The 60,948-nt window shown below is 43.1% G+C and overlaps 6 protein-coding genes across 9 annotated transcripts; 4 read left to right on the plus strand and 2 right to left on the minus strand.

Annotated features, from left to right (window-relative positions):
• The first annotated feature begins 36,050 nt into the window (after positions 1-36,050).
• On the plus strand, positions 36,051-45,030 carry LOC128301369 (tubulin monoglutamylase TTLL4-like). Its single transcript, XM_053037812.1, has 7 exons — positions 36,051-36,119; positions 36,248-37,195; positions 37,266-38,286; positions 38,380-39,302; positions 39,366-39,527; positions 39,600-39,878; positions 43,614-45,030. The coding sequence occupies exons 1-7, from the start codon at positions 36,051-36,053 to the stop codon at positions 44,145-44,147; spliced, it is 3,936 nt and encodes a 1,311-aa protein (XP_052893772.1). The 3' UTR covers positions 44,148-45,030.
• Positions 45,031-45,461: 431 nt separating this feature from the next.
• Positions 45,462-48,008, minus strand: LOC128303769 (uncharacterized). Its single transcript, XM_053040830.1, has 3 exons — positions 47,384-48,008; positions 47,099-47,292; positions 45,462-47,037 (listed from the first exon to the last, which is right to left on the minus strand). Exons 1-3 carry the CDS (start codon positions 48,006-48,008, stop codon positions 45,631-45,633), a joined length of 2,226 nt encoding a protein of 741 aa, XP_052896790.1. The 3' UTR covers positions 45,462-45,630.
• A 377-nt stretch (positions 48,009-48,385) lies between these two features.
• On the minus strand, positions 48,386-50,253 carry LOC128305433 (uncharacterized). Its single transcript, XM_053042873.1, has 3 exons — positions 50,128-50,253; positions 49,966-50,051; positions 48,386-49,901 (listed from the first exon to the last, which is right to left on the minus strand). The coding sequence occupies exons 2-3, from the start codon at positions 50,040-50,042 to the stop codon at positions 49,082-49,084; spliced, it is 897 nt and encodes a 298-aa protein (XP_052898833.1). The 5' UTR covers positions 50,043-50,051; positions 50,128-50,253; the 3' UTR covers positions 48,386-49,081.
• Positions 50,163-50,886, plus strand: LOC128305436 (28S ribosomal protein S21, mitochondrial). 3 transcript variants are annotated; one of them, XM_053042877.1, is made up of 3 exons: positions 50,163-50,235; positions 50,386-50,563; positions 50,639-50,886. In XM_053042877.1, exons 2-3 carry the CDS (start codon positions 50,417-50,419, stop codon positions 50,753-50,755), a joined length of 264 nt encoding a protein of 87 aa, XP_052898837.1. In that variant the 5' UTR covers positions 50,163-50,235; positions 50,386-50,416; the 3' UTR covers positions 50,756-50,886. The 3 variants fall into 3 exon arrangements, with proteins under 3 accessions (XP_052898837.1, XP_052898836.1, XP_052898835.1); XM_053042876.1 differs by having other exon boundaries at positions 50,164-50,235; positions 50,383-50,563; XM_053042875.1 differs by lacking the exon at positions 50,163-50,235 and having other exon boundaries at positions 50,369-50,563.
• A 317-nt stretch (positions 50,887-51,203) lies between these two features.
• LOC128305432 (probable actin-related protein 2/3 complex subunit 2) lies at positions 51,204-58,294 on the plus strand. Of its 2 annotated transcripts, XM_053042872.1 has the most exons (8): positions 51,204-52,163; positions 53,613-53,706; positions 54,081-54,376; positions 54,604-54,824; positions 54,952-55,043; positions 55,144-55,253; positions 55,332-55,394; positions 57,647-58,294. In XM_053042872.1, the coding sequence occupies exons 1-7, from the start codon at positions 52,090-52,092 to the stop codon at positions 55,357-55,359; spliced, it is 915 nt and encodes a 304-aa protein (XP_052898832.1). In that variant the 5' UTR covers positions 51,204-52,089; the 3' UTR covers positions 55,360-55,394; positions 57,647-58,294. The 2 variants fall into 2 exon arrangements, with proteins under 2 accessions (XP_052898832.1, XP_052898831.1); XM_053042871.1 differs by having other exon boundaries at positions 51,206-52,163; positions 55,332-58,294.
• A 229-nt stretch (positions 58,295-58,523) lies between these two features.
• LOC128305434 (uncharacterized) lies at positions 58,524-59,640 on the plus strand. Its single transcript, XM_053042874.1, has one exon. It carries the CDS (start codon positions 59,066-59,068, stop codon positions 59,447-59,449), a length of 384 nt encoding a protein of 127 aa, XP_052898834.1. The 5' UTR covers positions 58,524-59,065; the 3' UTR covers positions 59,450-59,640.
• Positions 59,641-60,948: the final 1,308 nt, after the last annotated feature.

The raw sequence follows: 60,948 nt of genomic DNA on the forward strand, positions 1-60,948 counted from the left end.
ATATTCAAGCAATTTCTCATTCATTGAGACTCCCAACCGAGATATATCTTGCATCTACTTATGACCCTACGTGCAGCTTTAATTTCAAATATTCCCATACTTGCAGTTGCAGTTTCCTATTCCTTTGCAGTACCCATGCGCAACGTTTAATAGCTAAAACACGGATATGGATCACTTGAGACGTGTGTTAAAAAAAAAAAACAACAAATTCCCAGTCCGCGAGAACTTCGATCGATCGATCCTTCGATTGGTGGTGTTTGATTTCTGTTCCCAGGAAACTACTCATCCACGACCTCCCACCGGTTCCCGGCGATTAGTCGTAGCCCAATAAAAACCACTTAAGCGTTCCGACTCGTCAACGCGCCATACCGAGCACTCCGAGCTACATCAACTAATCACAACGCGCGAAAGGTCCTCGCTCACCTTAACGACGAAAATCTCGAGCGTGGCCCGGTTTTGAATAGGGCGCTCGGTTTTCCCAGCACTGGGTGGCCCCCCATCGTGTCGGCGACTTCTTTTTTCTGCCCGTAAGGCGATGGAAGACTTTCGCCGTGGTCCCCGCGGTGAAGGGTTTATGGTCCGATTGCACAGCAGGGACACCCTCTTCCGGTGATCCTTGATTTCTTCATCATTTTTTTTTTGTGCGCTGCCCGACATTGTGTGGAGTGTTCAAGTGTTGACAAAACCAATTGACTTCTCAACGACACGCTCCGTTCCACGGTGTGATACTGTATGGTGAGTGCCTTTAAGTTCTTCCTTCGCCGGGTTTTGCTCGCTATTGCAATACATTCTTTACCTGTTGTCTGAAGGGAGATCTTAAGCACTACCTTCTGCGACAAACCATTGGAAAATATTATTGATTTATTTATTTTATTTCGTTTTTAATCCAAAGTAAAGCACAAAATCATTACTTCCACTCTAGGTGCTACGCAAAATACCCAACGATTAGTTGCAATTTTGAATGAACTCACGTCACAATCCACGTCACCCTTTTCACGACTATAATTAACCGATCGTAAGTGAGCGCGCAAAATGGGAAGCAACATTCGACGTTGAATTGCGCCTTCACAATACGCGTCGATTTTAATTTTGTACTTCAAATTATTTAGTTAAAAAAAGGAGCTGGTAGTAAAGCATATAATTTACCGACGGTTATTCCAGATGGAGTGTGTGTGTGTGTGGATAAAATTATGATTTTAACCTTTCTTTGCTACACCTTTCTCCGACTTATGCCCGGTTATCCTTTCTCTCGGCTAAATCGAACGACTCTACCCAGACCAACACACTCCAACCCCTAAAACTCTTTCCGGCATGCTCCTGGTTGGGTTGGCTACCCGAGCCGTTCTTGAGTTTTGGATGACTCCCCTTTACCCAACAGCCCAACCGATCCCGAAGGAGACAAAAACTCAACCCTACAACTTACCAAACAATAGAAACATACTTCAGCAGGGGTCTGCTGGGCTCTTTCTAACCATTGGCTTCCCAGTTTTCAACTCTCCAACTTTTAGGTGGCTACCAAACAAAAGACGCCGCCAACCATGATTCTATCGAACGGATTTCGTAGCCACAAGAATAGCGTGTACTAGCTTCCGAATGGAACAAACGTCAAAAAAGGTGTTTATTTATGCACCCAACCGGATGGCGGCGACGCCACGAACAATAGCCACCAGTGATGGACGTTAGGTAGAAAAAAAAACCACAGGAATTGCAACCGCGTCCTATGCTGTACAGAGTAGGAAGGCGGTCTCGATCGCACAAGACACTCGTGCCCAAGCTGCTACTCAAACCAGCAGCGAAGAAGCCGAAACCTAAAGTGGACAGTCACAGAGTGCCAGAAGCAGCCAGGCGCTCCCGCGGAACTTGCCGACTTACCAGCAGCGGAGGGCAACCGGCTGAAGACCCTGTAAACCTTAGCGCCTTTTGACTCGTTTGACTTTGTACCGCGACCGGGACGGTGGAAAAGGCGCTCCGTCATCTTGTTTAATTCGCACCTGTACTTATCTATGATTTTTCCTAAAGTTTTGTTTACCTAAACGTGTTATTAGTCTGATACGTGGTTTTGTTTTCTGTTGTCAGCGGTGGTAGCGGCCAATGGGGGCTTTCTTTGAGGTGTTGTTTTCGCATTGTTTTTGTACGTGTGTGAACACGCAACGTACGCAGCTGCAATCAATGTGTTAAAAGTAGAAGCCGAATCGGTCGTTTCGGTAGCTTTGATGTTTCAGGTCTACATTGAACAGTAGTATTTTTTTAACAATAGTATATGTGGAGGACGTTGTATTTATATTTGCGTAAAACACATGATGTGAGCAAGAATTATGATGCGCTGACTAAACTGATCGCAAATCGTAATGTCGTCAGCATGATTAGAAGTTCGTGGAGAAGATTTTTTTTCACCAAGGGAATCACCGAGGAGCAATGCCTTTTTTGTTTGGAATATTTTTATATAAGATAATTTAATTTGTCTCTATTTTATATTAGAATATTTATGTCATTTCTGAGGTTACATAAATCTTTTGAGCATTAATCAAGGAATTGACGATCATATTTGATGTATGAGTAGGCTCTCGATTGTTGAGGTCTGTCCAAGATGTTTAAACCTACAAATTTTTTTTTGGTTCAGAGACCTGCTGAGGTCCTGTCAGCAGGACACGGACAACGGACTGCAATACATATCTTCAAATACAAGGTTATATCTTTTATTATAAATCAAGGACATGTGCCTCTTGATACTGCATATAGGATCATCTTGCTAAGATATGACCAACTCCAAAAAAAAAGGGAAAGAAACTCAACCAAGTTGGAAAAGTTTATACAATATACAATAGAAAAAATAAAAATAAATAAAAAAAATAAATAAGTAAAATAAATAAAATATTAATATAAACAATATACAATATAAACAGACGTAGTAATAGCATGAATTTTGTTGTAGTATGGACTTACATACAGGGCGGTTTGGTGACTTGATGGAAGAGGCACTAGTCTTCATACGAACGGAGCGGACCAAAATTCCATCCGGACCAATCCCTCGTAGCAAGGACTGATTATCAGGCTACGTGGTAAAATCTCGTAAACCAGAAATGGCATCGCCAAAGTTAAATGCTCTAGCGAGCCATCCGGTATAGGTTCCGCGGCTTGAGGAAGTTGTTAGTCCGTAGGCGCTCCGGCGAATCGGGCAGTTTCATGACTATGGTAGTTCCTGATTGAGCAAGCTTCCTTGGCTAAAGATGTGGTGTGTGGGTTCTCCGAAGATTCTCTCCTCTAGCAACCCAAAAAAAGCCAGAAATGGAAGCATATTGACCTAGAGTAGGTCGTTACGCCAAGAAGAGAGAGAGACTTTACATACTACTAGTGGTATTGGTGCAAACATTAATATCTCATCTACGACATTCACAAAAATGCACAATCGTCTCGAATACTTACCATCATCGATTAGGATTCAAACCGATTTCTCGAGCACTCTTCGGCTTATTGTCATCAAGAAACTCCACAAAAAGCTTCACAATCAGCTAATTTGAACGTTTCAAAACTGCTTCTCAAACTGATGCCTATTCACCTTCAGCAAATTCGGACATGGCCGTGATCTTCCCGATGTCAAAAGCGGGTATGTGCGTGTCTTCCGCCATCGCTCCCGAAAACAGGAAAACAGGGGGAAATGAGCGAGCGTTACAGAATTAAAACATTATTGTGCGACAGTCGCACATAAATCAAGTGCCATAATTCGATTAAAGTCGACCCACCCCGTAACACAAGGGGTTTCGCACCCGTGCGTCGAAGGATTCCACCAATTCCGTACGGTTCATTCGCTCTCGTGTGTGTACCGATCACTTTTCGATACCGATGCAGATGGATGGTTTTCCGAACGTGGAACCCCTTTTTGGCAACGAAGCTGGCTTCCCCCGGGGTCTGGGCTTTACGGGTGAGGTCGCTTTGGAAACGTTGCAGTAACGTGTAATTGACGGCTGCGGAAGCAACATTACGGAATTAGGATGGCAGGCACCCCTCACGGTGGAAATGTTTCAGGGATACCCGGGAATGGCGAACGGAAGAGACACTCCTCTATTTTACACCACTTAGGGAAGGGCTACACTGTCATCCCGTTTCTCGTGTTTTCCCCTCGGAAAAAGATGGAAAAGTCCCTCTGCTGTAACAACACGCCGTATGGTAGGGAAGTAGCATGTTTGCCGTTTTTGACAGCGACGACTTTCAATATTGATATTGAACAAATTTCAACCAGGCACCATTCCCGGTCGTTCACGCAAAATCTGCTTCGTTGCTTTCCGCGCGTCATTCGAAGACAATTAATTATTAAACCGTGCAATCCGTGCAATGTATTAGAGCGATAAATTTCGACTTTAAATCTATTTCAACGTGCTTTGGAAAGATAACAAATTGGTACCGATTGGTTCGTCTTGATATCACTTTTGCATGCAGCGGTACATCAATGGTTAAACACCCTGACCTGAAACTACAACAACAGACACAATCGAAGTGACACCCGTGTCATATGGTCTGGGTGACTTCTAAAAGCGCTACAAACTGTCCATCACATCCATCAACCCATGACCAACGCACTTTTTTTCGTCCTTTCCCATAAACAATCGTACGTGTGCTACATATGAGAGGAAGGTTTTTTTGTTATATATTTCGTGTTTCGTTCCCACTTATTACAAGACAACAAAAAATTGGTGCCGAGGGCCTGCCCATTCATCGGTACCATACCGGACACATAACGCTTCTAAAAATGCAGCCAATAAAGCGAACGAATAAACGACTACAAGGGACAAAACCCCTTTCCAAGCCGTTTCTACCCATAGAAATTGAAAAGAATTAAAGTTTCCGTTCCCGTCTGTCAACCAGAACGGATCGCGAGCACTTCAAACCAAACAAATATTCATAAATGGTTGGAAACGAGATTGAACCGCCCGGGACAAACTTTATCCTTTTTGCAAAGACACCGAAACGCGTTTGACGCGCTCAGCGCGGATGTTTGCTTGCTTCCCATGGAATGTACCGATCGGGCAAAGGTGGCAAACAGTTGCTTTTGAATTCATTATCAATGAAAACAACATGGATCAAATGTGTCATCCATCTTCTCACTCCTGCCACCATCCAGGTACAACGAAAGGATGCAGATTTATGGCAGCAACGGCAGCCATGAAAAAAGGATAAAGCAAAGCTAATAAGTGTGAAAATGCGTACACGCTCGGTTTCACCTGTAAAAGTGCAAGAAAATTGGATAGCGGGTACCTACATAGTGAAAAGGTAGGAGTTCGCTCGTACTATTGACAGAAACCACTCGAGTATAAGCTCCTTTTTCCTTCTCGTTTCATCCAGTTGAATAGTAAGTGCGATTAGAGTGTTTTGCAAGCCTCTCCCAGGTGATGGAGATTTTCCAGATGAGACAGAATTTATAATCGTGTGTGAATGTTGGTGATCGTTGAATATCATAGAGTCTACAAAAAAATGTCCAGCGTTTTACAAAAGTCTACACTACCAGGACATTACGGACAGAAACGTTAGATATCATATTACACATCTGCGACATAATCGATTTCTTTTTTACATTTTTATATTTTTTGGACGAAATCATGGTAAGTTATCAATCCTAAAAGATCATTTTGCGGCAAGTTTAACTTTGATTCTTTATTCTGGTGAAAATTCCATCTGGGATAACTGCAAACATATGACAAGAGCGTATATTTTATCGTGCACTCAATATGCTCTCTCTTGAATGGCCGCATTACACAATTTTAAATCATTGATAGATTCGATGGTTACAACCGCAGCGTACTTACACATTTAAATTAATTATTTTTGAACCACATTTCACCACTTTTCAAGCAGCACATTCGTACTCGTACGTGATGAAATAAAACCAATCTCTTCAAGCACGATGAAGACCTCAAACAGTTACTCCAAAGAACGAATTAACGATCACGTTCCTACATTCCGCCGCGCTATTCGATACACCTCAAAAAATGTCAACGTAAAGCATCATAATGTTCTACCGCTCCACATTTCTTCTATGTCTATATGTTGCCGCGTTTTATGTGCACCTGAAAAATGCGACCATCGGGGAAAGGCGGCATTTGGAAGCAGTTCGTACTGGTTTGTGGAAAACATGCTGAACACACACACACCAAATCAAACGGCCGGCCGGTTAACAATATTAATGAAAAGTCAATAAATTATCTTCCTTCCTTTGCGGCAATAATCGTTTGATCTTTGGTGCCTTTGGCACGAAATAGGCAAAACTTACCTTTGCATTCCTGCGTCACTTTCTATGCTCTCTTTCTCTCTCTCCGCTACCCAAGGAGTCGTTTCGGGTATATATTTCATGCTGGTTTCTTGTTAACAAATCACATACGAGAACTATTTCATTTTGTTTCTTCTATTTCTCACCGCACCTCACAAATGATCCGATCATGTTGGACGGAAATGAATGAAACAGTGAATGATAAATACATCGACACAGCAACAGCTACGCAAAGCGAAGATACAACTTAAACGGTAACAATAAAGAAAACAAGTTAACAAACAAAACTCTAAACCGATCACACTTTGGAACATGTCTCGCTTAACAATGAATATCGTACGAGTGCCGAATGTTGGCCGAGACCTTTTGGCGACGCAGACGAAAATGAGAAGTGAACTATTAAAATGACAAATCCTTCTGTGCACTGCAATGCATCCAAGTTTTTTTTTCGATATTGCCTCGTGAATCCTTATTCCGTCGGTTCTATTTTTCCATTCTCACCACACTCCATAGTGAGATCGCGATCTGTGCGAGATGAATTCCAGCGCTCATCAATGAGCCATGAAGGTGAGCAGTGAATCAGCTTCTCTCACGCTACCTGGCGCTGGCGGCGTATCCTTCTGTCGGCAAAGTAAAATGCTTTCCCTCAGAAGCCTTTCACTCATTCTCTATTTTTTCGATCCCGCTTTTGATCCTTGAGCGGTATTTCTGTGCCTTTCATCGCACACGCATCTCACTCGCAGCCGAATGCCTTTTCCCAAATGCCGACCAACAAAATCGAATTGTTCTCGTGAAAATAATAGAAATGGGACACTGCGTTCTCGGTAGATTTTTTTGTTGCTTCGTTCTGGTTTACAATCTAAAGCGGATAAAACAGAGCTCTGGAGAAATTGAGACCTGTAGAAACTCGTGCTTAACGGGCACGTCTTCTCGGATTGTTGTCCCAAAAAAGTCACATTTGGCGGCATCTTTGACGCGATCTTCACCGGCACAATAAACAACAATAAACTATTGCTGTCCACCCAGAACCTACAGGTTCTTTTTCGGAAGGTACGCTAAATGCAGTGGCAGGTTACGAGGACACACGTCAAGAAGCACAGTTTGTTGTTTGTTTAGCATTAGAAAATGTAGTCCACAAGCAAACGCTGCTGAGAGCAATGAAGATATGAGGGAAATCAAAATGAATGAATTAATATTCCACACCATTACTTGGACGATGTTGAAAATGGGAATAATGACTCATCGTAAAATGTTTGTCCTTTGATGCAGTTATTGGGTGTGTATCCATGAGTTTTATGTTTGACTGAATGTTTGAGCTACACAAATCTGACCTTTGGGTGAAACTAGATCCCGAACCTTTCCCACGATCCTGATTGTCAATGGATTCGGAAAAGCGATGAATGAAGCTGCAAACTACAATGAACGAGTCAAACTCATTCGTACGTTATCGTGAGACGAAACTCTGTCACAAGGTTCTGAAAAAGAAAGTGCTCTTTTAGAAATTAGACCTTAATTTACGATAAGCCTTTATTCATCACCTCCCTAGAGAGCCTCCCATTGGCATCGCTTTTTTAAATCTTTCCATTGAAGGGTGTCTTAACAAATCGTAAGCGCAAGATCGTTGATTAGGCTCGATTCAACACAAAGCAACTCCATCGCTTTAAATTGCACTCATTATTAAAACATGAGTTCCAACTGTTGCCAAACTTCCCATTCATACTCATCTTCATCACATTCATCACCGTTGCGCTACACCCCATATAAACACCCAACGCGGCCCGAAACGATAATGAAATGGATTTCGAATGAAATGCTACACAGTTTGTCATCATCAGCAGTGCGTGTGCAGGCAGCAGTGTGGTAGGCAAATATTTATCGTTCCTAATCCACCTCCCTACTCAATCGCACTTCGGCAACACCTCATATTTCATTCGCTTTCTGCAGCTACACAACAAAGAACAACAACAGATGCATCTCATCACCATCACCGTCCCATGGACAACGTAAAACTTGTCCTTCGACTGAACGAGTTAGCCGGGTTCGGCACTAAAGCCTACACGCACAACATACTCCGCACCAACGAGCACGTGGTTCGGTGTGAATGCGTAGTGATTGGATCGGGCCGCGGTTAGAAATAGGCCGTGTTCGCACCGAACACAAACAGCCACAGCCGTACAGCCATTTAAATATGCAAATTAAACCTCCGAACCGCCATTTATCGCAGTTGTCAAACAAAGCGAATGTTCGTCCAACGGAAGGGCCTGTGTGTGTACGGTCTGTTTGATGTTTTTTGGTATGGCCTCTGTTTCCTTTTTATGCGTACAGCTTTCTGCAGGATGCACTGCTAACCGAACGCGCATATATGCAAAGTAGTGTCATTTTGTTTTTTCGCCTAGGGCCAATTGCCCGATCGATCGTACAAACGGGTATGATAATGTATGCACCGCTGATCCTTTTAGCTGATTGATGACATTGCGCATGAATGTGTGCCAACAACTGTAACATTCAGTGCCCAAATCAGCACATTTGACGGTGAAGGCACATAACGAAACAATATTCAACGATCAATCACATCAATAGATATGCTGGCGGTATAACTTGAAGGTCATAATTAAGAGAGAAATATAAACAATGTTTCGTCAATCAATCATTTACGATTTAATTCGTACAAATCGATTTAAAATCAGGCTAAAAGCATTTATATTTACTTTTGCCTAATATATGTCCGCTACTGTTGCATCTATCCAACTATGCTTCTATAGTATATAACATTGTATACCTTCTATACAAATCACATCCTCAGACTAGCTATCCAAAACCAGTTCCAGCACTAACCCCCGTACGGCTGGTAATATTTACAAACGAATTTGTTCCACCCTGGTGTCTTTACATCTGCATTAACGCAACACCCTATGTTGTAGCGACCCAAAAAAAAAAAATAACCCAACCTAACTCTTCCCCCATTTTGAATGTGTTCGCCGTGTGCAATCTTTTGTATCGAATTTATCGCGGCCATTAAACAAACGCAAACATTCACCCAAAACAACCATACGACACGATGGCGATGATGACGATGACGGCAACAACTTGAGAAACTAGTTCCCGTGCATTTAGTGGCAGGATTTCCTTATGCATCCTGTTTTTTTTGTTTGTTAGAACCCATTTCATTTCCATCTAAATCTCTGTAAACTGTCAAACTCTTGGCGACTTTCGGGAGTACGGAGGAAAGCTACAGAATCCCTTTCGATGGTTGCGATAGAGATCGTGCCGATAGTGCCCAGGGGTACCACCCGGTTGTAATTCGCTAATGAAGAGGTTAGGATTTTTTGTTGGTTGACATTGAAGATTTCCCCTGTTTTATGCTTTGGGTTAGGCCGGCAAAGGAGTAAAAGATCTAGAGGACTCTTTGTGTCGGTCCTAGGGGGCTGGCAGCAACTGTTGTAACGGATAATGGAATGAGTTGCGAATGACAGTGAAGCTCAAAATTTGTGACGAAGTTATTTTGTATTTTTGGGATACCTAGCACTTTCCTGTTTTACTTATATTATGCCGAAATTAATATTAGACAATAATGCTGAATTGAGATTCATCATTTCAACAAATATTAAAATAACATCAGAAACGCATGACACTATCAGACTAATATCACTAAAAGTGTATTACTTTTCTGTGCATATTAAGGGTATTACATCTAAAAGTTACATATTTATGTGGCAGCGTAGCCTTTTTCGTGTACGTCACTGTACCGCGCTACACACTAAACCTACTAATCCGTATCCGTTAGTATGCGTATGTACTAACACGAGCGTGCGAACACGAGCACTAACGATAACGTCACAGCGAACGACTAACGATAAAATAAACCGAGAGATAGTTCTCATTCTAGTCATACATTTCGACCCAACCGCTTCTAATTACGTCCTACGGAAAGAAATATTACAACGCGCTAAAGTGGTGACCCCGACGTGATTGCTATAATCAGTCTTTAGCGTAACAGTTTTAAGTGCGTGATTTTCTTTCTTTTCGCGAATATAAGTGTACGCAGCAAGCATGGAGGAGGATAAAGTTGTAACTACCCAGCCCATTGTACCCGGCCCAATCGGGCCTAGCCCATTTGTACCCAGCGCAAATTTAACTAGCCCCGCGGCTCAACCGGCTGCCGTTGAAGCAATCCATGCGCCGCGTCTCAATCCACCAAGCATGGCGGATACCAATATAGAGACGTATTTCATGTCCCTTGAATTTTGGTTTGCTGCTTCGGGCATAGGCGCATTGCACGATACGCGAAAATACAACATTGTGATGGCACAGGTCCCGCCGAATAAACTCACCGAGCTAAGGGCAATCATCGACGGCACACCAGCGGTTGAAAAATATGCGTACATCAAAGCGAAGCTGATCGGTTATTTTGCCGATAGTCAGCAGAGGCGCTTGCAGCGCGTCTTGTCCGATATGCCGCTTGGTGACAGAAAACCGAGCCAGCTTCTTAACGAAATGAAGCGCGTCGCTGGCAACTCCCTTAGTGAACCTGTGCTGATCGATTTGTGGGCATCAAGGCTGCCACCACATGCGCAAGCTGCAGTGATCGCTTCTAGTGGTGACGCCGCGGATAAAACCACCATCGCTGACGCCATTGTTGAGTCAATGAGCCTTAGAAGCATTAACGCCGTTGAACGTAGCAACCCAGCGATGGCGTCTGGCCACGTGTCTGATGCCGCAATGTCAACGACCGCAAATCCAGCCAGTGATCCTATATCGGACCTTCGGAAAGAGATTGCCGAATTATCAAGGCGGCTCGAAAACGTGCTTCCTAACAAAAGTCGAGGACGATCGGTTTCCCGCAGCAGATTAACACGTAGACGCAGTTTAAGTCGCGGAAGCGATTTTTCGACCGGCCCCTGTTGGTACCACCGCAAATTCGGTAGCGAGGCTAGGAAATGCCGAAAACCATGCACCGGCCCAGGAACAACATCTGCACAATAGTGTCGCTCTGCAGATGCTGCGGTGGAGACTGGCGAACTCACCACTACAGCCGCAATCTTTCGTTTACGAATTGCTGATTCAACTACGTCAACGCAATTTTTAATCGACACCGGCGCCGATGTGTCTGTGGTCCCGAAAGATATGCTTACTGCGAGAGTAAAACCATCCCCGATAAAACTGTTCGCCGCGAACGGATCGCCTATTAATGTGTACGGTGAAGTATTGTTAAAGGTAAATCTCGGCCTTCGTCGTGAGTTCCTGTGGTCGTTCCTGATAGCCGACGTAAGTTCGGGTATAATTGGTGCGGATTTTTTAACCAATTTCGATTTGCTGGTAGATATGAAACGGAAGCGCCTCATCGATAATACCACCCATCTTGAGTCCGTTGGGTTACTAGCGAAGAGTGAGCAGTGTTCGGTTAAAACTTTTAGTACAGAGTCGCCTTACGCCGAGTTGTTAGCCGAGTTTCCGAATATCACTCGCCTGGCGCCACCGGGTACGATTAGCGATGCATCGATTCACCATAGAATCGAAACGACAGGGCAACCTGTTTACGCACGCCCACGACGTCTGTCCCCGGACAAGCTTCAAGCAGCGAAGACCGAATTTGAGCATCTAATGAAGCTTGGCATATGCCGACCATCCAGCAGCAGTTGGGCGAGCCCACTCCACATGGTTAAGAAAGCAGACGGTTCTTGGCGGCCGTGTGGAGACTACCGAGCACTCAACGCGCAAACCATCCCGGATCGCTACCCTATACCGTACCTGCAGGACTTCTCTACTATATTGCAAGGTAAAACTATATTTACTAAAATTGACTTGCAAAAAGCCTTCCATCAGGTACCGATCCATCCCGCTGATATTGCAAAAACTGCCATCACGACGCCGTTCGGACTGTTCGAGTTTTCGTTTATGACCTTTGGATTGCGGAACGCAGCGCAAACGTTTCAACGGCTTATCCACGAGGTCGTCCGAGGGTTGGATTTTGTATTTCCGTACATCGACGACCTATTCATCGCTTCATCATCACCCGAAGAACACCGAGAACATTTGCGGCAATTGTTTACAAGGCTGAAACAGCATAATTTGGCGATTAATATAGCCAAATGCGAATTCGGCCGCGACACACTCGATTTTCTAGGCCATTCTGTCTCTAGAGATGGTATCCGTCCCTTACCTGATCGCGTTCGAGCTATTGAGGAATACAAGCTTCCTGCTACAACGAAGGAGTTAAAAAGCTTTTTGGCAATGCTTAATTTCTATCGTAGGTTCTTGCCAAATGCGATCGAGCACCAGATTCCACTCCTTGCCATGATTCATGGCAACAAACGCAATGATCGTTCCCCGCTGACATGGAGTAGTGCGACCACCGCGAGCTTCGAACGCTGTAAGCAACAACTCGCAAAAGCTACTCTGTTATCGCATCCCGCCAAAACAGCCGAGCTGTCCCTTTGGGTCGACGCATCTGACATCGCCGCAGGAGCAGTCCTTCATCAAATCGTTGATGGAAACCCCCAACCGCTCGGATTTTTCTCAAAAAAATTCGACAAGGCGCAACTGCGATACAGCACTTACGATCGCGAACTAACCGCAATCTATCTTGCGGTACGGCATTTTAAATATATGCTTGAAGGACGAAACTGCCACATCTATACAGACCACAAGCCCATAACTTTTGCCTTTCGCCAAAAGCTTGACAAAGCCTCGGACCGTCAAGCTCGCCAATTGGACGTGATTGGGCAAATAACAACGGACATCCGTCACGTTGTGGGAAAGGACAACATCGTAGCTGACTTGCTCTCCCGCATTAATGCTATACAATCAGCGTCATCACTGGATTATGAAGCACTTGCGGAAGACCAAAAAGACGACCAACAGCTCCAGGACATCGCACAAGGTAAAATAAAAAGTTCGCTCAATCTAAAGTATTTTACCATTCCAGGCAGTATCAAACAACTTTTATGTGACTGCACTGGAGATCGCATCCGCCCTTACATAACGAAACGGTTTCGGCACGCTGCGTTACAGGCAACGCACCAGCTGTCTCATCCTGGCACCCGTGCAACGGCCAAGTTAATGACAGAACGATTTGTTTGGCCAAGCATCCGCAAGGACAGCATTGCTTTCGCTAGGAACTGCCTACCGTGCCAACGTTCGAAGGTGCTGCGACACACACAATCACCTATATCTCGATATTCGGCACCGGACAGCCGGTTTTCTCATATCAACATTGACATCGTGGGGCCCTTCCCTCCAAGTAGGGGAAACCGCTATTGTTTAACGGTCATTGACAGGTTCACGCGTTGGCCTGAAGCGTTTCCAATGCCTGATATGACCGCGTTAACAGTTGCCGAAGCTCTTGTTTGCGGATGGATAGCCCGGTTTGGTGTTCCATTTTTCATCACGTCTGACCAAGGACGTCAATTCGAATCATCGCTTTTCGATGAACTTACTCGCTTGATCGGATCCAGCCACCTGCGTACGACTGCATACCACCCTCAGTCAAATGGCATTATCGAACGATGGCATAGGACCCTAAAAGCATCTATTCTGTGCCATGATCCCGAGCACTGGAGCGAGTACCTACCGATGATCCTACTCGGGCTGCGGGCAGCCTACAAGGAAGACCTTAAATCATCGCCTGCCGAGATGGTATATGGAACAACTCTCCGATTACCGTCTGAGTTTTTCACAAACAACTTAGACAACCCGAACGAAGCTGAATTTGTCGCCAAACTCCGTACAACTATGCGACAAATTCGCCCCCGAGAGACTGCCAGGCATGGAAATCACAGTGTTTTCATACACCAGGACTTAAAGACGTGTAAGAACGTCTTCGTGCGCAACGACTCGGTCCGACCCTCGCTATCGCCACCGTATGAAGGACCATTCAAGGTGCTGAACCGAGCCGAAAAATTCTTCAAGTTGAACATACGAGGCCGCACAGTCAACGTTTCGGTCGATCGCCTGAAGCCAGCGTATTCACTAGAAGATCAGCAAACCACAAGTGACAAGGTACCTGCATGCACAACTGATCCTAATATTTTTCCGACTAGAGTCACTCGTTCCGGTCGACGAGTTGTAATCCCTTCGAGGTATCGGTAAAGGGAAATCTAGTCTAGGAGGGGAGTACTGTGGCAGCGTAGCCTTTTTCGTGTACGTCACTGTACCGCGCTACACACTAAACCTACTAATCCGTATCCGTTAGTATGCGTATGTACTAACACGAGCGTGCGAACACGAGCACTAACGATAACGTCACAGCGAACGACTAACGATAAAATAAACCGAGAGATAGTTCTCATTCTAGTCATACATTTCGACCCAACCGCTTCTAATTACGTCCTACGGAAAGAAATATTACAACGCGCTAAATTTATTTTAAAAGATTATTTCTATAGTAATATGTCTTAGTATAAAATGTATTAGTAACAATATATCTCAATTAAAAAATCATTAATTTCGTTTAAAATCGTTATTTTTTATTGTTATTTTTCGTATTTTGTTACCTTCTATTTATGCATTCCGTTTTATATAGCATTCCTACTTTTATCTTCTACTTCTTCGTTGTCAAGATGCATTACTTTTATGTAAGAAATGATTTATGTACAATTTTATTGTGAAAAAAAATCCTATGCCTTTTTCCGTCCTTCACTGTTTCTGAAATTTAGCAACAGGCTACAGCAGTAGCACTAATAAAACCAACACCAGCCGGTACACAATCTGTGCTTATCCTCTATGCGTAATCATAAACCCGATAACATAGCGAGCCCGATGTCCTTGTTCGTTAGTGACAAACGCTCATACCATCAACATGACGTGGCAACCACTGTAATTGGAAGAAGAAATGGGAAAAAAAAGAATCCACCAGAAACGCGTCGTACTCGGCGTGAAAAATCTCAACCCACCCAGTGGAAAGCGCAAACCCCTTTTTTCGCTCTACGCACAGAACATTAGGCAGCAACACACACACACACGCACAAGCAACAACTACATAAATAAATACGCGTCTCGACCGTAGTTTGGTCGGCCGGAATGCAAACGATTTACAGCCGTAACTGATTCCATCGTGAATAAACATAAATAAACAAGCGCGAGCGCAGCGTGCAGTGGATTTCCGCTTTTTTTTTGTTGGTGCATTTCATTTTTTATTCATTTTGTTACAATTCTTGTTTCCCTCTGTTGTTTGATAGATGTGTTTTAATGGGTTTTTGTTTTGTTTTATTGGGGTTGTTTGATTCGCGTAGAGTGCTATAAATATGGCTGACAGTAGCACCAAAGATGGCGGCCCAATGGCGATGCGATAGTTCGTTTAGGAAGAAAGATGTGATATTTTTAATTCGTTGACTTCACTATTTAATTGTTTAAAATCTTTCGTATTCAAAGCATCTGCACACTTAATAAAAATATTCACTTACAAATTAGATCTTCTGGAATACATACTCTCATATGAATGAATCTCAATAATCCCTGAAGCTTCATTCTGAATAGAAATTGTTTGCAATTGGCTTTTCGCCTACCAAACAAACAGTTTCCTGTAGGTTAGTTGACAAATGGAACCTTTTCTAGTAAAATGTGTATGATTCTCAACAGTTTCCCCCATAGAAAGATCACCCAATTTTACCTTCTTTCCTACAGGGAAGTCCACATGCCCGATTCGGCAAACAATACCGGTACCGTTCGTGGTATGAAAACAAGCGAAACAATGATCCAATTACTCGTTGTCCATGGTAGGTCCGAAAAACTGTTCCGTAGATCACATACGTTACCGGCTCTATTTACCAGAACGGAACCAAATTTCTCTGCGGCTATTGATCCTGGCACCTCTTGACTTCCCACCGGCCCGCTTCCAACAGACTACCTTCACAGGGATATTGATTTTCCTGTTTTACTTCTTCTTTTTTGTGTTTGAAACCTTACCAAACAATTCGTCCTGCAAGCATTCGCTGAAAAAGAAAATACGCAAATCGGATTATCGTGCCTTTCGAGTCGAGGGTTAGTTGACCAACAGATCTCGGCATATTCACATCTTTTCTGTTTTTGCGTTGATTGTTTTTCGCTGAGTTTTTCTTTGCAAACTGCAACAAAGGTATGTTGGCCGGATTACCTTCCTTGAAGCAGGCTGGTGACAGTAACCGTAATTGCCATCGGCCCGATCGCTGATGGATCAGTAACTCCGGAAGAGACTCCGAAACGCCGAAATGAGATCAATTTCTCACAACTCACCAAAACTGTGCAAGAGTAGCGCAAAGTTCCCCGATTGCCCATGGTAATCATCGCCACGTAAACGGCCCCGTTGTGTACCATTTCCATCCGCTAAATCAAACATCAAGCATCGATGGAAAGCGCAAAAAAGATCAAAGACCACCGAAACCGACGACGCTGGACAACGGTCTTTAGCGGCAATAAATGTAGGATATGGATGCGGAAACACGGTTCGCACATATACTGGAGCACATAAATGCGATAAATATACCATCACCCGTTCGGTGCGTCCTCAATTCACTTCCATCGATCCTGCTGCAAAGAAGGGTTGAAGGGGTTGATAGAGAGGAGAACAATTTTCGAACAATCTGCAATACCCCCGAATTGACTTCTTTCTTCTCCAATGTGGTGCCCAGGTTTTTTTCCATTAGTGTGTCACATACTACATTCGAGCGCCATTTTGTAGACCATTGCGGTGTACACTTAGCGTTTTAACCAACGGTTCGATGGCTTACGGCTGTATCGACGCAACAAATCGATCAACCGACGATCAACAGCCAAAGATGTAGTGTCCGCGAAGCGCAACTGCTACAGTGTGTTTGGGCAGAGAGTGAAAAGAGAACGGAGGAGGGATCGGAATTATCCAACCTCCCCACCAAAAAAAAATGAAAAAAACAACAACAAACCCCCCAATCGTAAGGAAGAGATTTTCCATCCCCTCCAGTGCTATTTACGGCGTTGCTGTATGTATTTGTTTTCCTGCGGTTTCTTTTTCCCAACTTTCGGCTTTCCTTTTAAAACATTAAAGACGCTTACACGCGCGCTTACACCGTCTTTCAACCGTCCGCTAAACCCCGTTAAACACTTCATTATCCGGCGAATTGATCGTCGCTGTTGTGTCGAAGAAAGGGCGATGCTGTGGGGACGCGCATTTCTTTGCCCATGTATTTGTGGATATTTTTGTTTCGGGAAACTCTTGTCTTTCTAGCTTATGATAGCATAAATAGTCGAAAGGAAAGGGAATGAAATTAATAAAAGGAAATATTGATAAAACTGGGGGACGCTTTCAAATTTTTATATAAAACACCCATTTAACCAATTTTTATTCTTTCTTTTTTTTGGTCAAAAAATTATATAAAGTTCAATGTAATTATTGTCCTTCACTTACAAAACTTTACTTTTGTGTTGAACTTTTTCTAAAACTTCTTCAATTTTGTTTATTGGTTCATAAAATGGTTTCATATTTTAATTTCATTGCTATTTACATTCATAAACTATGTTAAACAATTAATAGTTGGATTAATTTTATGAAAAACTGTTGAAATAATAATTATTTCCAAACAAGCAAATAAAACATTTTAAACTTCTTTTTTTAAATAATAGTTATTCCAGTTTTGACAATCATGTTTTATGACAAACATAAAAGTGTTTAAAATAACACGAAAAAAATATTAAAAATATATCAAAATATAAAACAAGGACTATCTGTGATACATTATACAGTAACTACAACCATTTTTATAAAGAAAATCTGAACTCATTCTTATAATTAGATTATATTTTATATTTTTTTGTTCATTTGAAAATTTTGATCTCTAATTCCCATACTGTACACACCAATGACACACACTACAGGTGTTGCGCTAGGTAAAACAAAGCGAAACAAAAACATAAATAAATGATCACCGATAACGATCATCGTTCCGGATCGGCGCGATGCGGTTGAATGGGTGCGCGATTTAGTTATAGCAATGTTCCATTCACTCCCCACCATGTTATCCACACTTTTATGCGGCCATTTCGGGTCGTCTAGATCGACCCTGCGATTTGCGATTGTTCCGCGCTCACGAAACCTGGCGGCTAGTTTTGATCCGATTCCATTTTATCAGTGCCGCTCGCGAGAACGCTTCGCTTCGGGGTGTTTCACAACCATTTGTTGCGACTTAGAGAACGATTGTTACGATAATGAACCGCACCATCGCCAACCGCATCGCCCGTTCTCCTTATCCTGTTTGTCTCATTTCGGGGTGTTTGGGCGATGTTTTACTTTTTCTTCCCTGCTGCCTCTCATTCCGGTTGATTTGTTTTCCGATCTGGTTGCGGCTAGCGGGATTAAGTCTACTTTAGTAGCAGCTGTTTCAAACTGTCCCACTGATAGGCATCTATTCAAAATATTTCACCTCTCCTCCTGTCCCCCTTTCCTTCCAAGCCTTCTTCTACTCCCGAAAATTTCCCCGCTCGCGATAATCACCTGTTGATCATCAGTCGAAAGGATGTGGATCTTCCGCTCGAGTAAAATAAAAGTTATCGTCACCCAAATTGGCTCCGCTCGTATTGTGGTGCAAAATAGGATTAAGCGCTAGAGATTTTGAACAGAGAAACATACGCTCACCCCCAATCAGTTCGTGCTGTGATATCAAAATTTAGTGTCCGCCTTAACGGTCGGTCACATATGCGCATTCCATTGTTGCGGCGGCAAAGAAGATGCAAACGGTCGTTTGAAGGAGAGAAAAACATGCGATTAGGCGGCTTGTCATCGCATCAAAGGTTGATGGAAAAAAAATCACATTATGTTATTAAACATAAGAACGATTGTTCACGTATAATTTAGATCGTGTTTAAACGATCTCGGCGTCAGCCTGTCGGTGTCTTTGACCGCATCAAAACAATGCGACTAGCGGTTATAATTTCTTAATTGGAATTTGTAGGACTGTAGGACGACGAAAATTTATTCTACTTATTTTATATTATTTTGCGGTTTTTGATATTTAAATTTATTCTTTTTTTTTGTTTATTTTTCTTCCTTTTTCGCCATGCACAAAAAGATGGAACTTTGATGGTCCATGTCCAAAATTTGCCCCATTGTGCAACGATCCGCTCAAAAAATTGCCCCTCCTTTTCTCATACCTTTAAGCCAATCAGAGAGCGTTGGCTTTTCGCCTTGCATCTCGCTCTCTCTTAATCACGCTGAATTTACAGGGCGAGCCCTGTATCTGAGAACAATCTGAGATGTACACAACAAAACGTATTTTTACTTCAGTAACCCATTTTAAGTGGTTTTAAATTGTTCGATTTAAATAGACATCTAAACCACAACGTGTAATTTAATCATGCGCAGCGTAGTAGCTTCAATCCACTTTTAAAAAGCATTAAAACAGCAGAGTATTTTTTTGTAATTTAACGAACTATTCGCAAATACAACATACTTAAACTTTCAATGAAATAAATTCACATTTTATGAGTATTTGTTTAATGGAATCAGTGATAAAAGTAACACTGGACGAGAATAAATTTCAACTAGCATGAAAGAATACAACGTGTGACTGAAGTTTGGGCAATAATACAATAATGAAGTAAAAATATATCAATTATGTGCCGAGTTCGTTTAGACAACATAATTCTACATTTTTCTAGTATTTTTAATTCTCTTCATTATGCTTCACTCAATTTCGTTCCTAAACAGCGATGAAGCTGCACCCAACAACCCTACAACTGTCTTAAACAGCAATGGCGTTCTACGAATTGATTTCTTTCCGTTGTCAATTATTTTAGCAAACAATTGTCATACAAAGCTACATCACACACTATAAAAGACAGACGGAAGAAAACGATTGTTGATTTGCCTGGCACAAGAACCACGTCATGCATCATCTTCCGATCGATCTTCCCGATCCACAAGGAACAAGTAACTTTATTTTTAGACACCAACCTCATACAAGTGAATAGCCAGATCCCGGACAAATCCCGACTTACAATTCAAAATTGTCCCCATAAAAAAACGCACATTATTAACAACCGACAGCTGGCCAGTTGCAGTTGTGTAGCGCGAGTCACCAAAGATGCAGCATCTTGCGCTTGTGGCGTGCCGCACAATCGATGCATCGGCCACAACTGGAAGCGATAGAATTGAAAAGATGCTGTAACACACATCTGATATCGTTTGGCCCGGTCTGGCGGCAACTAGAAAATAGCATCAAAGCTTAATCGAGAGCCAAAAACCACACGAGGACATCTTCTTTCGGTGAAGAAATTGACTTCTCTTTTGTCCTTTACCTTTCGCGGTGAGAATGCTTGAAGAAAGACATCAAAGTGTCGCCCGAACCGATCGGAAGCTGTCATACGGGACCCTTCGTATGTATTGCTCACGCACGATCACAAACACCACACAATTGTGCCACAAACGAATTGTCCTTGCGTTGAATGTGTCGTCTTGCTTTTAACAACATGGAGGGTAACATTTTCACAAATGGATTCCGCTTCACTCTGGGGACGATCGATGATGGTGAAGAAAAGAAGCACACTATTAGCACCTTATTGTTTAACGTGTTGTTGTATTTGGATTGATTTTCTTGAATCTCTCTGAAGGCCGGCTTCGGAAGGTAAAAAAGGTGACGATTTCTAGCACAACAACCATCCGCAAGATGATGATGATGATGTTTGTGTTCAAATCACGTGCAGATGATGCTGATCTCACCGAATCGATTCACAGTTGGATGATCTCGTTAGGTTGCCCAACAACAGACATCATTAGATGGGATCATATTTTATTCAATTTCTAAAACTTTTTCCTCTCCCATTCATGGAGTTCGTTTGGGCCATTTTTCGCTGCGCTGTTTCGTGTCGCTCCTATCGCAAACAAACCACCACAACCAGCGAAATGATCGCTTTCGTCCGGAACGAACCCCTTAAAAAAAAACACATAAGCGACGGTAAGCAAAAACAAATCGATCGATTAATTATGATTTACGGTGCGAAACATTAATCAAGCAAACGGTTTAATTCACGATTCCCGCACCTAACGGGGCTACAAGTTGGAACCACTTTGTCGGTGTCGGTTGTGCGTGCAGGGTTAGAAGGATACCGGAGCGATCGTGTGATAATTTCGGCTTGTTTTAGTTTCTCCCGCAAGTTAGACGGTTTGAGTCTGTCATCCTTTCATTCAGTTTCGCCTCAAACGAGCCGCATACGTTACAGCCTTCCCACAACATCTGGAGACCCACAAACAAACAGCACGTTTCTCTCATATTTGTGCCTTCAACCTTTTATCCGCTGAAATGCTCACAGGTTGTTACGGTGCGGAATATTTGAAAACAAATCGAAAATATTGTGATTCAAATTGTAATAACAGAGCGCTACTATTTGGGGGCCACGATCGTGATCAACTCCTACAAAAATCGGGCTCGTCCTTTTCAAATTCGCGCCGGGATAAAGATGTAAGAAAATACCGCGGCTATTCGTTTTATCCTTTCTTCAAACGCTGAATGGCTGCTCCTCCTTCGAGTATATGCTCGACAGTCCGGAACCAACGAAACCATGGCAAGTATTTTTATTTCATTATTCAATTACGACACAGGAAGCACAAGCATCCGTCCCTGGGGCGGGAAAGGATTCATGCGTACAATCAAACGTTCGAATTAACCTCACCATCGGCATCCAGCGGCAATCGTGCGAGAATAAAACATCGGCTCTACCGGCCAGAACCCACGGCACGGTGTGAAAGTGTCAAGTTTACCAAAGCAAAAGGCCGCCCCTGCACGCAACCGTCTTCCTTCCATTATCCTTTAACGTTCACCCTTTTAACTCAACCAGGTTTTTCTGTCGTGATCCAGCTGAACTTTCTCTATCCCTCATGTTAAATCCTTTTTCGTAATATTCTTTCTTCGTTGCAGGGCTATCTTCTTCTTAAGCAAAAGATGGGGCAAATTTTGTTGGCAAAGAAATGCACGTCTTATTGTACAACCGGAGAAGAGAAGAACGTTGGCACACGAATTAACCCTTCAAGAATGCCTACGCACCGTGCTGTTTTTTTCACGTGTCAATGTTATTCGATACATACGGCACTTGGAGCTAAATTGGAAAACACATTGAGGAAGGTAGAGCAAAGGTCTGCAAATATGTTTGTTCAATTAGGTCAATTTAACGCGGTAAAGCGTTGTAAACATTTTTACAATCAACATACAACATCAACATACAGATGTAGTGAAATTTATTCCAAACAAAGCAAAAAACAAATGCTTCTTAAATTCCAATATTTTAACATTGAGGATTGTAGTAATGAGTGGGAATTTGTATACTTTTTTGGAAATTATAAAATTTTTAATAATTCTGCAGCGAAATAAGCTTAACGAGTGAGCTTTTGAAAAACCCTTTGAAGTTTAATTTCTTCCGATTCCGGCGATGTTTCAGGGCTGCTTTGAGTTCTGGATTTTTGATTCCTTGTATTCGATCCTGGTTGTTTTATTTAGTTTAATTCTTTTGAAAGTAATGAAACATAATTGAAGAATCATTAAATATTAAATTTAGATAAATTAAATTCGTAATTAAGGCGCAACTTTTGCATGGCAAACGAAGCGTTTATGCTATTCGTCGCTAAAACCAAGGCTAATACTTGGAAGGTAGACTGAACCACACTTTTCACGACAGTTAAAAACAGTTAACAGTTATTTGCCTTTCGCCATTGTATTTCTACGTTTGAAAGTATCGTCAAACAAATACCATTGGTGTTTGGAAAGCGTAAAAATAAGCAGTAGTTTTAGGCATGCACAAGGTATTCAGGTACTTCACAAGACGAAAAATATCTCTTGCTGCAGAAGTGGTGGAGCGTTTTGTGCTATAGTTCAAACATATTTGATACGCGCAATCATCTGAATGCCATTCTAGCTTCCCGGGAAGGAGTAATTATAGTCTAATATAAATACTAATAATATAAATACCACAATATATTTCAACACCGTTGCCAGTGTAAATGGGTCTTAATGCATAGTCACACAACTGTCAAAATCGATCGATCGAAACGCTTCACTCTACACACCTTGGCTTTCACAATAAACGTCATCCGCGTCGGAAGAAAATGTGTGTGTTTATTTTCCGCTATTTTGAAGAGTTTATTGTGTGCATTTTTCAACTTCCGTAAAAATTACGAGCTCGGTCGGCTTGTCCATCGAATTGGGCGGCAAAAGTGCGCGTGAAAACGTCCAGCAAACGCTCCAAACGCCACCGTAAGTGTACACAATCGGAAACGGATTTACCCTGCGGGGTTCGCGTTCCAGCACGCCGCGTTTGCCTTCAACACGGGGTTCGATTTCCACCATCATCGTCAAGCATCATCTGGCGGCGTTGTTGTGAGTGCGTCGCTGATGAGCCATCAGTTTTTTTCAAATTTTGCAACCCTTGGCTTATCCTTTTTTGTTCCGTGTCGTGTCTGGTGGTGTTAGCCAAGGACGTTTGGTGAATAGTGTCTTTTGTGCGATTACTGCTCTTCACGCTTACAGAGGGCCGTGTTCGCCATACTTTTCTTCGGATCAATGGCTACAGGCATCGGGGTGCAAATGTTATGATCGTGTGTTTGCTTTGCCGTGTCGCGAGATCGTGCGTGCGTATGACAGTAAAATCGGTTCGGTGTGCTACAAAATAAGGGCATTATCTTTTCGGATGTTCCACTGGCATTGACTGCACCAGCAAAAAGGGACAAATCGTATCATCTATTTGTTCAACCGCAAGCAACCCCACAAGAAAGGAAGAACCCAGCGCCATTGTTCTTACGACCCAGCAGCAGCAGCGGCAGCAAACAGGGTGAGCTTATTGGCTGATTTGTATTGGAAAAGTAATCTCGCAGAACATCGCCGCTTGTGGTGCTTTTCGCGAAGGTAAGTAAAGCGCGAAGGTCGCCGCCGTGGTAGCTATTTTGCGTTCGCTTTTAATTCGCCGTTCGTTGCGTGCATGTTCTCCTTGTAATGAAGTTTTGGTTTATTTTTTCCGTAGTGCTTTTTTTGCTTCGCTTTGCCTCTTTTCACGCGGTTTATGAATGAACGTTGCGTGAGCAATCTGAGAGAGAATGAGAGAGAGGCCCAGCGGTGAAAATGAGAATGATGACTAGAAAAATCATGAGTACGCGATTTTGGCTTCGCAAACACGTGAATTCTACGATGTTTCAAAAATATCGGGCACCAAACACGCATGACGGTCTGGACATATCAACAAATCGCGTAACCATTTCATGTTGCTTGTTCCGTGCTCTGGACGCACCACCATCGTGTGACATCGTGTTACAGAATATTGCAAGATTTAATACCTTTTTTTTTCAAAACTGATAGGAGCGAATTTTGTCGTCAGAATCCACTCCTATCAGTATGGATACATTCGCAAAATGCGGGATTTAGATATCAACAAAATAGCACGCCTTTGTTTCCATGAAACTCGTCCTATATGTGTAAAGGACAAATGTTGACCGTGTATAAGACTAAGACCACGTGGTAGTAAAACGTGGAGGTGCTCTTCACACGACCAGCTCGGTACCAAATTCAATTCGCCATCTTCCCAGTACATTATTATCCCGAAAACATTCACCACGAAGCCAGTCAGTCATCTGCTTCGGAAGCATTGTTCGAGCTTCAGGAGTCACGCCTGAGCAAAGAAGGTATACATGGTAGGATCTACCGTATCTATCTATCGTATCTACCCAATGTATATTGTATTCCATCTGCAGAACGGCCATAGGCCAGCCTGGAAGGAGCAAATAAAAGTCCTGAGATGATCCGACAACGAAAGTTACCGTAATGTGCACCAAAGTCTAAATATAAAGATCGTTGCTTAAATGATACCTTCTTTTCCTATGGATGTTGAAGTAATCGATTGAACAGTGAGGACACACCTCATACGGATGATCTCATTCATTAATGTCTTAGGCCAACACGGATACACAGTTGACCGCAGAAGTTAATATGTTACCAAAACAAATGATTATACTAATATTTTATACACGTAAGTAAGGCTCTGGACAGTTAACTGTCCGATAGGGCTTTGAAACATGTTTACCGAAGGCTTACGGAACAAACAAACTTTACCGCATTTTGTCGCAGTTATTTTGTATTATTTTGTAAATAGCTAACTGTTATTCATTATGTAAGTAATTCTTTTTAAAAAATCACGAAAATGTTCTTATTGTATGGTTCTGAGTGTGACCTCTGCTCAATTAAATGTCTAATAAACCAAATTTAAAATGAAAGTCTCTATAAAAACAACAAACAACAACCATATTTAAACCTGTTAAAGAATTACGTATCAATGATTCAAACAATATTCCTCAGAAGCTATCATACTTTCACTAATGACAGAAATACGATGGAGGACACTTGTCGAGAGACTCGAACATTGGACGCGATATTCGTCCACAATTTTAACCCATCTCACCGGAGATCGTGCAAGAAAGCGGGGAATAAATTCTTCCCCAACCTACGCTGTTTTCCTGAGTGCCGATCTTTCGGTGATCTAATGCCGTTGGAATGGAATTGGTCACAGGCGCACACAGCCGCCGGGTGAACATTTCGCTTCGTTTTGTTTTCTTTTGAATTTTCCACTGGACATACCATGCCAATGTGCGCACACAACGTTCAGATTATGACCGTCACAAACAATCTCCCCGGCCCGAGCCAAACTACTTCCGAACGAACGAATGGCGCGGCAAGTCAACCGGCGGATGGAACCACATTCGCGTGCTTCACCTGCGTAGGATGATGCTTAAGAGCAGGAAAAATGTCTTCTGCTATTAAAAATATGTTTTCCTTCCGAATTTTCCTTTTTTTACCCATTATGACCGCACAAAGGGTTCGGTAATCTAATGCAACAGCACGCAATTGGCGCGGAAGAACACGATAGGAATGTTCTTTGTGGCTATCGGCCGTATGGCAAAGTGGCTTTTACTAAATTTACAACACCCCACGGTATCCGAACCACGAGCACGATCAAGCTTGATTGCGATGTGATCGCACTCGATTGGTGCGCGGGTGGGTAACGCCTAAATGATGCCCCTTGTTTATGTAATGCCGCGTACACACGTTTGTTTATAGATTTTGGGCTTTGTTTGGGGCTAACCTTGGCATCGACGTAAGGAACGCAAGGAACGCATTTACGTCGAATTAATTGCACCGATTGCTCTTGCGGTTGCGGCACACCGTGAGTGCATCTCGGGCACAGGCGATCGTGAAACCACACAGTTCGTGATCCTCATCCGTTCTGTAATGTGTGTGATCCGCACAAATCGATTTTATTTATTTTTCTATCCGATTTTGTTGTTGGGTTAATGGGTTTCAAGTGAGGTTTGATATTTAAATAGGGACTCTAGACTGTAACCAAGCTTATTTATTATGTTTTATTATAATTTATTTCCTGCACATTGAAACCATTTCTCAATAAAGATGAAATAAATTTACTGGTTATTGAAAGTTAAGAAATAAAATGCATGAATGTCTATTAATTTATAGTTTTTTTTAGAATACGGACCACAGTTTGAAAGTACTTCAACAGTGTTTTATAAAAATATTGTTTCCCTCCCGGAAGTGTTAGCCACTGTTTTGATGAAGAAACTCAGTACACCACACCCGGTGTACCGTTTCCCCCTCGGGGTACGTTTTTCCGGGTCGGTTCTTTCACCCCAAAACCAGTGTCGACCCCGATATTTCGTCGGTGCCGATCGGTGGCAGCGTATTTTGTTTCAGCTTGTTTGGTTACCATTACGCGCGGGCGATGACACCCCCCGCGCCCCGACGAGTCCTTGCTGTGCCGGACGAACAACGATTCAATCGTTTCCGTTCCGCTCCTTGTGGACCTTTACCGATTGGGGTTTTCGTTTCGCCGCTAGCCTCGGTTCCCTTGGCACCTACACACGACACCTTATATCATCCGGCAATTGTTTCCCTTTTGCTGTGCTTTCGTTTTGTGCCTCAGTTGGCGCCGGCTAGATCAAAATTGTCACTTATTTCCGGAGTGTGCGTATCCTGCAATCTCTCTGCCGGTCGTGAAGCTTCGCGCGGCAAATAGGAAATAAAATGTAACCCGAACAACCGGTACTGGCAACACTTTAAGGAGGAATCGTCCGCCAACTACCAACCACCTTCCCCCACACACTCTCGGGTGGGGAAAAATGCTTTTCAAATTAGCATCAACCCCTTTGCCACCCAGTGATCGCGCCCCTGCGAGGGAGTGGCGCACGTAGGTGACGCGCGGTAACTCGGCGACGCGCGAAACGCAAACGAAAACGCAAGGTGCACCAGCGAAACGCGCTTGCGACCAGGATGAAAGGCAGACGTTCGCAGTCAGTCTCGCCGTGGTCGTCGTGATAGTCGCAGGTCGGTCGCGCTCGTATTTCACTCGGGAAGGAAGTGTGTTGAAGCAGCTTTATAGTAAAACTGCACCACGGTTTTTAAACGTTTGAAGAATGCTTCAAGTGCATCCCTTCGGAGGACGACATTCACAGTAAGGGATAGTGAAGCCCTGTAAAGGGGACAATATTTTAAAACCTCCGTTTTTCGTATGAGTAATTAAATTACTTCTGTGACGTGAAGTGAATGAGCTCGGTAGAAGCATGATAGTACGACAGCGTAAGGATTAAATAAAAAATGCAAATAGTGCTCAAATGTGTGTTCAGTTTTGTGAGATTTGTTTATGTGCTTTGAAGAGAACCTATGAACAAAGTTGATAAAAATAGTGCTCTGAAGTCCAGGTCCAAGAGCCGTCTCCGAACATTCACACACCCAATTGAAGTTCACAGCGCACAGTGTCCCGCCAAAGATCACCGCCAGTGTGTCACGTGTGAAATAGTGGCACATATTAAATTCTATCCTTGTCCCAAATCTCATCCCACTTGTCTGGACTGCTATCCCACCACTGCGTCTCCAAGACGAGCGGAAGCGTGTGGAAATCTTTCAGCGCGAAAACCATAAGCAAATCGCGAAACAAACCACACAGCAGTAACGAAAAATCCAGAGGCGTGAAACGATGGCTTGTCACGCAAATCTGTCCTGCGTTTGCACCTACGTAAGTATGGGCGTAACTGTGTCCAAATAGTGCCTGCAAATCCTTGAAGAGTAAAGAGTATATAAGTTTCTTTTGGTGTTTGGTACGTTTGTTTGGCGTTGGTGTTTTCGTAAACGAAAGACCCTGCCCTATCCCTAGCCGATCGTGCTTGTTGTGGCGGGAAGTAAGTGTCTCAGGCGTGCTTGCCTTTTATTTCCGGACGGGTGCCCTAGAATTCCCTTTATGCTGTGTATTTCGCACACGGAATAATACTGCCGCGGTGAAGGGAAATGTGGCCCGCGAGCAATTCAGTATACATTCGGACCGAGAACTCCTTGAAGAACTTCTTCAATAAATTGAGTAGAACACCTTCGTGCAGGAATATGCAGATTTATATTCCAATCCAATCGGTTCACAATGCTCAATGGATCAAAAACGCAGGGTGCACTTCTAATTTGTCGTGAAACATTTGCTTAAAACAATTACTGCAACTATTTGTGTGTTCGCTCGTTCGACTGCAATGCAGTTATAAATGGTCGTGCTTCCTGATGAATCACGGTACGGATTTCATAAGTCGGAAAAACAAAGCACAAGGCGTGTGTGCATAATAGCAAACAAATCGGAAAACTCCAAACCCCAAGGGTGAACCTTCCTCATCTGATTTAGAACCGATTTCGATTCGTATGTTTGGTTTGTGCGTGTTTTGTTCGCGTCGGTTAAATAAAGCCCCGCAGTACACGTGGCCCATCAAAGTCGCGGTATATAAATTCACCCTCATTGCTCAATGTCACCGTGAATGATATTATTTGCTTCGCAGCCATATTTTACGCTTTGATGGACCTACCGCTTTTTTCTGCTTTGTAAGTCCCGCAGGAGTTACTAACTGTTTTGGGGGATGTGGAAGTGAATGTAACTGCAGCTGGGGCGCCTGCTACAAGGCGAACGAACCTCATCAACTTATCAATCAAAATAAAACTGTGGGTGTTGTGCTACGTTTATGGGGTGTAATGAGGGTAATAGATTTAAAAGAAATGAAACATTTGTTTTCTTACCAAAATAACAAAAAAGGGTAAATCTTCCCGTTTAACTTGCGTGGATCGGAACGTGGGATTGGTTGGTGAAGGTGAACAACCTGCGTTAGACCATCAGGGAGCTAGAAACCTTCCAGACGATAACGAAACGATACCGTGGGCCAAACGGAAAACGATTACGTTCGACGTGCCGCTTTGAAAAACGAACCACTGCACGTTAAATCTGCCAATCAACACCATCGATGAATATTGAGCAGGACATTTCAAGTACCCTTACCGCTTTCCCAAGCGGCACGGCTCTACTACAGCCAAAGCACTTCCTGAATCCACTCCAAAGCGCAATATTATGTGATCCTTTTTTTTGTTCTTCCATTTTGTGGGAGGTTCTTCTTCCATTTTCCTTTTTTTTTTGCAAGTGAAAGGACCGCCATGTTGTGAGTGTGTGTGGAGTGAAAGGGTAAAGTTGCTAAATTGGATGCTCCAATCAGGCAGGAAAGTTGGAAATTGCAAAGGAATTTGAAGGTAACAAAAAAAGAACTGTACTAATAATCAGCTATCAAAAAGGGAAACATTTAAACCGGACAGAAAAGAAAGAGTATGAGGTTATTACGTGCAAAAGAGGTCACATTTTATGCCACCTGTCAATACACACGGTGGAGTTCTTCCCGGCGGACTAACCCGCGCACCGGACGATTTGAAGCGATTCCCCGTCCACCGTCACAACCGGTTTTATGTTGATGAAGGTTTCTGTTTTGTTTCTGTGTTTTTTTTTGTGCGGATTTATGTTTCTTTTGTTTTTTTTTGCTTCCGTTTTAGTGTATCGTCTAGCCGGTGTGGAAATAGACCTTTTTTGAAACTATCTGCATGAAACGTAGAGTCTCGTTGCTTCTGAAATGACAACGATTCACGATTCAGCGTAGTAAAATCAGCACTACTACACCACAGGACACGGGTAGTCAACGATGCAGCATAATAAAGCGAGCGAGAGCATAAAAACGAATGACACCACGTGAAGGATTCTCTCGGTGGCCGCAGCAAAGCACAGGAAGACGAGCGCCAACGATGAACAAACACTGTAATGATGGCGTTTTTATGAAGTTCCACTGTGTTGCCTGGATTACGGCACCCAGAAGCACCAGTGATAGCTTAATAGCTGTTCTTCATCGTGCCAAAAGGGGCAGCAAAATGGCTAACGCGAACGGAAGTTGGTAGCGCTAAATCCGTGCGCTCTCACAGCCGACCGAGCGCCAACGGCTGCACTTGACGCCTCCGGTGATTTGTTGATTTGCTACCATCACCCACCACCATTACTGGGATTGCCGCCTGTCCCGGAACTAGATTGCGTAAAGAAGAGACTCGTCGTTCGTTCGTTCTCTTTTACCTCCTCTCCATGCCGAATAGCTGCTGAACCTAATTTTGACTCCATGAGGAGAGGTGGTTTGGAAGGATTGGGTACGAAATTGGGTCACCATCGTGTAACGATCCACGTTCCAACATTACGGCACACCGCCCGTATCGGTGGATGGAAGGTTCAGTACCTGATATAATTGACAGGCCTTACTTTAGAACGCTCGTGTTAGAACTCTTTCCAAAACATTAAAAGCACACGTTCCGGAAGTTAGAATAGAAGCCATACGATGTAGCACGTAACATTTGAACAACCGGACCTGGCTGCCGGAAGATGTCAGCCTGAGCGCAGCACTCCATATCCACGAATGTTTGGTGAAATGCAACACCATATCCTGCCAATGGTGGTAATTACCGCATAAAACGCACCACAAGTTCGGTGGGCTTGTACACCCCGCAACCCCCAGGCGCATAAACTTAATCCCAAATCGATAACGGTCGATGTGATGTCGAAGCATATAAAGTTGCGGCCCCCGAACAAGCGTACGAGAGGGCACTACGTACGCTTCAAGCGCACACTGTACACTAATCGAATCGGGTAGTACACATTGTAACCGGGCAATCGTATCTTGCGAGCACCCGAACGGATGTGTTCGTGTGCCAAATGCAGCAGTATCGCATTTTTATTGAGCACTCGAAATATGCATTGGCGCAGTACTAAATTACTGTGTCGTGTCATGCTCCCCCTCTTCCTCCGCGGGGATTTCTGTTTCCGTTCCCCGCAGCCATCGCAGCCTGCAGGCAGCCCTTTACAACGCCGTCCGTGCTGATCCTTTCCATCGCGCTTTTGTCCTACGCGATGCTCTTTTGCCATGTTGCGACGGGCGCCACCCCATACGCGTCCACTTTCACGTGCATTCGTCGGATGCCGCGTGTGTTAACTGTGCGCGCGCTCAAAGGCCTAGATTTTGTGTTCCTTTTGTTGATGCGATGAACAAAAAGGGGTAGAAACGGAGCACCAATTGGGCAAATTCGCACAGACAAAAGGTGATTCTGTGAAGTTTGCATCAGCGCATCAATGGGGACGAGAGCGAAATGTTCTTCTCTGGAGCTTTTCCGACCGAGTTCATCTTCTTTTGGTTGTGCATCATTTGGACGGTTGTGTTTTGCTTTCACAAGTGTTGTGAGCGTGTTAAGTAAGCGTTTTCTATACTTTGCGATGTGAAGTTTAAACATTTTAAATGTGATAAATGAACGACTACTAATAGCAAAAAATAATGCTCCTGTTTGTGCTGTAAGTGCGACATAAACAGAGACTGTTTACTTTTCCTTTCGTGAACTCAAAATGCTCGTGCTCTCATCATAAGGCACCACACACACGCACGGTTGGCGAAAATCCAATTACTCACAGGGCTAAATCCAACCAAAGCCCAGTGTAAATGGCCGTATGCGCTTCATTATGATGTTAAAACGTCCTAGGGGATTTTGAATATAGCGTTTACCTCACCATTTGCCAGCTGTGTGCAGTGAGATTCTATCGTTCTATAAATGGGACCCGGGGTGTTTATCCTTTCAGGACCCAGGAATGAAGTTCACCAGCGAAAAAGTTCTCCCGGACGAGTAATTGCTGCAGTGTAGTTAAGAACTATTGAAGTATATGTTGGAATCAGTGGGACAGTTTTTATAAAAACAGAACAGAACAGAATTTACATTTACTATTTTATTGAGCATAGATTAATTTCAGCAGTACACTTCTACTACGCAGTTAGTTCAAACATCCACTGAACTCTAATTTGACAACTGTCAAGGGGTGCAACTGTAAGGGGTAGGAATATTGCATATACCAACAGTATATGCATAACTTCTTCTTCTTCTTTAAGGAGACTTGTCTAAGCACTTGAAATTCTGGTAGAAATATTATTTAATTTAAAATATATCTCACTTCATTTCTATCTCATCGTAAATCTTTGAAGGTTTTGATCTGCCCATACACAAATAGTTCGTAGAATTCTCCATGCGACCCTGTTTTTCTATTGCCATTGTAACACACCTACGCAATTCAAGTTGAAGATCGTTTGAAGATCGTTCCCCGGCAACTTCCAGTGAAGTCAAAGATAGCTCACAACAGAAATGAAGTCATTCCGCACCAGGCGTCTCCATCTCCGTCTCGTACGGCAGTCCAGTGCCTGGGACCCAACCAACCAGAAAAGAGATACATTTCTGAGGACCGAAATAAAAAAAAACACACACACATTTTTCTTGTATCTTGCTTCGGTTGTTCGGTTGCTCAATTCCTCCACTCGCCAACCACCACACTGGTGGAATGTGTCGTGCTGAAAATGATTCTTAATTAATCACAAACACGAGAAGAAAGCAGATCCCGTTGGAATGAAAATGGACGATTATTGCCACACGGTCGCGTAGGCCGAAGTTTGGTTTGTTTGTTGTAGGTTCCATCCGTGTTTTCCCCCCTCATTCCTCATGGTAAATAAAGCAATCTTACGCCTTTGGGCCTTGGAATAGACGGACCACTTTTCCGTAATTTTGTTCCCATCCTGTGTTGTGTTTGGTGGAAGTGATTTTTCTTCGGTTTTTCTTTTCATTGGAACATGTCAGCCAGTACGAGGTGAGAATTAATCAATGGCGGTATGGATATATTTTTAGTTGCACTGTTTAGGATATACTTCATCACAATAACAAAATTTTGACGTTATTTTTTAAACCCCAATTTTGATGCTATATTCTCTAAAGCTTGTTGTTTACTACAAAAATGAATAAACACACATGCGACGAGGGAGATGTACATATTAATTCCACAAATTTTATACTATTCTTCAATGCCCCAATCCTTTCAATGGGGAGCGTTTGTTTGCTTTGTATTTATAACCGCCAGAAAGTCAAAGGATAGAGAACCGCGCTAATGATGCACGGCGCAGCGTGTCATTAAAATGTTTGCCTTTAGTGTTTCTGCCAGTGATTTTAAAGAGGTCTCGTCACCCTGTCACGGGGAAACAGATATCCCTTCTTCAACTTTCGCACACTGTCGTGTTTCGTCAACTTTTCCTATTTTTTCCACTTCGGGTCGCTTCAGTTCGCATTCGATATGCCGATTGGAATGCCGGTGCCGGTGCGAAGAAGTGGGTGAAGAAGAAAAAGCGCTAACCATCCGTGTGTACCCCGGTGCCATTTAACCTTGAAATTAAATCACTTCCATGTATCCAGTGGCAGTGAAGTGAAGTAGAGTGGCTCGCGTACAAAGCCTGCCTCCGCACGGTAGACACTCACGGAGCGGCGGCACTGCTTAGACGACAGACAAGTGTCACCAAGTCGGCGAGGTGCGAGTGTATAACGCGGTCAATGTCGATGGCGCGGCGCGACAGTGTGTCATTCCGCTCGCGCGAACCTGCTGCTTACTCAAACATGTGCGGGCGGGCGCGCTCGTTCGTGTGCGTTTCGTATTGTACAAGGGTGGAAGGGTTGTTGAGAGATAAATCGTAGTTCGACCAACCGCCTCCTAAATGGTCTCTTCTGGGGCTACACCGAGGCGATCAAAAGCGGATCCGTGTTCAAAGGAGTGAGGAGCCAAATTTGTAAAAACCCGGTCACTCGATCTAGCGGGCAATTGGATTTGTTTTTGTTTTTACAATACGAGGTACCGTGTTGTGGATGCGATGAAACAGTCCAACCAAACCTTTCGAAGGCATGAATCACAACGTCTTAGTTTAGTGTTCTTTAGCGGAACACGAGATGATTACAACGATTGTCTTATCTCCGTCGTTGGAAGGGTTCTGATGAAATAGGGCTAATCTTCGATAGGAATTGTAAAACAATAATTTGATCTGTAAGAAAAAGGTAATGAAGATGCAATCATGCAACGTGATCATAATTCACGATCGGTTGTTAGAACAGTGCAGGGTTTCTCATATTAGATATTCAAATGTCAATACAAAATAGAACATGGCCGGACTGGAATTCTGAGAACTCGTATCAGACTATGCGCATTTCGAATAACTTATTTTGTTTTGTAGAAATGTTATTCTAATGTGTTACATATAGTGTAAATTTAATCAATTGCAATATTGCAACATTAACATACCTTCGGAGAATCTCGCTTAAATATCTCAGCTGAACATAGCTGGCGGTGACGTATATTTTCGCAACACACCCCGATAGCTGTAACTTAGTGAGATATTGAACACGCGGTCGCTTGATCCGAAAATGTTCTCTCGAAGGCGCGAAAACGGTCTCCCGCCAAGCGTGCGCCCAGCATAGAATGCGTGAGTGACCCAGAAGTGTTTTTGTGTGTTGGTAAGTTATGCAAAATCCTTCAAAATAGTGTCGAAATCTCGATTGGCTGCGAAGAATTCTAACCCAGCTGTGAGGAACGCAAAGTGATCCAAACCTCCAGGACGGGTTTCTCTCGTTTTTGTTATTTTCCAACATATTTTTCTGAGCCTGAGGTCTCTGTTTAGCAAATAAAGAACCATGCTACCGCGTGTATCGCAAGTGCCAAAACGCAGGCAAACTGTTTCGTCATCACACCGCGATAGCCGAGGGTATGAACACGCGAGCATTGCTGTATCGTGGCTGTGCGTAGACGAAGGAACTCAAACATATTTCCGTTCAAGTCATGATAGTTGGCTGTTGTACGCAGTGAAGTACCGTGCTACCTGTCTAATACACTGGTACCTCCCTCAGCTATTTGCAGTGTCAGGGTCAGACACTTCCGCTTGCCATTCGCAACGTTTTGAACTGCGCCATCCGTCAGACCACTCGTTCGCGGCCAGAGCAACCACCGAAACGAATGAGAGAACGTGTGAGAGATTGCTTACTTGTTCAATAATCGGTCAGTTATGTACGCCATGGTAGCGGAACAAGTTACACATGGAGGGAAACAAACACGGGGCGGTGAGCAAAACAAGATAAGAGAGTCATGCGCTCAGCGCGATTCCTCTCCAAAGCCGGTGTTAAGTGTGAGGCCGCGCCGGTATTGCGCGGTAAGACCACGCAGTAGCAAACGTTCACCACGCAACTAGGGGTGCTAACTCGCGGATCGTATGTGTGTGTTTTGATGTGTGGTGGGTCAGGCCAACGCATCAGTCATACCAAGACCGCGTGGTTCCGCGTGGAAAACAGCAGCATCCGCCTTTGTTGCAGCTTTGTTTGAACTGCTGTGCGGGCGTTATTGTGGCCACTGGCGAACGATCACTCTGATCGTAACGGTCCCAAGTGGCGGTGTAACGGCAGATCTTCATCACCTTTCTTCGTCCGCATTACGGCAGGTCACAGTTGCTAGACGACGCGCCGGCGTGAAGCTGATCTGCTTGGTCTTCTCGCGGCTAGCGCTACGTGAACTCTTTCGCGGGTGGTTACGCGAAACCGTCCAAGGGCCGTATTTTTGCACCGAATATTTTCAAACAGCGCGGTTCGATAATATGGTCGAAAGCATTCTTAAAATACTCGTCACGCTGCTGTACTCCTGCTGTGCATGGTTGCTGCAAAGTGTAATAAATGAAATAATTTTTTTCTCTCTAATTTAATTTTATGCTTGTGCCACGAAATTCGTTCATTTATGCCGTACCTGTTGTTGGATGAGACACGTAGTAACTGTTTGTTTTTGATACAATTTTAGATTACAACGAAGTTTGCCACCATAATGGACTTCAAGCAAAACGGGTCAGCTGGATCATCACAACAGCAGCCACAACAGCAACAACCCCACGTTGGTGGCGTCCTGTACGGTAGCGATGCTCGCAACGGAAATGCATCTGTACGTCTACAATCGTTAAAGCAACACCAACCGCTACCCATGGCGACGGGAACGAATGGTACCTTACCCGGGAATCCATCGTCCAGCGCTCCACCACCATTACGGCGCAGATGTCGCAGTGAAAGTCTTCCAATGGCACCGCTGCTGTACGGTACCGCTGATCAATCGCCGCAACCAGGCTTTGGTCGATCGAAAAAGGTTCTCCAAGGCCAATCGCACCAACCTAGTCTAAGTCACCATAAGCAAAAGTTCCCTGGTACCGGTAGCACATCGATGGCACTGCACGATCATCCGGTTTCGGCTACACCGGGCGGTCTGTACATCGAATCGTTCTCTCTGCAACAACAACCTCATCCCGGCCATCGCCGTGTACTGCCCCTTGCAACCCACGATCTGCTCCCGACGATCGCAACGAATTCTTCCCACGGCACCGCCACCAACAACGGCCAGCAGCAGTCGAAGGAAAATGTCGCACAAAATCATCTGTTTGGCGGTGGTGTTAATGCGAAGGATGTGTACACGAGTGAGCTGGATGGGTTGCGAAAGGATCGCCGGAATGGTGGTTACTACGTGCCAAACGAGTGGCAGCTTGAGTCCCGGTTTGCCCGCAATCTTGAGGCCAACTTTGCAACCCGTGCGACCATCCTGGAGCGCAGCGGACGGAAGCTACGGGCTCGAAGCGAATCGGAACCGCAGGAATTTCTATACCACAGTGCCCACAGAAATGGTGGCTTTAGTGCCGGTAGCAGCAGTCTGCTGATAGGCCAGCGGACATCCGCTTCCGGGCAGCAGCAGCGACACAGTCGCGATGTAAGTATCATGATATGTGAGAGAGACGCTCGGAAGCGTTTGTATCATATTACATTGTCATTGTTTGCAGACCACACTGAAAAGAACACGCGATACCATCTCGCCAACGCTTGAAGCGGACGAATCATTCGATATGCTTACCGGAGACGATCAACAGCTAGCAGGTGGAAGTGGATCTTTATCGTCATCGACAGCCGTAAACTGCCAGAAAGATTCACCTCCTTCTAAAATGGTGAATGCAACGGAAGAGATGGATGTTAGCACGGATCATCCATTAACATCCGTAAGGTTCGTAGGGTCTACCGTACAGCGTAATAAATCTTCCAAAGGTTTGTCGGTCGTTACCGCTGTGCAATTACGTTCGTCCAAGGTCACTGTGCGTGCAAATCGTGTTGGAATCAACAGGCTAAAGCCGAAACTAGCAAGTATGCTAACCAGCACGGGTGTAGTCGGCACGGCGGTAGCTTCCGACACAAGCCGAAAGTCAGCCTCCCCGCAACCACATGCTCAGAAAGGATCAACTTCTTCGTCCATCATCGGCATCGTGCATAACACGGGAAGTTCTTCGCCAACTCCGTCCGGTGTTTCCATCGGCACGAGCGGTGGAGAATCGGTTCATACGCAGGATCTCGACGCCGAAACAATCGATCAGTCCGACGCGGGTGACGATGACGACGATCTGGACGATGAGTGTAATGGGGAAGATGATGATCTCGATGATGAGATCGCCATTAGTGGCGATGAGGTGCTAGATGATTCGTTGACCGATTCGGAGGACAACTATCGGTCGTATCTGGCAGCAGCCTATCAGAAGCCAAAGTCACACTCCGGCTCACCGTCGCCTTCGCTCGGAAGCAAAACACCGGTCGTCACATCCATTGGCAGCGTGCTCGGTGGCTGTGCTCCGGAAGGCCCGTTGGCACCGAGTTTGTTCCCCTATGTTCCGCCATATCTTACGTTTGCGACACACGACGAGAAAGGGCCACCGATGCCACCCTCCATTCACAAGGTGTTGAAGTGGAAGCTAACGCTAATTACGCCGATTGTAGTCCGCAAGGTGTTGCAAAACAGTGGTTTCCGTTTGTTGAAAAGTAAGTAGCGTATAGTTGTTTGTTTCCGTCCCACATAGACTGCAGATCATCGTGTTCTTATTAATTTCGTTTCATTTTCTCTTTACACAACAGAAACGAACGATTGGGTTGGTATTTGGGGCAGACATATGAAGAGTACACTCTTTAAAACGTTACGACCGTATCAAAAGTTTAACCACCTTCCCGGAAGCTTCCAAATCGGGCGAAAGGATCGCATGTGGCGGAATTTGCAAACGCAGATGAACCGCCACGGGAAGAAGGAGTTCGGTTTCATGCCTCGTACCTACATCATACCTCAGGATTTGAAAATGTTACGGCAGTTGTGGCCCCGGTACAATCAGCGCAACTGCAAGTGGATTATTAAACCACCAGCGTCGGCCCGTGGTACGGGCATAAAGGTGGTGAATCGTTGGTCCCAAATCCCCAAGCGGAAGCCATTGATTGTGCAACGGTATATCGAGCGACCGTTGCTGATTAACGGCAGCAAGTTCGATCTGCGGTTGTACGTGCTGGTAACTTCGATGAACCCGCTCCGGGTGTACATGCACACGGACGGTTTGGCACGGTTCGCGTCGGTAAAGTACAGCGAAAAGTCGGAAACGCTGAACGATCGTTACATGCATTTAACGAACTACAGTATTAACAAACTGTCGAACAACTACAGCCAGAACGAGGATGCCGACGCGTGCCAGGGTCATAAATGGACGATCAAATCACTTTGGAGCTACTTTGCCGACCAAGGCATTAACGTCGATCGGTTGTGGAGTGCGTTACGTAATCTGGTCCTTCGGACCGTCCTTGCCGGCGAGTGTTCCATTTACGCAATGTCGAAGGTGAATGTGGGAAGCAAATACAATTGCTACGAACTGTTTGGCATCGATGTACTGCTCGATTCCGAGCTTGTGCCGTGGTTGCTGGAGGTAAACATTTCACCCTCACTCCATTCGGCATCATCGTTGGATCTGTGTGTTAAAGGACCGCTCGTAAAGGCACTATTTAACACCGTTATGTATCAGGTACAATAGGAGTTTGCAATTTGGTTTATGCGCAGAAATTAAAATGCTCATCTTGTGCTCTAGGTTCCTCCCAGAATACCAATGGCTGAACAGAAAGAGATACTGAAAGAACAGGGATTGGAAGGACCGCTCTGCTTCGATAAGCGTATCTACACGACCGGATTGTCGAAGACCGAAAGACTGAAACATAATCAATTCATCCAGAAAGACTTGTGCCGGGAAGATGTATGCTGAACTTCATCGAACTCAGCTTCTCAGCCGTGATCTTATATGTTTGTTTTTATTATATTCCTCCAGTACCTTAATTCAATATTAGAAGAATTGACACCTGATGATGTGCGATGTCTGCTGCTAACGGAGGACGAACTAGCTCGCAGTGCTCCGTTGGAAAGGATTCTTCCAGCACCGAACAGCTATCGATACATTGGATTTACCGAACATCCTCGATACTACAATCGTTTGCTAGATGCTTGGGAGCATCGGTACAGCCAAAATCGTTCGGAAGGAATTGCCCTGTTACAGTCGCTATGTGAACGAAAAGTGCATCTGCAGGTACCTCCCAGCACGCTAAAGAAGGTAAGTGTGGTAAAAAAGAATCCAGCACTAGTCCTACTCTACGCTCTCGGAGAAGTATCTGGTGCACACCATATAAATGTGTAACAATTTAAAACGAAATTCAAACTTACCATAAACTTACATTTTAAACTTGCCAAACCAGATCAGATATTTTTCCGATGATGTTTAATCGTAAATGCATACATGCCAACATATTTACAAATTCCACAACACAACAATGCCAAAGTATATTGAAGTAACAAAGACAAACAAGCACGTACGCCCAAGTGCAACAGCCTTTCCATACACATACCATTGAGCAGCTAATCCAAACACATTAGTCAGCACAAGCACTACACATATATGAAGCACTACTATTTTCACTAAAACGATGCAACATCGGTTTATCACCTCCAGCATAAGATCCAGCATCTAAAATATGATGTTGTACATCTGCTTCCTTGCATCGCTCAGCAGTGACACTCTGAACAATAGACTTTCAGACACTCCACCTTCATACATTCCTTTCTTTCTCATTGTTGTAAAGGTTCTTTACACGAAGTTATATCGACTTATTGCTCTTACACAATTTATCTACTTTATTCTAGTTCTTGAGATATCTTTCTATAATATTCCACATATTTACTCTTGTTGCGTTTTATTTTTCTCTTAAAAAAAAAATCTTGTTATACTTCACTGTTTATTATATTCTCTTACACAAACATGTACATATGTAAAGCAACTCAGTTACACTCAACTTCTCCTCAGCAATGCTGTATCTCGTTCCTTTACTCTATACCGAACACTATAGTACCAAAATTGTCAAAATCAAACAATCGAAATTACTACTTTTACTAAACCTTTCTTTTTCTCTCACTGAATCCTATCGATTAATGGGGTCCTCCACCTTCTCTGCTCTTGTTGGCGACGAATCGAATGTTTTTTGCTATTGTTGCACTGTGATTGCGTTTATCCATTAACCGATGCGCAAACGTATTAATTAAATGGCTAAATGTTTCATAAACTGCAAAAACGATAAAAACGTCATATGCTCGATCGATCGAAACCATATGTCACAAAATATGAGCACAGGATATTTGGTCAGCATTCCGAGCTGCGTACTGGCGTTGTCGAACGATACAGGGTCGTAAGTGTGACATCATCTTTTTTTTCTAGGTTGCTTTTGATTTTTGGCATCTTTTGTTGAAATGTTTTTTTTTTTATTTTTCTCTTTTGTTTCAAATTTGTTTTCACTCCTATGCCTTATTATTTTGTGCTCCGCGAACATTTTTGCGTTGTTATTGTTCCACTTGTTTTGGTTTTGTTTTCCATTGAAATGGATTTGCTTTAACAAGCGTTATCGTTTTTCTTTCATTTGCTTTGTCCAACATTTTGAAAGTAATTTTTTGATAACCAAATGATGTGTTATAACTGTCGAATTAAATTGTTCTCGCCCTAGGAAGCGTAGTGTTGCGTTATATAATTCTTGTTTCCATATATATTTGAAACTTGTTTGAATTGAAATAGACGCCCGAAGTGTTTCTTATCGTATCAGCAAGCTTACGTTTGCAAATTTACCAATGTTTCTATAGACTTTAATTGTTGATTTAAGATAGATCATTGCTAGTATGAATGAGTTGCCAAGATATTAAACATTGTAGTGTGGAGTTCGAGGTGAAAGTAAAGCATTTCAATTAATTAATATTTTATGCTGATATGGTATTTAGCGGCACCAGAGAATAGTGTTTAGTTCCTCTGGTAATCTTCTTTAGATGTTTTACTATCTTATTCCTCTTTATTCCTCAGATACTGCGCTAGCTTACATTGAATCGATTGCCTTTACCTTACATAATAACATAATGTGATATTAAACTCCAACAGTTTACACTGCTGCAACATCTAAGTTCGTCGAAACAATTGTAATATTCATTATTTACAATTCCAAAAACAAAGCTGTGTGTTGTTACGTTTCATCATTATTTTTATTTGTTGTTCATCTATTGTCAATTCATCTATTAGACTTTGAATCCTGCGGTCTACTAAAGCCTTGTCGTTGATGAACGATTTCTTCTTTTTTTCTTTTTATCTGAATTGCTTTTCTACAATCAATCTGCTCCTATAGGCGATCGAAGATATCATCGAATCGATCAATAACGGTGGTAACAATATTTGGGGTGTTCCAAATCCCTACTGAGATGTTTCCCGTCTTCATCCCATACCACCCTCTAGAAACTGTGATGGGATCTCAGTTTTCTATGTTGTTATGTTTCCTATTTTTGAATAATCCCTGCAACACAGTACTATGTCGACCCTTCGCCCGTTCCGATTACGAACAATATTTCCTTTTGTCCTTCCCGAGAGTATCTTCTCGATCAGGTAATATCGATCGTGTAATGTTAGCCATTGGTAGATGCAGTGAATAATACCCGAATAGCCAATACATCGATGTCTCTAATGTGTCCTCGTTTTGTATTAATCTGTTTCGTTCCATTTACATTCTCTGGTAATCGTTCGGAAACGTTAGAAACTTTCGATAAAAATAGTTGTTATCGACTAATATTATAGAAGTTATTCGGCGGAATTCAATAGAAAGTTTAAATGGTTCGTTACTATATGGTTTCGTAGCCATTTGCATCTCTTCCTAGATTTTCTCATTGGTCCGTATTCAGCCTATAGTGCAGTTAGCTATATTCATTACTCGGTTAGGAAATCAAAAATGTCGTATGTCGTTGAGCAGATACGAACATTAGTTTTACGGGAGTGTTCTGTTGAAGTAACAGGTAATGTGGAACAATAACAAAGTAATGCTTTTGTCCAAAATCTAAACGACGTGCGATCTAAACAAAACATTTTCAACATGTGCTTAACCTGTTTTTGGGCCGATGCTTTTACCATTTAACAGATCCATTATTTAACGTCGATCGAAATCGACAAGGCACGGGCTTAACAACACACCAGTTCTAGTTTTGAATCTCGCCTGGACCAAGCCCCATACATACCTACGGATGTAGTTTTGAACGTTTAATCCAAAATCGGGCTGTAGTTGTCACTAAAAATAGGGTAATTGTTAATATTTAAAGTTTCAATAACCGTTAATTCTGTCTAGAACATGCTACGTGCCGTTTTGTTACTATGGAGTAAGAAAGATTGCCCAAACAAAGCGGTCAATTATTGTACTTTGTAGTCAGTTAAAATGTATTGTTAATAATCCGTTGTTGTTGCACATACCTTACTTCAACAGAAAAGCTGTATAGTTTCTTTTTGTGTCCTGCATTCTTCATCTACCACATTTTCCAAACATAGTGACAGTAGCTTTCTTCTTCTAACATAATGTCTCACATCAAACATGTATCGTTGCGTTCCGATCATATCTTTATCCATGTCATAGATCGAACTCCAGACAAACCTAATTGATCGATGTTGTGAACATATTCTAAGTGGTGGTTACTTTTCCCTTACTAGCGCACCCATTCACTGACCCATCAGTCGCTCTTATTCTCTTACCTAGTGATTTTGGAATATACCATTTATCGTACTACCCATCCATCATGCTAGGACTGTTTGTGTCCTTTTTGTCATTAAACTGTTGTTGATATATTAAAAAGAAAGAATTTCGACAAATCGTAAAGCTCATCCGTAGTTCACTGTTAGCGGATGTCGTATGTTCATGTTCTAATATGGTTTCCGTTTTCCCTTTTCTTTCTCTTTTTTGCGTAACCTTCCTCCATGCCCTGTGTGGGACTATCATATTGACAGGACTGCAACAATAAACCACAAACGGATAGTACAAACAGCGAAAACGGTTCTCAGGACAGTGGTGTCCATACGGATCAAACCAGCCTGTCAGAGCTACCATCGCAAGAGTCCTCCTCCATGTATCAGTCGCAGGAATCGATCGACCAATTGCCTGAGGATACGCCACGCCGCAAGGCTACCACCACCAATGGCACGACCGAACCAACAATGAATGACGATTCTATCGTTGTCACAGCTCAGCCCATTGTAATCCGTGCCATTTACCCGCCAGGCAGTGATAATCTGCTGACTACGCAAACGATCGAAGTGCCGGTAATGGTCGGCGCAACTGCAAACCATGCTACAGCTATCGGCGCCCGTATGACTGATACGGCGACGAGCGGAGCGGATTCTCAAACAGCACCGGGCGTGCTAGACGATAGTGACAACATTCGGCTGGAAGACAAAATTAAACTTATCCTAGATGGCGCGTTGCTGCTGAAGCAACAAGAATGTGGAGGTGATACGGAAAATACGATCATAGTGCAGGAATAGTTACTACCAGAGCGCGTAGTAACGATGGTGTTAATGTTGGTAGCAGATTCGTTGGTGTTTTTCCTTAAGTTCGTTCGAACCATTTTTGCATGCTTGTTAAACTACAATCTGTGTTCAAAAATAATATGCTCACCGTTTACCTCTGTTGGTTTTTGTTTGGTACGCGTAGTGTAGATACACGATTCATATGAACGGTATCCTTTCGTTGATGATAGCAGAAGAAAAGCTTTGTGATCCGAACTGTGGAACGCGTCTTCTTGTAGCATGAATCTGCCTATACACTTAACAAATGATTCTGCTAAACGAATGTAAACATCAAACAAAACATAACTTTTTTCGTTGAAAGCGTAGAGTGATTGAAGCAATGAACGAAACGAAATAGAGGTAACGATTTGAACACGGTGTACATTTACGTTAGGCACCTGTGCAAACAAATCTGATTAGGCTAACTAAAATCGTGAAATAATGCGCTCTTTGACAAGTGCATCACCATATTGTGTTGAATAATGAGTGTAGCGGAAAAACGACAAAGCTCGTTAAAAGTACACGGATTAAGTACATTGCCCTAAAAAAAGGAAAAAGTTACAATTTAAGTCTAAACAGTGTGCGTGGAACGGGTGACATTTTTATCGCACGGTACTACGCTGCTGGTGGTTCAAGGAATTGCGCTCCTTCGTACATTAATTCTAGAAGCGTGTTTAGTGTTAAACCGTTATGCAAAACGTAGGTACGAGCGATAGGTTCAGTTGCAAAACGGAACGCTTAAACGTAAGTTATCAAAGTAAAGACACGGAATGTAAAACTTGATTTATGTGGTAAGTGATTGAAAACATGATAAAAACAAGAAAATGTGCTTTTCCTTCTACTGTGATGAATCCGAATAAAATGCTGGTCGATTGTTTACTAAGCTGTACTTTTAGGTTCGGATAATGCAAATATTTACGTAACAACCTAGTGGGTCAGAGTACTTTCTTGTATCAACCGTCAACGTATCAACGTATCCCCTTCCTTCTGGTAAATGTCCGTTAACAGGTCATATCAGTATAGGACACCTCTACTAAATTGGTTAGAATTTGGTCAATATCTAATTGATTTTCAATTTTCTACAAATCGAGATTTTTCCGTGCATTCCTGTGTGTTTAATCCATTGGTAAGCTGCTAGACAATAGACCCGTAAGGACAATGACCAAATGACCAATAACTCTCAAGGATTCCATTTCCACCTTCAACAGGAAACTGAACCGAATGAAAGCATGAAAAGTGTGTTTAATCAAATTTGTTTCCTTCTTACAGATCATAATAATTAAACAGATATGCGCTCCGATAAAGAGTAGTGCCAGTCAACTATTATTTGGTAAAACGAAACAAGCCCTGTAATGTTTATACAGTACATATCTTGATATTCCAACAGGTGAGTAAGCTTATATAAATATGTTTTAACTAAACGAGAGTCGCTTATCGCAAACAAAACTCTTCATTTGCACTAATCTGTTGATGAAACGTTTTCCTTGTTGCGCGTCTTTCTTGTGCTGGCCAGTGCAGTTTTCTTAACACTCGCTTGCTTGGTGGTACTATTCTTCATCCGTAGCATTTTGTTCTCATCCGCACATTTGTTCGTAATCACCGCCCGCACATGGCTTTCGTCTATGGTGAACTTTTGCCTGATAAACTCTATAACATCAGCCACTATGTTCGGATCAAGCCGTCCCTTGACCGGTTTATCGGTGAATGAAAGATGCGACGGACAGGGTCGTCCGCTGAGCGAGTGCGTTGCCAACACATTCCGTGGGATTACTGCCTGCAATAACTTACGCGTCGCATACTTGTAACTCACCCATTTGATGTTCTCAAGCACGGTGCTACACACCATCGTGTTGTTGCTTCCAATCGCTACCATCCTTGTGCTGGACATAGTTGTAACATTTTTCCCTTGTTTTTGGTTGTTGTTCCTTTCATTCTCCTGCATGGAATCGTCCCAATCATTATTTATCAATTCGTGTACCATCTTTGCTGAGTTTGAGTGGGTTTGGTTCGTGCTTAATACAACGGTTTCATCGTGTTTTTTGACCTCTAACATGGAAGTTTTTGATGTTACTTCCGACGATTTGTCCATGGGTTGGGATATGGTGCTACTTCTGGTGGGGTAATCTAGTGTTTGAGTTCTATTGTTGTTGGAAGACGTCCAGCTATGGTTACTGTTGCTGGTTTGCTGTTCTTCTGCTATGGTGTCGTCATGCGTTTTCCATTGTTGGTCGGAGTCGATTACGCTGTTCATCACAAGATGGTCCCCGTTGGAAGTCTCGTATGAGTCTATGACCATGGTGTTTGACCCCACACCAGGCTCCGATGAATATTGTTCAACAACCTCCTCTATCAATATATCGCCCGATGAAGACTGAGTAGCTTGCGATTCGGGGTTCGCTTTCGATGGAGTGGTGTGCTTCGTTTCAGCCACACGTTTTTGAACGTTCCGTAGCATTTCGTGTTGCTCGGAAATCTTCTCCTGAAGTTCGTGCAAAAGCTTCCGATTGTACTCACTCTCCATCCGATATCCCTTTTGCTCCGCCATTACGCTCTCGAGGTACGACAAAATACGCACGAACTTTGCGTCGTAAGATGCAGTTACATCGGATGATGCACCGGTGGTTTGTGTTTGCTGATCAAAGGTCATCGGTGGCGCCGGTTTGGTTGCAGAATCGCTTCTATTGAATCGTGCGGCCGCTGGCTTAAGCGGTGGCAATACCTTCTGGTAGGAAATGTCGCCATTAAACGAATGTCTAGTTTCTTCTTGTACTGCTCCCTGAACGCACGCAGATGACACCCTGGCTTCAATTTCCTTCACCGAGCTAGATGAACCAGAATCGCAGCGCTGCCGTTTAGTGCTCGTGATCTGCAATATTGTGAGGTATTATTAGAATGTGTTTCTCTAGTTGCAAAGCAGTTTACCTTACATTTTCTGGTGACGTTGGAATTGTATTCTGCTGCGATTGCATTGTAACTGCCTGAGAAGCTCTGCCATACTGCTTTAGTGTTGGCATTCCCAGCTTTCGATAAGGCTGTGTCTGTGGGATTGATTTGGCAATTAAATTGTTGGCGGCCATCATTCTCAGCTCGTGCAGCTCCGTTTCGAGAAATTGTCTATCCTCTGCAAGAAAACAAATCAAACATCAATTAACCTGATGATGAATCTGACCAATCTTTCGTTAAACGTTTTGCAGTAACTTCATAGTAGTTACCTGATATGATCACGATCGTTGCTGGCATAATGTATCTGCCCCGTAGCACGTGAATTAGCTTCCCGGTGTATAGAGCCGAGTCTCTCATCTGCTGGCCATTCTCCTCATCTGATCGACTGTTTTCACGTGAAATTTCAACGATCTGCGATGAGTTTATCACGGTGTACGAACTCGGTTCCCCGTTTGAAGTTTCCCATTCGATCAAAGCCCAACAAGGCGATGGTTGTGTACGCTTCAACGATTCCTCGTTCTTAAGCAGGGTGGAAGGTTGGGCCTGTGAGTGGTGGTGTTGCTGATATTTGGATACGGCCCGACTCTCGACTGGAACACTGCTAGATGTGACGATTGTACCACTTGAATCAACAGATTCAACAAAACTCCCGGTATTTGGATGAATCACGCTGGAACACGTACTGACGCTCCTTGACTGATCCATCTCACCGTTGTACGAAGAGTTCGATATTTCCATTGACGATTGACTAGATGCGTTAATTGTCTGCTGCATTCCAGATTCCGTCGCACCGTAAGGATCACTTTTTATCGAATAAAATGACACTACATCGCCCGATGGTGTGGTATGGATTGAATTTGTTCTCGATTTAAGGCCAGAATGATGGTTTTCCATGTCCGTAAGCCACGTTGTAGTTCCTGATATTTCTCGCTTCACGCCAGCCAAACTAAGAATAATCTGTGGGTTCGTCAGGACGATTCTTTTATTATTACTATCCCTTCCGACTGCACTATGTTAGATACGGCTTCACATACATCTCTCTCTCTCTTTCTCATTCTCTGAAAATGTCCTTGATGGATAACATATGATCATAAAGGGCTACAAAACAAAAAAATCTCAGTTGGAATCCTACAGGAATTGGTAGGGAGAGAGAAACTCACAGGTAGAAAGAAAATACCTAGGGATCTTGGGTTTCAAGCGAAGGGTAGAAAATAAAATCAGAGGGGTCTGTAATTCTCTTTCCTTTATTTCTTTTGAATGCTTTCGTGCAGCAGCAAATGCAGTAAGAATCGTACAGGAATTTTAATGTTAAGGACGCTCGTTTCAGGTATTCATATACGGCATCCCGAATCCCTTGCTTTCAATACATTGGGTAGCTGAACCCTATTGGAAACATAAATTACCTGAACTTCTTTCTCTTTTCCTTAACGCCCTATCCCGTGGCTTCAGTTTATTTGCATGGTTCTATAGGGGAGTGTATGAAAAGCGGGAATAATATTTTCCCATTGGCGAATACTATAACAACCGAAAGGTTGTAAAGCACTTTGAAGAAACGATATTAGTAAATAATAATGAAACCTTCGTTTATAAGCCAATTTCAATATATTTTATATCGAACATCATCATTGTGACTGTACTGACTGCACCATGTGTGACTGTAGCCCTTAGGCTAATTTTCTAGTCAAGTGATAATGCCAGTTTGTTTGGCCAATCATTTTTACAATCACAAATACAAATACAAATTGTTATACCAGTTGTAATACTTGGGAATTTGAACATCCATCACTAAGTAACGAGTAAGCTTATAATGTACGTTTAAAATTATTCTTGGTTCATATGCAGGGCATGGTTTAAAACAACAATTTAATGCTCGGGGGAAAGCTATGTACAGTATTTGTGTGCAATTGTATTGCAGCGGCAGAATAAATCAGTAAAACTCGCCAACAGTTCCTTCGCCTCATCTAATATCATTTACTATACTTTGCGACCACTTCCTTCAGAAGAGCTTGTTGTGAGTGGGATAAATCCTGCCTTTGGCATAGCTCATCTCGGACAGCAACTAGCGATTCGATATCCTTCGCCTGGCAGGAAACGACAAGTGACTTCAGAAGAAACTCAAGATCATCCGGTAGCCTTGTTCGGTCGGGACTCGATTCTCGTTGACCGCCGTCACCGATCGTTGAGTACCGTTCGATAAACTTGTGATCGTAACGCACAGACGGTGGTAGTTGCAGCAAACACAGCAAAAGCAGCCGAGATATTTCGATCCGTTTCATCACGTCCTGGTAGAGCGATTCACACTTGCGCTCGGTAACATCGTCGTAAATTTCAGATAGTTTCTCGAACGCACCGACATAATCACGTGCCGTTAGGTTTTCCTCTGCCGACTGTTCCAGATCCCAAATCCGATGGCAGGGTGAGCTGAAATCGCTCGTCAGTTCCACGTTCGGATGGATTTCCTTCAGCTCTCGGATGATGGCCGCTCCAATCACCGACTTGTCCGGCAGCCGGGAAAGCGCCTGTGAGTAGCAGCGAAAGGCCCCTTCGTGATATGCATGCGAAATGTTTGCGACTCGCATTCGTTCCTGCTTATCGTGAGCGGTACGGAAGGATCGTGCGGCTCGGAGCAGTGCATCTACCTCACCCATATCATTGCCGATCAGTTTCTCACATTTGCTCTGGCCAATGAAGCACTTTGCTGCATATTCTGGTTGGAATGCTTCGTTAAAGCTGTTCGCTAGCGCACCAAACTCCTCCGACACTTCCGATACACTTGGTCCAAAGCGTCTGAAACGAAGAAAACGAGAATGTTTGTTAACATTAATCTGAAAACTGTTTTTCGGCCACTTACTTAATTAAAACGCGCTGTATTTTCTTCAGCTTATTGCATGTCGTTTTGTACTGATAAATCAAATCAGAGCTAGTCATTTTAGTGCTCTGAAATGACCCGATTTGTCCAACTTATTCACTCGCGCTCGTCAATCTGATTGCTTTTTATTTGTTTTTTTCTTACCGTTCGGATGTAAACAAACTGCTGTCATTGGATTTGCCGAAGCAAAACAGAAACGTGCCGAAATTTTGGTGCTCTCCAGTAGAGTTGGAAATATTTGAATAAATTTATGTAAGTATGGTTTTGAGGGTGTTTCTTTACTTTCGAGTAGTAAATGGCGAGGTTTGAAAACATCGCAATTGAACATTCAAGACCATTTTACAACAATATCGAGCTGTGCTAAGTGCCATCATTGTTTATGCAATCTCTTCCATCCAGCAGTCTGATCCACGGGAACAGCAATCGGACCAAAATGCGGCACGCGAAGTTCATCGCACGCACCGTTCTAGTGCAAAATAGCAACGTTGAGGAAGCCTGCCGCGTGTTGAATCGTATTCTTGGTAAAGAGGAGATTTTTGATCAATTCCGGCGTACTCGGTACTACGAAAAGCCTTTCCAGGTACGTACCATCCTTAAGCGTGCAATCTCGCCTTGAAAAGAGTGTCCTAATATGTTTATTTGTGCTTTATTTCAGACTCGACGACGCATTAACTTTGAACGCTGTAAATCCATTTACAATGAGGATATGAATCGTAAAATTCAGTTTGTGCTCCGAAAGAACAGGGTAGAACCTTTTCCTGGATGTAATTAATGGGTGTTAGAGGACGCAAATATATTTGCTATAGTCTGAAGATCTTTGTTATCTTATCCGGCAAAAAAGAAATTGGAAATAGGTTGAATTAAATATTTAAATGTATGTATTCTAGGGTATCTTCTCGATCATTGCTCATTACTCTGAGAACCACTCTTATTGTAAACGGAAACAAAATTAGAGATACTTTATGGATAGACTACTTATATTCTCTATGAAACGAGTGCATAATACATTGAATAAGATCATATTTGCGAGAACGCATATACGATATATCATAAAATTAGGAAATTTTGATATATCCCAGGGAAATCATCAAGTATCGAAGTACATACCATACACGTTTCACGAAGTTCAGACCTCGGCAATCTAAACCCATGCCTCCCGGGGCGATGTCAACTGTCAAACAGATGACACGACAATGTGAGAGCGAGCCAGCAACACACAAAAAGGAGTCAACTTTTCTGGGATCGCAAGAAGCGAAAATTCCGCAAAATTCTGCTGTGCTATCGTGGAGGTTTGGCAGCAGAAATAAAGAAAAGTCGGAATAATAGGTGCACTCTATTGTTCGCTGTGCGCGCACCCGCTATCCATTTATCCGGTGCCTCGTGTGTTAATCGGGGTTGGATGTAACGCGTTCCCGGGGTAGGTTCCCCAGCGTGATAATTAAAAGAGCTGTGCCGTTCGGTGAAGAATCCTCCCGGTATCGACCAAGGAAAAGGCCGCGTAGGAGTTTACCAATCGGCGAAAAGGGAGTTCCTCCAAAACGGTGCTATTTCCTAGCCGGATATTGGCTGCATTGTGTTTCTGCCGCAAGAAGGCGATTTTTATCGTATCTTTCACGCGCTTGTGTATGTGTCAGTGCATGTGTGCACATGTGAAGTTTGTATGTGTGTGTGTGCGTTGGTTCGGTTGTGCGTGAGTTAAAAAAGTGTATCGTAAAGGCAGTGTCGAAAGCGGGTCGCACAGTGTCGTCGTCCTCCTAGCTTCCTCCCACGGGGACTACAGTAGCAGCTTCTTGCAACAGCGGCCCAACATCGGGTTTTCGAGGCAAAGTGATTTTATAATTAATTTGTTTGTGTATCGGAAGCGGACGGTGTAAACGACGGCACCCGTTGACGCCGACGATCGTGAGATCACGCAAAAGGAGTGGCAAAACAAGCAGCAGAAAACCGCCGAATTAAGAAGCTCAACTGGACCGCGAAGTGAACCAGAAGTCGTCACACGTTTTGGGCCCATTTCCGTGTGCACAACAACTCTGCTAGAGGAGAAAAATATCCAAGCAAACTTGACGTAACCCGGGCAAAGGCACTTTGCCAGTTGGATGAGCAAAAATGATTCTGCTGGAGATCAACAACAGGATTGTGGAGGAAACGCTTACAGTGAAGTTCAAAAATGCAATCGCAGGGTGAGTAATCGGCACCATAAAAAGGCTATCATCACGTCATCGGCGCTTGGGGGAGTTACGGACTCCTCCTAAAGAATCCCCCATTCATACTGGAAGTATGGAATAACTGTTCTTGAAATATGGATGTTGAATTCATCTGTGGTTTGTTTTCTAGCTCGAATGCTACTGCACGTTCTATAAACGAGGCATTGAGCGTGGACATAAATGGAAACTTGCCCCTACCCGCCTCTCGACTTGCATGACACATCGTTAAACGTGTAACCAGAAGCATGAGTCTTCTGAGGCATCAGCAGAGCCATACGACTCCTTTCGAAACCAATAACGGCGACACGTTCATCGTTTTTGCCTGCCGGGAGTCGATTTTTGCTTGTATCAACATACTTTAGCCAACACCCATTCTGCTGCAGACAAACGTGAGGTGAAGGGAGAAAAGGCTCTCGAAGTGGTGGATGTGACCGCGTTATCGCGTGCGCTTATCGGCGCAATTTTGGTCCGCTTAAGTCCATACATGCACACACTAACCCACCGTAAATGTACGCGCACTATCTCGTAATTTTGATGTTTTGGGGGAGATTGTTAATGCTTCGGTTATCTTTTTTTACTTTTGGAATGTTCACCCAACACCCAAAGCAGACACTGGGCGAAAGTATTTGTTGTTGGAAGGTTATTACATTAAGCAAATACATAAATTCGTGCCTTCTGAAATAGTTAACATAAAGTTGCCGATCTTTAGTAACCATGAAGCACTGGATGTGTACATTGCATGAGTACGATGCATTCCAAATACAGATTATCAAGTCTTTATGTTAGAAAACGGATATTGAATTCTGATGGCGTGTATGTGTGGCTACCACTAGCTTTATACGCAATCGTTATTGATTCCGTGTCGAATCACATATAGTCTTATCATACAACTTCGCAATTTCCGTTATCGTTGAAGTGGTGTCACCTGCGTTGAACCCTCTTACTTGAACAGAATCGTCCAATGTGATTGTTTTTTTGGCTTTATTTTAACCAATATAGGACCGATAAGTCAGCAATATTTTTCGTTAAATTTGCACAAAGCAATAATCGGCACTACTGTTGTTGAGTGGCGCCCCAATTTTGAGGAATTGCGCTGACCAGGCACACACTAAACAAACAAAAGGGAACGAATAATGTGCCAGTGTGTATACACTCGATAAAACACGTTCCAGTTGTTGTATGGTTGTATTTCTCCGCTTGCACTAAACAATTACTCTCAAGAAAGATTTCTTTCCGCTACAAAAGTTGTAATATGAATCACACTTTAACCAACCTACAAGTAAAACATCAGTCACTCTTTCTGGATTGGTCATATAGAAGGGCCTTTCCCCACGTACGAATGTGAATCTTGACTTCGAGTCTGTTTCTTATCATTCAGTTTCTCTATACTTATGCATTTTTCATTCCTTTTATTGTCAATTGCAGCAACAAGGCGGAATCCATCGATGTGACGGTAGCAGACTTCGACGGAGTACTATTTCACATTTCCAACATAAATGGTGACAAAACGAAAGTGCGAGTACGTATTCCATTGTTTCGTATTGCTTCGTACGGATAGACAATTGAGACAAAATAGTAGATTAATGGAATGAACGAAGAAGAGACGGAATCATTCCGATTATTCAATTGATTATCTGGCAAAACTTTACGACGAACGGCGCAGTGGTGACGGTTTCAGTTCAATGATGGTCCTAGCAACACGGAAACGGAACAAATACAAGGGCTGATGCCCAGAAACGATATAAAAACGATGTCAAACCTTGGTTGCTCAGCCGAACATGGCGTCTTATCAATATTGTTCCGTTTTGTTATTTTCTGTCCTGACCGTTGCATTTAACCGAAATGGCTTTTTTATCGTTCTTATTTCCTTTTCAACAATTTCTCCACTTGTAGACGAGCATATCGCTAAAGTTCTACAAGCAACTGCAGGAACATGGTGCCGATGAGCTGCTAAAGCGCGAATATGGCGATCTGCTAGTTGCGCCCGAAGACGGCTACAACGTGTCGGTGCTGGTCGATCTGGAAAACATTCCGGAAAATTGGGAAGAAACGGTGCGAAAGATCGGACTGCTGAAGCGAAACTGTTTCGCGTCCGTGTTCGAGAAGTATTTCGACTTCCAGTCGCAGGGCGAAGGGGAAGGCGAAGGACAAAAACGGGCAGTGATCAACTATCGGAATGATGAAACTATGTAAGTTTGTGGCAAAACGGGTGGAGGAAACAATTTGGAATCGTGCCATCCTTTTTTGTGTCTATCAAGCGCTCAAGCGTTTTTCGAAATTTATTGCCTATTTTGTGTCCATTCGTCGTGAAAAAAGGAGACACTTTAATGTTCTTGAAGTTTTTGTTGATGGCTGATTGTAACGTAATAAGAAAGCACGAAATTATTATTAAACCCATTTTATTCCCTGCTTGTAGGTATGTTGAAGCCAAACCGGATCGCGTAACGGTCGTGTTTAGTACGATATTCCGTGACGAGGATGACGTAGTGTTAGGTAAAGTGTTCATGCAGGAGCTGCGCGAAGGCCGAAGAGCTTCACACACAGCACCACAAGTATTATTCTCCCATCGGGAGCCACCACTGGAGCTGGCCAATACGGGTGCAAGAGTCGGTGAAAACATAGGCTACGTTACGTTCGGTAAGCATCATCCGACACTTTTGACCCCGTTTCGGCGAGGGTGTGTGTTTGTGTGTATACGAGAAGACATTAAATTTATCAATATTGTTTCGTCTGGCTCTTTTCTCTGTTTGTTTCCCGCTTGCAGTACTATTCCCAAGGCACACCGCGAAAGAAACGCGCGATAATACGATCAATTTAATTCACATGTTCCGTGATTATTTGCATTATCATATTAAGGTACGTTCAAAAACTCCATCGGTCCAATTGTGTATGATGATGTGTGGTGTGATGTGTGATAGATTGGTCTGATATTTGGTATTGTTTTATTTTATCGCAGTGTTCGAAAGCTTACATCCACTCCCGAATGCGTGCAAAGACGTCGGAATTTTTAAAGGTGCTCAATCGCGCACGACCGGAGCCAAAAATTACGGAAAAGAAAACAATAACGTAAGAAATCATTAATTTCGTTCTGTTTTGTTCGACATCTTTGACTAAATCGTTGTATCATTTTATTTCCTCTTTTAGCGGTCGAACATTCATCAGAAAAGAATGATTGTGGAACATGCCGGACGTCTAGTTGTTAAATGTGTAAGTATTCAAACGAACCTAATAAAATGGAAAAGTGTAAGGAAAAATTGAAGGCAATGGAGAAAAAGAAGGAAAATAAAAATTGCAAATAGTATGCAAAGGTAAACATGAATTCAAGGATGAATTTACGCACCTTGATTCACATGGTATTCAAATTCTAATGAGAATGCTGGGATCATTTCAAGCTGACACAAAAACGAAATCTTCAATATGAGTAAAATGATCCAGAGATGGTCCCAACGTTCTGACTGGATCTCGAAAACCACCCTGCATTAGGTACTACATCTCCGTTCCGTGAAAATTCGTAACACAAGAAACCTCTAGTTATAGTTGTTTCTTATGACTGTGAGTCATGGTAGAGAAGAGTCTGTGTCCTCGTACATGGTATAATGGCCAATGAATAGTAATTGCATAAAACCTTGAAAGGTGCAAAGCATAACATCAACCACTGTAGCTGTTTGAGGTAAAGCAGGAGTCCGCACCATGCCAATACACATTTGATAGCAAAAAGAAAAAAAAAATAGTCGAAAATATACTCTATCGAAACGTACAGAGACGCAAACATATACACAGTCAGTAGCATTCATTCTTAATCGTCGCTGCCAATGGAAACAAATAAAAGTGTATAAAAATTAGAAGTCACTGACGTTTAGCCGTGGTCAAAAACGGGAAATGAAGCAAAATTTATGACATTAAAAAAGGAGAAAAGGAAACAACACTAACAAGGCTTTCAAAAACAAAAAAGAGGGAAGGAGAAAAGGTGAGCTACTAGTAAGGCGGTAAGAAATGTACTACTAAGCTAAATATAACTAATTTTATAAAAGAAGAAATACCGTAGGAAACTGAGAAGAGCCCAGCCCAGCATAACGCGATATATGAAGGAACAAACAGGTTCTAGCTGGCATTTGTATTAGTGTGTTATTCCCGGCTAATGGATCACCGTTTGGCTCTGTCGTGTGTGTTCACGCCTGTAGGTGTGCAAGTAATATGTTTTTTTAAATTAACGGTCAATCGACGAGATCTTGGAGATTTGCAAACTTTCAGGCGCTGTGCATCCAAGACATTCCTGGGGATGATCGCGAGCGCGGGGGTTTAATGCAGTTATGCCAACGCATTTATTAACAGCAATGCACGCTCCTAATGCACCTTTACACAATAGGTCACATTTAGGGTTTAAAATTCATGCGTACGATTGTTAGTGCTGTGAAGGGTCGGAAAAGTATCCCTCGAAACAGTGCTCGCAAAACAAACGCAAACAAAAATCGCACAAACGAAGATCAAAACGTTAACCATGCTTGGGGTTAGGTTCCGTTGTGTGAATGAATGCAGTAAACACATAACACTAATCAATTCACTAATCAATTGCGTAACGAGATCAAAAGAAGATAGCTGTTACATGCCGGTACACGGCAGAAGGAGAGGAAAGAGATCGTTTGTTACAAAACCGTACCATCTTTGAATGCTAAGAATGAGGAGAACGAACAAAGTCGTTTAAAATGAAAAGAAAATCTAGCATATTATAAGTATTTCACCCATCTGGGTATGCGGTGAGCTAAACCGAAGTAAGTGACTTCGGGAGAGGAAAGTGAAGCGGAATGAATGCAATACTAATTAATGAACGAGTTGTGGTATGCAAGCGCTGTTGTAAAGCAAACTCTGGTGTACTAGAAATTGAGGGAGTGTGTGTGTCTGTGTGGACATAGATTGTTTTCCTCGTAAAATTTTACCAAACTACACAAGAAACGTTGTTTACTATTAACTACTACTGCTAATATTATTATTATTATTAGTAGCCTTTAGTGCGACACAAAGCAAAAAGCGCCAGGAACAACAAACATGACTAAACACAGGTGGCAGAACGGAGAATAAATAGTAGGAAAGAGCGAGTTATGAAACTACGAGTTAGTTAAGCAATGGATCCTCATTTAAAGGTAGTGTTCGTTCTCTGGTGAGAGATTCAGGGTGGATTGGAATGCCCATTTTGACCGAGTGCTACCTTATTACCCTCCTCCTTCACGGGATCGAGCTTTTGACGATCGGGTGACCGGGTCGATCGTATTCTTCCAGTTGTTTGTAGTGTTGTAGAGAGAAACAATGGGTGCGTGTAATTGCGGTTTAGCAACCGACGGTATCATACCGGGCGAACATAACTAAGAGTGAAAGCTGATGTGCATTTATTAATTCCGGACAAGCAGCAAACAACTAAAATCTATTCTTTCCTTTTCATCATTCCGGTTTCTGATATGTAATAGAATGCAAACGATCGCAAAAGAGACGAGCCCTTTTAAAGGGCGAGCTATGGGCGATCCTCCTGTGCGTGTACGTGTGCTCACATGGCGCCAAATGCATGAACCACGTGCAGCAAATGTGTAAAGACCGGTAAAATCCTTCATTGTAAAATAGCTTTCCTTTATAGCTAGCTAGCGAGAAAGAACGCGATTATAAATTGATTACAGTAGTGTTCGGACACATGTTTCTTCCGTTTCTGTTTGGTACAGTACGCGCGAAAACGTTCTTCAAATTCTTAATAAAAGTTGGAGAAAGAAAGGATATGATCGTGACAAGGAATCGTGTATGTGGATTGTGGGTGGTGGCGGTCGATGAGCAAACGCACCCTTCATGTCACCGTGACAAACAAACTCGTTAATACGCGACGCACCGCATCTGCGCCAATCTGTTGGTAAGCTCAAACCAATGCTTAGGAAAAAAGGAACTGTTTTAATATCCAGGTGGATTACTCGATGAAGTCCCCAGTAGCATATGTGTTCCCCGAACCGTCGGAGTGGAACCGAGTCACGACAGGTTAATGTTAGGAGAAGGAAGAATTAAAATTAAAAAAGCGACAAAACACAGAGCTCCAAAAATGCATTGAAAAAAAAAACTGGCAACAATCTTCAATAAAACCGAAATCAGCTAACGAGAACCTGTTTTGGGGTGGGGGCTAGATAATCGAAATTGGACATGTGTGCGACTGTAATGACGCGAAAGAAATAAGGGTTTGTAAGGAAGCGCGGGTCTTATTAAATCGGATCACCATGCGATGGTGTACGGCGAATGCAAAATAGAATGCACTCGACCTTTCACCACCGGAAGTCATCACTTAACGAACGCGTCCATATCATTTACATCACTTACCACTCGGTGCCTGTAACCCGCGTAGGTCATGGAGCGCGTGTACACTTCCTGTTGAACCCATCGTGATGATCTAAACGTGTTTCAAACAGCGAAACTGGTAAAATGGAAGGCCCAGCAGGGTCAGGTCACATCCGAAAGAGACAGAGGGTGCGGCTGTGGCGATGGTTGTAATAAAGCAAGCAGCAGGTGGGACACTCCTTAATTCCACACGGCGTTGGCAAAGTATGCGTAAAAGCGAAGACACACCCTGTTTGGCAGGGCCAGAAAAGGATATGAAATGAATGAAGGCACTGACTAGACAGGACTAGACCAAAAGCTCCGTGGTACACCCACAATGAAACGGAAAAGGATTCATCAGAGGGAAACACGCTTCCTAAGCGAAACAGTTGTATCCCTCAAGGCGTCCCGTGCGGGAGTGATAAGCTGCGTTCGTGGAAAGACGTTTGTCTAATCTTGTATTCTTAATTGTCGGATTGACCACTTGTTTGTCGAATTTGTTTTGAAGAAACTTCAGTCAACGAAAGGTCCAGCGAAGGATGGGTGATGAAATGAGTGTGGAGCAGGAAGCGGAAGCAATTCTCGAGGCGGAAACGAGCTTCGGGATGCGTGTGTGGCATCTGCTGTTTCTATCCTGTGGATCCGTGCTCGGTGTCGTCATCATGCTGTGCTGCTGCATACGGTTCCGCATTCCCCGCACCAAGCAGGACATCGAGGCGGACTACCATCGGAAGAAGCTGACGCGCAAGTTCCGCGAGCGGTTGGACTGCATGAACAATGCCGATATCGACGAGATGGATTTGATCAAAGCGCTCGAGCGTGTCCGGGAGGACTATGTGGCGGAACAGGAGAAACTGGCGTGCAAGGAAGCGGCCGAAAACAAGGATAATCAAGCAATTGTTACTGTTTGTGATAATGTCTAAAGCGTGCGTGCGATAATGCGAACGCTAGATGAATTAATTACACTATCGGCTATAATAATTGATTGGTTTTATGCGTAATGTGACTGTGTTGGTATTGCATCTCTGTTTTGAATTGAAACTCTGTGATGCTTAATTGTGGTAAATTTTAACTACAACAATGATTTTGTTGAAAGTTTAGCTTTTATCAAAAACCGTTTCATCAATCAAAGTGGATTTTAACTTACTTTATTACTTGAAATAAATAATTTAAATTTGATTAAAAAGGGCAACCATGTCCACTGTTTCTATTTACTTTAATTTACATTTCAATTGTGCGATAAAAAGCTGAAAATGAAAAATTAACTCCGTTCTTGTTCTTTACTCTTGAAACATTGTATGTTAATCTCAGTTTATGGGTGTATCAGAAGCTTTAACGGCTCCGCAGTCTTGACTATTCTATAAGCGTCTTTCAATCTGCTTTCGAACGAGTGTCTTCTCGAGGTACTCTAACTCCCAATCAGCATAATTATGATCTACTTCCACTTTAATTTCAATACTGTTGTAGAGAGAAAAGTGTTTTTCATTCAGTATTCACATGATTGCAGCAATGAAGCTTATTTAGAGACATATAGCATGCAACGATTGTGCTGTTTAAATACTGTATTAAAGTTCCGTCCTCTAGTATAGGCTAGTAATCTATCTATTTTACAGCACCATTCAGAATGCACAATTTGGCTACTTTAAATTAGTGGTGGGCTATACGATTCATTTTACGACCCGACCCGGAGTCGTGTGCGAGTTCATCGGAATCGATACCGGCCCGTGGTTGCAGCGAGTTTGGGTCGTAGTAGATTCAGTAAGTCGAGTTGCTGCAAAGTTTGCTGCTTGAACCTCGCTGCACCCACGGATCGGAGTCACTAATGGCCGCTTGCACCTACTGGAATCTTGGCACCTATCGAACCTACTGAACCTACTTGGACCCGACTCCGATCCAAACTCGCTGCACCCACTAGTCAGAGTCACTTATGGCCGCTTGCAGCTATCGAACCTACTTGTACCTACGGGTCGAGCCGTACCTACTCGGGTCGCTTACGAATGGCTTCGACCCGGTAGGTTCGAGTCGAGCTGCGCTTCACTAGTTTCAATGCAATTTTGCGACAATTGCTACGCATCCGGGAGTAGTCTATGCGGCCTAAAAATATTAACCCTTTTCCAGTATTGATCTCTCCTCTACTCTATGTTCTGCTTCTGATTTGTATTTTGGAAAGCACATTTTATAAATACTTATGACTGCATGCTGTTAAAAATAAAAGCAATGTAATTGAAAACAAATTTGACGATAATTTTATAAAAAGCGTATAACGTTCATTTTAAATGTAGCGCACGGATAATCGAAGCACCCGATTCTGACAGCATTTTGACAAACGGGACTGTATTTGACAACAGTACCGTCACCAGAAAGTTTTTTATTCATTCGCCTTCTTCCGCACGAAGCGAAAAATTGTACAGTGGATGAAAAC

This window comes from Anopheles moucheti, chromosome 3, assembly GCF_943734755.1.
Source record: "Anopheles moucheti chromosome 3, idAnoMoucSN_F20_07, whole genome shotgun sequence".
Classification (NCBI taxonomy): Eukaryota; Metazoa; Arthropoda; class Insecta; order Diptera; family Culicidae; genus Anopheles; species Anopheles moucheti.

Coding starts and splice junctions, on each gene's coding strand:
- LOC128301369 (XM_053037812.1), top strand. CDS start 36,051: ATGGTCGAAAGCATTCTTAAAATACTCGTCACGCTGCTGTACTCCTGC. Junction 36,120..36,247: donor GTGCATGGTTGCTGCAAAGT/GTAATAAATGAA, acceptor ATACAATTTTAG/ATTACAACGAAGTTTGCCAC. Junction 39,303..39,365: donor TTAACACCGTTATGTATCAG/GTACAATAGGAG, acceptor CTTGTGCTCTAG/GTTCCTCCCAGAATACCAAT.
- LOC128303769 (XM_053040830.1), bottom strand. CDS start 48,008: ATGGAAAACCATCATTCTGGCCTTAAATCGAGAACAAATTCAATCCAT. Junction 47,293..47,383: donor AACGATCGTGATCATATCAG/GTAACTACTATG, acceptor GTTTTCTTGCAG/AGGATAGACAATTTCTCGAA. Junction 47,038..47,098: donor TTCCAACGTCACCAGAAAAT/GTAAGGTAAACT, acceptor ACAATATTGCAG/ATCACGAGCACTAAACGGCA.
- LOC128305433 (XM_053042873.1), bottom strand. CDS start 50,042: ATGACTAGCTCTGATTTGATTTATCAGTACAAAACGACATGCAATAAG. Junction 49,902..49,965: donor ATACAGCGCGTTTTAATTAA/GTAAGTGGCCGA, acceptor TCTTCGTTTCAG/ACGCTTTGGACCAAGTGTAT.
- LOC128305436 (XM_053042877.1), top strand. CDS start 50,417: ATGCGGCACGCGAAGTTCATCGCACGCACCGTTCTAGTGCAAAATAGC. Junction 50,564..50,638: donor ACTACGAAAAGCCTTTCCAG/GTACGTACCATC, acceptor GCTTTATTTCAG/ACTCGACGACGCATTAACTT.
- LOC128305432 (XM_053042872.1), top strand. CDS start 52,090: ATGATTCTGCTGGAGATCAACAACAGGATTGTGGAGGAAACGCTTACA. Junction 54,825..54,951: donor CATAGGCTACGTTACGTTCG/GTAAGCATCATC, acceptor TCCCGCTTGCAG/TACTATTCCCAAGGCACACC. Junction 55,044..55,143: donor ATTTGCATTATCATATTAAG/GTACGTTCAAAA, acceptor ATTTTATCGCAG/TGTTCGAAAGCTTACATCCA.
- LOC128305434 (XM_053042874.1), top strand. CDS start 59,066: ATGGGTGATGAAATGAGTGTGGAGCAGGAAGCGGAAGCAATTCTCGAG.